Here is a 71,331-nt window from a genome sequence, read left to right as displayed (position 1 = left end):
AAAGAGCTTCATGCAGAGGGATCAATTGTCTTTTTAAAAATGGAAGAAGACCATATTTGCGTCTCTATCTTTTTCAAGGATAAAGAGACTTGAGAAGAGCAATGTAAGAGACAAGTTCAGCTTTGGAGAGAGTCCAGTCAGCCAAGTAACTGCAAATAAAGTCTTTGAGCGGTGAAAGAGAAAGTGCGGAAACTTTCCCAAAGGTCACCTTTAAAGTAGCAGAGAAACTTCTCTCTCAAGTTCTCTGCTCTTACATTTCTCGGGGAGGGGAGTGAGGGCGCCAGGACTTGCCTAAAACCGATAACACTTTATAGAAGAAACCGGGGTAACTTCTTCCCCCCCCCCTGCCCAGCCCGTGAACCGCGTTCGTGGCCGCTGGTCCCGAGGCGGGGCCGTGACCGCCCCACGCAGACGCGGCCGCGCCCGGGGAGCGCCGGGCTCGGGCCCGCACCCCTGCCCCTGCCACCGCGGGGGAAAGAACAAGGGAGCACTAGAAAAATAAAGGAAAATTAACAGTGCTGGGAAACGAAGCCAAGCGCTTTGATTTACAGTATCTTCAGGAAAGAAAAAGAGGGGGGAAAAGGCAATAAAAAAATCTATCCCGGCCCTATATCACAGACGCAGTTCCCGTCGTTTGTTTTTCTATTTGCAACTTATTTTAAAACCATTTTGCAACCTAAAAAAAAGAAAGTTTCGAAAAATACGAGAAGTATTTCTATTTTCCCAGAGCACAGCCAAACCCTCCCTACCCCAGAGCCCGGGCGCAGCGGGGCGGCCCCGTCCCGGGTCGGGCTCCGGGGCCGGGCAGGAGCCCGCTGCCGCAGCCGGACCGAAGCCGGGGCTGGGGAGGGCTCAGGGGGAGCCTGCGGGAGCGAGCCCTCCGCACATGTAATCACAGTCATTAATTCATTCATAAGAATTCATTTGAAAGGAGCGTTAATTACTTCCTTTGCAATATTTTGCGGGTTGCAGGAGAGCCCGGGAAGGGACAGGAGGGACTGGCGATGTCTTGCCCACTCCGAGCAAGGAGAGAGGCTTCGCCAGAGAAAATTGTCTTTTTTTCTTTTTTTCCCCCCCTGAAAATAATCGACCTTTTCCTCCTCTGTTATTCCTCCTGATTTTTTTTTCTTTTCTTATTTTTTTTTTCACCATGCCTATTAGCATGCAGGGAATAAATTAATCAGGTGAAGAAGAAGAAATGGCCCCTGTTTGTTTTGAAAATGTTCCTGCGTGCACATTGCCTGGCGGAGATGGTGGGTTCAGTATTCGGATCAGTTTGGCCTTAAAAACCAGTAACGCGGCGAGATGTGTGCTCAGAAGGCCTCTAAAAATGAAAAAAAAAAAAAAAAAAAGGAAAATAGCAGATGCCTCCCTTGCCCAGCTGGATGTTGAGGATCGTTTAAATACCCCTTTTTCCCCTTCGAGGGTCCGTAATAAAAGCGGTGAAAACGACACTGGTTTCGGTACAAGGTGGAATATTCGCTGCTTTAAGGTTGTTATTTCTGGCGGCGCGGAGAGGCGTGGGGAAGGGCTGCAGCACCCAACGCCGGCCCAGCTCCCCGCGACACTGTATTAACTCCTAGTTAAGCCAGCAAATAATATTGTTCATTCATCTTTTTCAAAGTTGATTTATAGCAATCGACAGGTTAAAGCGTCATCTGACTTCATTACTTTTAAAAGCTGTCTATTTCAGAACTGTCACTTTTCATCACTTAAACCGAATAAAACGGTTAAAGAAATGAATTGAGAGAGACTTGGAGATCGTGTTTATAATTCTTTGTCTCGACGTTAACATTCCTAATGACCTGACCTGCATGGGGAACCTGTGTGCCTAAAGCGGAGCTTAAAAACAATAATAAACAGAAAAACAACACACCAGACTCCAAAAGTTACAGAAAAGGTGAGAAAGTGGCAGGGGACAGAGGCAGACCGGGACAGAGATGCAACGCACGCATCATGTATGATCATACATGTACTGCCCACGCCCAGAAAGGTGGAGGTTAGCACTGGGTTAGCAATAAATAATTCTCTTCTCTCCATTTCTTCCCTACATTCTTATCAAGGCTGTTTAAAATACAGAGAAGAAAAAAAATAAAGAAAAAAAAAAAGAAGAAAAGCTATCTCGGATCCGTTTATCTCCCTGAGTATTTTTCATACACCATTAAGGCATTATTATTTTTTTTAACCTACAGCCGATCATTTCGGTGAAGGTTGCAGGTATTGTAGGGAAAGGCTAGACCCATAAAAGATCTTTTTTCTCCTTTACAGATGTTAAAACAGTAAACAGAAACCGGAATCACAGAAATGCAATCCGAAATGACAGAACTCGTCAAAGCGTTCAGGAACTTCCCTGACCACATAAAAACTGGCTAGTTTGCGTTTGTTTGCCGTGCTGGGAATTCACCTTTGCAGGAGTTTTTATGCCTGCGCGTTCAGGTTTCCGTAGTGTATTTTAAATAAAACTATTGCCAATAACAGGCATTTATTAATAAATCCACACCCGATGTGCAACGGCAGCAGTTGGCTTTCAGGGGGCAAAGCTGTGGGAGAGGAGGAATTATTTTAAACCAACTACACGGGTTGTTCCCCTGCGTTTGCTTTCACTTAATGCCGTGGGCGTCACGGCTCGCCTGCTCAAATCGTGGTGACCCCCATAAAAACGGAGCGGAGGTGCCCGGCTGCGCCCCGGGAGGGAGCCAGCCCCTGCGGCCCAGCAAGGGGCCTGGTCTAAGTCGGGGGGGGGCGGAATATCCGCGGGTGCGGATGGTGGTGCTCGTTTTCCAGAGAGAGGTCCAGAGCGCGGGCTTTGTTTTTATGAAAAGATATATGATTGATTAGGATGATTATTTTTAGCGGGGGGGGGGGGGGTGTCCCCGCTGCGCACCCGCGGGACGCCGCGCAGCCCTCCCCGCGCCGGGCGGCGGGAACCGCGCTCCCCAGCGCCACCTCGCTGCGCAGGGCGTAACTGCAGGGCGCGGGGCTCCGCGCTGCCCGCCCCCCCCCGCCCAGCTTGCGCACCTGCGGGCCCCCCCCGCGACCGGGCTACGCGTGGGGAGGCAAAGCCGGAGGGTACAGCTTCAGGGGGGGACACAAGCCACAAGGCTTCAGGGAAGCTGCAAAAAATATCAGGTTTTCTTGCCCTTCCTCTAAGACCTCTTTTTTTTTTTAGATTTCTTTCATTTTTGTTAACGGTGGTGCCGAACCTTTCAGGCAGATTGAACTCAGAAGTGTCCTGTAACGTAAACAACTACGACAGACTTGTACGTTCAGTTAAAACGAACAAACCCGAAGGATCACTTTCCACCGGCTCTGACCCGGGCGCACAGGCAGCGCCTGCCGTCATTTCTGCACAGGGAAAAAAAAAAAAAAAAAGGCATTTAACTACTTTGTTTTGGATGATCAAAATGGCACTTAGAAGGCAGAGTCATTTCTTTACCTACATGGAGCACCAATAACTATGGCATTTCTAGGGATCCTTTTAAATTTTTTAATCTCTTTGTTTTCCCCAGGAAAAAAAAAAAAAAGAACAAACCCAAAAGTAAATGGTGAAAAACCCCACCAGTCTTAGCTGATACAGTCCGAAATTTCCGCATCGCTTACGGGAATAATAAGCAGTGAATAAGCGAATGCAAAGAAGAAGATGAAAACGTAAAGTCTCGGAATAGTTTCAGCGCTCAGAGGACTCTTTTGGGAAATTATTTTTTTTTTAAAAAAAAGGAAGAAATAAAAGAAGGAAAGAAAGACCCCCCTCCATGCTGACAATAGGGCCGGTGTCACACGCCCATTTCTAAGCGCTTCGCGGATCTCTGCGCGGGCAGGGTCTCAGGCAGCTGGTGCACGGGGACGCGGGTATTGGGGGGGTCACTTCAGGTCCTGCTGAGGGGGGAACAGTGGCCCGAGTAGGGAAGAAAGGGGCGGCGGACAGGAAAGTCCCCGTCTCCCAGCGCTGGCTTTGGGTGACAACGGAGGGCGAATATCCCCTGGTTCCTCTTCGCCCTCCTGTTCACAGAGAATCCCTACACAGCGGCACACATGGCAGTTGTTTAGCATGAAACGTGCTATTAAGTATTGATTAAGAGCATCCACATTATTCCGAGAATATAAAGAGCTATTAAGAGCCATTTGACTTTACCAGAAAGTAACGAATATTAGTTAATGAGTAATGGAGAAAATAGAGATGTGCAGACCGGCCGGGGCCCCGGCCGGCGGTAGCACAATTGGATTCTTTCAAAGAAAACAGAAAAGAAGAGAAAAATCGCTCTATTTTTTAATTCCAGCGAGAATTTCTACAGGGAACAATATAACCCAACAGCTGCGACAGGTGGAAGAGAGATAATTGAGCAAAGGCTGGTTTTGACAATTAATATTACGGGGAGACAATGTCCCCGGTCCGGGTTTGTTAAGAGCCGGGGGTGTGAAGGGGCAGTGCGAGGGGATGCAGCGGCACTCAGAAATTATGAAAAACATTCAGAATTATGAAAATGAAAAAAAAAAAAAAGAGGGGGGGGGAACAGGAGGGAGAAAAGATATCGAAGAAATTCCCCCTGCCCGGAGCGGACAGCGGTTCCCACGGGCTGACAAGTCGCCTCTTTCCCCCTTGCCCGTCCTACCCTTTTGCCTTTTTTTTTGTTTTTTTTTGGTTAAGAAAAGAGTATTTCAGGTAGATAACTTAATGCTTTTATTGCTATTGCACTTCCTACCACAAGATGCAGAGCAAGTCAGCGGAGTTTGTATTACAACTATGTCATAATGTTTCACTGATGCAAAACATGTAGCCAGAGGGGGTTGCTAATGATTCCTGGATTAGAGAGAGGGAGAGCGAGAAGTGAGAAAAAGAAAACCTGGTTTCTTTTTTTTTTTTTTAAGCTACGTAAAACCTGCCCGTTAATATCCAGCCCTTGCAACATCTCAGTATCTCGCACAGACACGAGGATCTGCCATGAGCCTTTTAAACACCGCAAACGTTTTGCATATTCCACCTATTAATTATGGTTGCAGTCTATTAATTTCAGGAGGCTCTTTTGTAGAGAAGACAATTTCCAACTTTGTATGTGTGGGGGGCGGCGGGATCCCCCAGGTGCCAGGGGTTTCCACTTGGGATGGACACGGCTGCAAGGTCACCGTGCCCCAGCTCCCAAAAATTCTCTCCCCTCTCCCCAGGACACGCAAAACCCGTGCCCGGGATGCGCCGGGAAGAGGGCTGGTTCCTCTCGGGGTGTGCAGCTCCCCTGGAGCGATGAGGAGGGAGGTGGGAGAGGGTGATGTTGCCGGGATTAAGGAGCATCCTGCAGAGATGCCACAAGGCACTGCGGGGCTTTCCTCGCCCTCCTCCTGCGCGGGGCTCTAGGCCGGGTCGCAAAGGGTCCCCCTGGGCGGGGTGGGAGGTTTGGGAAGAGAGACGTGTCCGAATCGGGGGGGGGACAGAGCCCTCCTGCACGGTGGGCAAGGAGAGATAGGGGGTCAGGTTCAGCCCCGGCCCCGGGGGTAGCCGTCCCGGAGCGGGCGGGGGCTGCGGGGCAGCCGGGCTCTGGGTGCCCGTTCCCGGCCGGCTCCCGGCCCGTTTGCCCGCGGCCTCTCCGGCAAGGCTGGCTGCGGCTGCAGCTGGAAAAGATTTCCCCCTTTGACAAGACATTTTTCTTTCTTTTTATTTTTTTCCTCCTGAGCGCGAACCTCTGAAATCCGTGCAGGGAACGAAGGGGGACGCGGGGGGGGGGGGTCGGCAGTGCCCAGGTGGACCGGGGAACCGGGCGAAGGGACCGGGCATTGCCACCCCCTCTGCTCCAGCACCCATGGGCTGGAGCCGGGTCCATCGCTCCCGCAGGCTCCGGGCGCGACGCCCGCTGCCATCCTCATCCTCCTCCCCTCCCGGGCCAGCCCCTCCGGCTCTGCCCCGCTCCCCGGGTGGCTCCTTTCCCCGTCCCATCCCTGTCCCCTTGGCATGGCCTGGCACCACTGGTGCGAGGCCGGATCAGGCCCAGGGGGGCTGGGGAGGGACGAGCGGGGCAGAGGTGGGTGTGTGCGGGCAAAGGCACTGCGGAGCCCAGGTGGAACCAAAGAGCCTGAGCCCTAGAGCATCCCCGGGAGAAGCCAGGGGCAAGGTACCGGGGGAGGAAAGGGCTCGGGTCGTGGTTACAGTCCCGGCGACCTGCCGGCCAGGGCTGAGCTTTGCACCTAAATCCCGCCTAAGCGAGACCCGCGGGCAGTCCCCACACCTGGAGCCCGACCCCGCCCCCGCCCCGGGCACCCCGCAGGGATGGGCGGGCGGCGGCAGGAGGTGTCCGGCCCTTTAATCTGCAGATTTCGCTTAGAAGAGATGAAAAATAAAAAGTTTCAAATGTGACCTAGTTCCATCTCCCCCTCCCCCTTCCCTTTAGATATTCACGTCATCTATTAAGGGAGGAGGGGGGGAAGAAGAAGGGAGAAGCTAAATTTACGAGGTCTGGTGGGTTCTGGAGTCTGGGTGCTGGGAAACAGGTGTTGGCAGTTCGCTAGAGTGTCAGTCAACTTTTGGAGATGAAGTCATTAGGGAGGTAGTCTCCTCGGAACAATCTGGTGGTTTCAGTCGGAGTTAATTTATACCGAAAAAAGGGGGGGGGGGGGGGGGGGGGGGGGAAGAAAGGAAGGGGGAAAAAAAAAAAGAAAAAAGCTTGTAGAAATACCGAAGCGGACAAACATAACGAGAACAGATTCACACTCCTACAGATTATGCCACTTGGAAGTCACATCCTGAGAAAAATAGCCGGCTATGGCACGGCAGCGGCGCGGGGCGGGAGGAGGCTGCGGGCCGGGGGCTGCGGGCGGGGGGCTGGCCGGGGCGGCGCGGCCCGGGAGCGGCCGGGGGGAGCTGCCCTAGGGGTGCAGGGAGGAGGCTGCGGAGGGCAGCCCCGGGGGTGAGAGGAGTGTCCTGTGCGGTCCCCAGGTCGCCCCGCACCTCCACCTCATCCGCTCTGGCTCCAAAGGTGACAACGGTCCGGGAGGCGCTGGCCAGGGTCACCTCTGCCTGTGTGTGTCCCCCCTCCCACCTCCTGCCACTGGGGCTGGGTATTGCCAGTGACCCTGAACTGTTTCTCGGCTGTGTTTGAAAGGCAGGCAATCCGCAGGCCGAGACAAAAGGTTTCATGTGCACAAATACAATCTACTTAAGGCCTAAGCACGGCGCTACTCCGAGCTGATGCCGCATGTCCGCGGCCGGGCTCGCCGCCGCTCAGTGCCGGTGAGCCGGGGACGGGGGGGGGCCGGCGGCGGGGGGGGAGCGGGGAGCCGCTCCGGCATCGCCGGGATGGAAGAGCCCGGCAAAGGCGTGGTCTGAGGCTCTGCCTGTTAGGCAGGCATCATGGCATATCATTTGCTTCAAAGAGATGGGGGGGGGGAGAAGGACTGATGCTCAGATCCGATCGCCCACCCCCCTTTGGAACTGGGTGACAAATCACCTCCCTTGTATCAACCACTTGTTTCTTTTAGTATCGCGGGGAAAGATTTCATTAATGCTCCTCCGGCCCCCCCTTTCCCCCCCATCTATTCTTTTGCTCAGAGTGTGTCTTCTAATCATAATTAAAATCGTCTCATATACACCGGCGTCTCTTGTGTGCATGCTGAATTGCAGGTGACTGGGCGGAATGTTATTTCGCTCTAGTCTCTCATTTTTACATTTCCAAAAAAAAACCAACCCCAAAACAACAAACCCTAACCGATCAGCCCCGGCGCTACGCCCCCGGCCGCAGATAAGGCGTATTGTGACTATCGATAGAGAGGAGAAAGGCGATATTCACAATCGATCGTTTAACAGGCAGCCGTCATGCATCATGTTCAATTCCATGGCGAGCCCTCTACTTCACTTAATATAATTAAGATTAAAACTCAAGTGGTGGCGGAGGGAGCGGCTATCGATGGGTTTGCAAGGACAGCAGCGGGGATCTGATGCCCAAGCTCCGACGGCCAGGGGTCACTTTTATATATAGTGATTTCCACGTTATAGCGTATATACAGGTCGGAAGGTGTGGGCTACGCGTATGCACAGCGGTGCGCGTAGGTTCGGCTCTGGCACTGGGCAGAAAGCTCACCCAGATTACTTTTTTTTTAAAAAAAGCAGAGAAAGATGATCGCCGCGCCGTTATTTACAGCCACATAATTAAGCCAATATGATGGTTTTGAACCAGAAACCCAGTCCCACTCCGCGGGGCAGAGAGAGGGGCTGAAGCCAAGTTTATTGTCTATCATTTCAAGGGGAAGGGGGGTTAATTTACGCGCTATTATTATTATTTCTCTGTGTGTGAGGCCACAAGCAAAGCATAAATCGAGGTGATGGGTGTTTATTCCAGGCGATGTGACAGTCTGGGTGCAAGGCAAGGAGGGACTGTGGGAGAGTTCAGGCGAGGGCTGAACCAGCCTCGCAAACAGGGCTGAAACCCGTGTTTTCTTCCAGGCTTACATGGGGGTTATCATTCGTTTCTTTTTCTCCTCTGATTTTTCTTTCCCCTTGAATTTTTTCCCTTTGCTTATTTTTTTTAAAAACAAACAGACACGCTTAGTTCATTTTATTTCCCGGCACCATATTCTGCCTCTGCGCCTTAAAGTCCTTTAAGCGCTAGGTCCGCGTTTACCTCCTCTGGAGCAAATGCAAAATGCACTTCAGCTTAAGAGCTGGAGAGAAATCTCCGAAAGCAGGAGCTCTGCTGAGCAGCCTGGTGCTGCTGATTATATAGTGCAACTTGAAATGATCTCAGCCGGTGGAATATTAATCAAATCAATCAGGGTTGACAAATGAGAAATATTTGAGAGAAGGTGGTAATTTACAACTTTGTTATTAGTTAAGAATCTCCCGCCTTGTAAGAGTAATTAATAACTCCTGGATGGGAGCAATTTGGAGACGGCAAGAAGACAGCGTCTTGAAATAAAACAGGATAAAGAGAGGGGTTGAGAAGTGAACTGCGCCTCCGTGGAAGAGAAATTGCAAATGATTTTTTAAAAGATGTCTACAGGGGCATTATATATATAATATGTGTATAATGTATACACACGTATAAATATGGCATAATCAGCGAGAGGGCGAGCGAGCGAGGGAGACTAGACAGGAAATAAGTACTGAAAAATAAATCAAAACATTGATTCTTGTGGTCACATCTCCCATCCAAAGATTAGACGCGAAGTGCTTCAAAGAAATGGTACCCACTATGCAAAAGTGCAAGTCAGAAACCAAAGGAGTGAGTCCAAACTGATTTGAGATGTGTTTTTTCCCCCCTCTCATTCACCCGCACACACTCTCTCCAATGCCTGATAAATGTGAAGACCCCTTTTCTCCCCAACTCCCGCTCAGATGGGAAAACTCAATTGTCTGTAATGTTTATAGTGTTAACCCTACTTATCTGCAGAACCCTCCCCTCCCCACCCCTCCCTTTTCACTTTCCATAGACACACATTGATTATTAGACTGTACGGACCCCCCTCCTTTTCCACAACCCCACCCTCAACAACTGACCAAAATAATGACTTGTTGGAAAACTATAAATCATTTTCGTGTTTGAATCCCTGAAGACTCTATTTAAGTAAACAGGCTTACTGTGAAACAATGCATAGATCCAAGTCCTTCTCCGGATTGCTTCCAAGTGCTGCCATCTCCAAAACTTTTATTTACAAGAGAAGAAGAGGAAGAAGAAAAAGGGGAAGGAAAAAAAAATCCCAACAAACTTTGGCAAACTTTATCTCTTCTTTATTATAAGGTTCAGCCTTGCCTTGGTAAGCCCCAGCCTGCTCTACAAAAGGTGGCTAGAGATTGAGATTTATTGGTTTCCAAATGAAAAGATTCATTCGATATAAGAGGTTAACTCAAAGTTCCTTAAACCGTGACTAGCATTGGCAAGGAGCTTTGCCTAGTCAGCACAAAGGCAGTTCAAAGAAACCTTTAAAAATACACACAGATATACATACACACAAACACACTCTCACACTTTAGCCTCAACTGCAATTTTCTTTTCATTTTTGTTTCTTTCTGCCATTACAAAGCCCTGAGCCCCTTTGTAGGTAGCTGGAGGTTTGTTTTTTTTTTCTCCAAGCTGAACTTTGCCATTTTGGTGTTGACCAACCCCCTTTTCTTTTGCAACCAGTGAATGAAAAGACTCAAGGGGGAAAAAAAAAAGATTAAGAAGTAAACGGGGTGAGCAAAAAAAAAAAAAATCCTTCTAGCTTATAGAGAGCAGAACAACGTCTAAAAATAATACAACCCCAAAGAAAACCCCAAATCCGTACAAAGAAGGGGGGGTCAGGCAAGGTGACACAGGGGAGAGAAAGGCAGCGAACCCACCCCGTGCTGCTGGGGGTGCTTGAAGCGGGGTGTGAGGATTTGGGGTGCTGCCATGACACATGTATGTGTGTGTCCGTGTGTCCCTGTCCGTGTGTCCGTGTGTGCCCGGCCGGGAGCCGCACACAGCGGCAGCCGGGGCTGCGGGCTGGAGGGCTCCGTCCTGGGTGTGCAGGCTGAGCTATGGAAATGGTAATGAGGGAAAATTAACCCGGCCGTTTGTTACATTGCAGAGAGATCAATGCCTGACCCAGGGCTGAGGGATAGCTTACTTCTGTAGGAAAGATATGAGATAATCGCTCTGAAACACGCTGGTGGCGAAGACAAACAGGGACCCATTTGAATATCGCCTTTAATAATAATAATAACAATAATAATCACAATAATCCTCTCGCCAGAGCGTGCTAGGAGATGAAGAGAGGAAGGTGTTTGCAATGCTGGAGGGGTGCGGGGGCTCCGTCTGGGGATGCCCCGGGGGACGGTGCGGGGCCGGGGCGCCGGGCAGGCGAGGGGGACGCGGGGTGCGGGGCGGCCCCGCTGCTTCCCGGGGGCTGCCAGCTTCGGAACGGGAGGAGGGACGGTACCTCAGGGCTGCGAGCGGATTGCGGGGATATTAGAGTGGGGAGAAGCTGACCTTTCTGGGGTGTAATGTTTTTCAGTGAAACCTCGAAATAAAACATGAGAAGATGAAGGGGTTGGACAAATTCAGTCGGAGGAGAGCGAGCGAGCTGCTGTCTTAAAAGCAGCCAGCGGAGGCTAATGAGACCTTTGGGGTAGGAATAGAGTACTTTTTTTTTTTTTTTTTTTTTTTAAGTAAGACATCAGTAAACCCACCAAATTGGAAATAGTGACAGTGCAAAATGAATCCTCCTATGAAAGGAATAGGAAGTACAAAATACGAGGGGGGAAGGGGGTGTCTATCAGGCGGGGATCATAATAAAAATAATTTTTTAAAAAGGCAGCTGAAGAAGGTAGCAGGGTTCTCCCCATGTTTCAGGAGACAATATGGGAAGTGTGATGTGCTCTGACCTGCCTCCTGTTGTACAAGTTCGCCGTTGGCTTCAGCCAGGGAAAGATCGAGTTTTATCTGAATAAAGTCCAGCAAACTTTGCTGGATGGCAGCCCTTCCTCTCCCTCCTCCTTTGAGCTTCATTCAGAGTCGATGTAAAACTAGTCTGGATGTCAAACGTCTCTTTTAAGGCTTTTCCCGCAAGATACTTCACATATGCTTCTCCCAGAGTTGGTTATTGTTGTTGATGTTGTTATTATTATTATTATTATTACTAACTTTGTGACCCCCTCTTTTTTTTTTTTTCAAGTTTCTTTTTAAGGCTAAGTGTAACTGTCAGCCAAGAGGATGAAATTTTAGGTCACTGTACAGTTAATATCCAGGGGTCGTTAATTAGTAATGTTGCAAGATTTAAGGCAGAAACTTCTCGGCCAAGATTAGATTACGTAGGAAGGAAAACCTGCGAGTGGACCCCATTACATCTACAAGCGGGGACGCCTTTCTTGTCCAGAAAAATAAACTTTGCAAAGAATAGGGATAGACAATGATCTCCAAGGAAGAAATAGAGGGCGGTGGGATGATTTGGGATGCCCGGAGCTGAGCCGACCTGAGCCACAGCCCTGCGGCTGCAGCGAGTGGGGAGCAGCCCCACTCCCACTGAACGGCAGCTCCGAGAAATGGGGTGTGGAAAAGGCTCTGGGGCAAGGAAAAAACAAAATGGGGAAGGGGGGAAGAGAGCTTTTAAGATGACTAAACAGTTTGTGATCAAGGGAAGAGAGCGGCTGGTGAAGACGCTTTCAAAATTTAGGATTATCTGTAAACCTGAGAACTGAGGGCGGCTGAATGTGGCTTCGCCTGCGGGGCGGTAGTTTGTGGGTAGCGAAGGATAAAGTTTTAACCCTAGTACCTGACAAATAGAAATAATCATCGAAATGGTTAAAAAGACACTGGGAAGAAGCAAACGGGGGAAAAAAAAATCATATCGCGAAGCTGCCCGCAAAGCCCGAAAGGGTACGAACGGGGGAAAGCACGGAAAAAAGGGAGAGAAAAATTATTCGGTGATGCCTGGATATTCCGACAGGAATAAAAGCGAAATGAGAAATCGGAGAAGCCGGTCTGTGCAGGCTGTCTGGTCTATATAGCAGGGACTTAAACATAACATCTGGAGCAGAGCTGTCCTTGGCTGGCCGTTTTTACACTTTGACATTGTATTTTATTTTTTTTTATTTTTAGCAACAAGTATCCAAGGATCTAAACTAATTGATTCTGGAGTTTCTTGGAATTTATCCAAAGAGCAATATCGTTTTAATTGTATGTTGCTTAAAACTCCATTTCTCGAACAGTGTGAAACAAGTCATAAAAGTCATAAAGCGTATCACTGTTTTTTCCCCCATCCATAAATACTCAACCGACACTCGCAATTCTCTCCTAATACTCCTAAGGGGTGCAAAAATAATTTAGAAGACATGTATCCGCACTATAAACTTGGAAACTCTTAATCCGTTTTAACTGATTTAGAAAGCACTTCTGATTTCATTTTTTTAGGGGACAAAGAAAAAAATATAAAATTAAGACACTGTCCCAACTGCTACTACTTACCCACGAGAAAGAAAGATTTCGAAATCTAATTTTAAACCTCAACACTAATGTTCCAGTCCGGCTAAAGGGGTAGAACTGGGTTCCTGTGCAAAGTATTTGGGTGGAGATAAAAAGGCCTGTAAAGTTTATATACATTTCTGTTTTCCTCATCCCTCACTTGGAAACTCAGCCAGCAGCATCCCTGGCTAATCAGCCAGAACCAACCCCCAAAAGCGAACTTTTTTTCCAGTAGACAACAATATACTTTCATCATTAGAGGCCATGGCTATAAATATCTGACTATTTCTCTTAAAAAAAAAAAAAAGACGGAAGAGTCACTGCTTCCCCCCCCCCCCCCCCCCTTTCCCTGCACACCCACACTTTTCGTGTCTAAAATTAGCAGGAAAACTATGCACTGGAGAGAAAGTGCGATGTAGCTAAGGCAGGGAGGCTTCATTAGTTCCTGCAAAGGCTGGGGTTGGAGCTGGGTCCGGAGAACCAGCCATCAAAGGAAGCCAACGGCACCTTTGCAGATCATTTTTGGCGCTTCAGAGAGCGATTCAGGCTGGAAATCTGTAAAAATCCACGCAAACCTTTTTCCTCTCGCTACTAGGCACCCTTTGACACGGTTGCATTGAAGTTGGGGCTGGAAGGTCCTTGGAGGTCTCTGAGTGTGACAGTACTTAGAATAGCGGGTAGATGGCACAATTTTCTAACATTTAGAGAGAAGAACCCACGCTGGGAGCAATAAGTCCATTTAAAAGCCCTTTATTTAAAAGGAACAAAGATAACTGACAAACAAAGTACAGAGACATCTCAATGAAATTTCTAGAGAAGAATAAAAAACTCTCTGCAAAGGAAAAGACAAGTTCTCGGATTTGTTTATTGTTATTTTAAGTACAATACCGAAATGAAATTAAATTAAAATATAGATATATCTAACAAGCTCCTAGAACTGCGGATGTTTAAATCGGGCATCCAGGATAGTAAAATACGAGCAGCTATTTGAAAGGAAGGAAATTCACAAAATAGGGTTAACGTTTCAGAATGAACACAGCTCTCGCATGCCCGTTGTTTAAAGGACTCCATCAAATCAGCACACGCATTTTTTTTTTCCCAAGGCGAATCGGAGAAAGATGTGGTCAAGGGGGGAAATAAGACCAGGGAAGGGGGAGGGAAGAAGAAAACTGAGGTTAGAAGCTACTTTCTAGGAAAGGGAAATAATCTTAAGGGCTCTATGTGGCTGCATTTCAGTAATTTTTTTTTTTACAGTGCTTGAATTCAACAATGAATGGTGGTTCTTTCTGAGTTCATTCCTTTTATTCGCATACAGGCTCATGGGTAGGGTTCAAAGCAAGGGCTAAGAAAAAGGAGACATTTCAGCAAAGGTAGGCAGCATCTCTCCGGGGCGGTGTGACTCCTAAGAGCCACTCGCAAGCATTTAGGAAGAGACACACAGATAATTCGGGGTAAACACCCCCCCCTCCTTTAATCATCCGGCTCGAAACTCGACGACTTATGATACCGAATACACGTATCGCCGGCGTTTTGGGGCTGAAGGAAAAGAAATAAGTGAAAGGGGAGGGGAGGAGAGAGAGAGTGATGCTGAGAAATTAGACATTGATCCGGGTTTGATCGAGTCTGGGAGCTTCCACTAGTAATAGGCAGGCAAACCTCCCAAAACAGAGACAGACACATGCTCCCAGCTCCTCTGATTATGTTAAAAAGGGGGAAAAATAGAAAAAGCGGGGGGGAAAAAAAGGGCAATAAGCCGTATGTTCCCTCGAATCTGTGGTGCTGTAAAGAAATCAGTTTCCGTATAAATGATTGTATTTGGGTGGGTGCTTTTCCCACTTATTTGTTGAGTAAATCTCTCTCACTGCGCTGAAGGCGAATCCCTGTTGATAAATCCATCATTACCGTTTGGATACAGGGAGACAGCAGCGCCACTAAATTTATCTTACATTTGTAGCGCTTTAATAGACATTTATTAAATGCTTTTAGAGAGAGACATGGGGCGCCTGATTACATCCTAGTTATAGGCAGAACATAAAGACACACGTTAACAGCAATTTACAAGAAGAGGGTTGGGGAAAAAAAAATAAAAGAAAACAAACGAAAAGGCAAAGTTTGGGAGTAAAGCTGCTGGGGAAGAGTCAGTGTGCGCCTTTCCGTATGGCCGCTAAATACCAGCTTTTTCTCTGGCATTTCTCAGAATATTAATCCTGGCCTATATATGTGTGTGCTCATGTATACATTTAGAGAGTATGTGACATACACCCGCACACAAGGCAGATGCGAGCGTACGGATCAAACAAGGCGACGCGTATTTCTGTTCCGTTCACCAACACAGCAGAATACAGGAGAGCATTTACAATAGATTCATCACCCTCTTTCACACTCGCCCTCCACCCCCTTACCCCCCCCTCCCCTCCCCACCAGCTTTTAACTCTAATTTCAATCTTCTTCAACTGGAGAATCTCCAGGGACCTGGTCAAACTTGTGTAAAATAGTTAAACCAAGCGTGTTTCAAAGAGGATTGCTGAGTTCCTCTTCCTGCCTTAATAAACCGAAAGGCCCAGTTCAAAGAAAACACACTGGAATCAAAATTCAAAATACCTCACGACTCAGAGGGACAGAGCAGGCTCGGAGCAATGTGTGCGGTTCCATGCTTTGGTGGGCACGTAGTGACAAACATTTCGCCCTGCTTTTTCTGTGTGGAAATCTTTCCTTTGGGCTTTTTCTCCCTCTCTTTTATTTATTTTTTTTTAGCCTTTCTATTTTTCTTTAAAAATCCCTTCTTCCACTGTCTCCCAGGTACATGTCTAAAGCCACCTCTTGCTTGTATGAAGTTAACCCGCCTCTGCAGAGATCTGATCACATTCGGGTTCACGCCGCTCCTCGCCCCTCGCTCCGCACCGCAGCGCGCCCGCACCGCGGAACCTCCGCCTTAGGAGCAGTGATTTATTCATTATTTTATTTTTATTTTCGGGTGTCTTGCGAGGATGGCTTCTGCGTTATCTTCCCACCATCCGAGTCATGCCAAGGACAGCATCGCCCGGATTTCACATCTAGCTCGGAGCTTATCCTCCTCTAATACCCCGTGGGTCGCCTTTCGCGGGGGACAGGGACACACACACACACACACACATCCAAGCAAACACAGAGCGGATCCCCGCACCTCCAGAAAAAAAATAAAATTACCACGCGAATCCTTCCCCCCACCTCTGCCCTTTTTCAAGAACACTTCTTCTATCTAAAAGTTTCCAAAAGAAAATAAATACAAGTGACACTGTGCTGGGGGAAAGCTCATTAGTTCGTTGTCCAACTCTAATAAAAGAACAGAAGTGCAAATTATAGAGTTCAGCTTCAACACACGCTCTGTCAACTAAAATCAACCGAGTGCAGCCTTGATTCAAATAGCTGAGAAGTTGGTCCGCAATTCAAAACCACCTTCTCCCTCCTCCCTTCCCCTTCCCACCCCACCTCCACCCTCCGCCCTGCCGCAGGGACATTTGGTTGGAAAAATATTGTTCCAAGGAAGGTAATGATAAAGCTTAACATGAGGAAGAGAAGTGCGCAAACTCATTTCCCCATCGGTAATCCCAATAAAAGGAGCGTGGTGCTACGCTAGGAAGGGCTGGGCTGGGGGCTCTGTGTGTGTGTGTGTGTGGATGAGGGGGGGAGGAGGGACAGGACTCCTGAAATAACATCTTCTTTCCAGCAAGGTAGAAGAAGAAACGGCCCCTTTGTTTTGATAATTAGCTAAGCCCAAACTAGGAAAGCAGATGTGTTTGCTTAGCTAATCATAAGACAAGTTTCTTTCAAAGAACTTCATTGAGCGATTGCAATTGTGAAGGAAGGAGAAGGATTTCATTCTCCTCTCCCTTGTCTCCCACCCCCCTCTATTTTATTATTATTATTATTAAAACCTTCTTCTAATATGATATAAACGCTTCCGATTACCTAGGTGGGAAGAAGGCAAACCCTCTTCAGCAGAGGAGCGGGCTCGCCCCCCGAGCCGCACAGCCACCCCGAGCTCTCCCCGCTCCACGTTACACGCCAGATCTGTTGACATTTTACTTGGGGGGGGGGGGGGGGGAGTGGGGTGAGGGGGGGGGGAGAGGGGGGGTAGAGAGGGGAGGAAAAAAAAAAAAAAAGAGAAGGGGGAAAAATAAAGTTTTAATGACATGTATGACATATTAAATTAGGCAGTTTTACAATTGGGTTTGAATGCGATGCTAACTGATTACAACTGTGTTATCAAAAGGGTGATAAGATTTATAACTTCGTGAGCACAAGCCTCTCCTCTTAATGACAATAGATGTTCAATAGCAGAAATCTGGTTTCTATTTTCCAAGAAGAGACGCTGTGTGTCTCCGCTGCCCCTTTATTACCGCAGGATTCAAGATCCTCTCTAAAACAGCTTGGCACTTGGAAATCCACAGGCCAGGAATACCTTTATGGTCCCTATTAACTACTGCGTTATTTACACTTTCGCTGGTGCTTCTCACTCAATACCCGTATCACACACGATGGATAGCACAGCCTCACTCCTTGCCTTTCGCTGGGTGTTTTGGGTTTATATTTTGCATTTCTGTGCTTTACAAAAGCGGAAAAAAAAAAAAAGGAGGGGGGGAGAGGAAAAAAATCTCCACCCCACAGCTCTGTCTCTTACACCCCTCTCCTCCCCAAGCTCCCTAAACCAACACATTAAGCAAACTTTAAAAACTGGGTTCCTATTACAAAGCAGCGCCCAGGACTAACTGCTTTAAAATTGCTGCATAATTAGATTTAGTTGAATTTCACCATTAATTAGGCAGCCGCACTGCGGGGAGCCTTTGAAATCTGAGAAAATGGGAAAAATCATCTGAAGCACGTTTTTTAAACCCAACTTCAATAAATCCTGACAAGGCCTGCATTTCTCCGTGTATCTCTTCCCATTCTACAAAGCAAAGGGAAGCGAGAGCGATCCCCAGGACCCACTAAAGTTTTAATTAAAAAAAAAAAAAAAAGAAGAAATAAAAATAAAATCCATCTCCATTTCCCCATCCCGCTCGTTATCAGCGGCGGCGGTTTCGGAGCGCCTCGAAACGTCCCCTTTTTCTCCTTCCCTTTTCCTCCCTTCTCTCTTTTTCCCCCCTTGGCTTTTTTGTTTTTAAGGCACCTTCCCCAGGATCACGCTCTCTCCGCAGGCGCAAACCCTAAATATAACACCCCGGGGTAGGTCTGACTCCGCTTCAATGGCCACGGAGCCGCGCTCGCACGGGGGAGATGCTTCCACAGGTCATTTACATGCAGATGGGGATCCCAGCGCCGGGGGAACGCACACCCGCCGGCCCCGGCCCACGGCCCCGCAACTCGTCCCACCGACCGGCTGCCCACGGCGGGGACCCTGCGCGGAGGGTTGGGGTGGGGGGGAACGCCGGGGACACCCCCCACCGCCACCACCCCGGGCTCCGCGGAGCGAACGAGCAGGGCCGGGGCCGCCATGTTGGCTGAGCTCATCGGACCCCGCGGCGGAGTTTCCCACGCGGCCGCGCAGCGCTCCGCGCCCCCCCTCCCCTCCCACCCACACCTCCCCACACACACCACCACCCCCCCCCCCCGCCCCTTCCCCGGCCGCCGGCGGCGCGGCCCCACGGACGAGCGCAGCGGGCTGCGGGCGCTGCCCCGGCCCGGCCCCGCCAGCCCCACCGGCGGGCTGGCACCGCCCGCCAAGCGCCTCCTCTCGCCCCAACCCTCCGCTTTTGTCTGAACTTGGGAGAGCCGCCTCCTCTCCGCGCCCCCTCCGCGCCCCGCGCACGCACAGCGCACCCCCCCCCGCCTCCATCCCCCGCCGCCGCTCTCCCGGCGGGGTCGGGGAGGGAAGAGGAGGAGGAGGAGGAAAGGGGGGGGGTGAAGAAGACCTTTCCCGAGATGTGGTTTGCACCGCGGGCGGCTCTGCAGCTTTCGCTGTCGTTCCGGGTCGCCTTTGGGTCTTTCCCCGCCAGTCCCCGCGCCGGTGGCAGGGAAGGAATAAAGCGAACTAAGATCAGATTAAAGAAAAAAAAAATAAAAGGGAGGGTTGGGAAGGGGGGGAAACTGCAAGGAAAAAAAAATTAGAGACTTAAAGGGAAAGAGTCGCCATGTTTAGCAGCTTTTTTTTTTTTTTCCTTAAAGGAAAAAAAAAAAGATCTCCTCAATTCCACACAGAACAAGCTTCTCGATCCCAACCCTCCTCTTTTGTCCAATTCAATCTTTGGATAGATCTTTTGTTCTAACTCAGCATGAAAAGAAAAACTTTCTTTAAATGCTATAAACTTAAAACTAACTGAAGTCCCTAAACAAATCCTCCTCTGAGCACTCCAAACATATATACATGGGGCTTGCGTGTGTGTGTGTGTGCGTGTGTGTGTGTGTGTTTTTATTTAACCCTGGTGCATTTTCTGTTTACTATTATTCTCTGTGAACCAAAGCTCGCTGCAAGAAACTTATAAATACAGAGATAGCTTACAGGCTTTAAAACATAAAAAGCAGAGAATGTTTTGGATTTGAAAATCATAAATTATAATTTAATGCCAATAACAATTTACAACAAATGGTTGTTTACAATAAACTAACACAAAACAAACAAGTCAAGATCCTGTGTTCTTAGTAAGCATAAAAACTTCACACACACACACTCACATGGATAGCACTTGCAATAGAAAAAGCTAAATCTAGAGGTCAGCAATCCCCTGCAATAATAGTATATTTATATATTTATATATATTTATATATTTATAGAAAAGGAGCCATGATTCAGATGTAAAACTCTGCTCAAATTCACAGTCATACGCCCCTCAGCCCCCAGTACAGATGTGTCTAACTGGAACACACTAAAGATCAGGGTTTAATCGACTTTACAGAATGATCTCTCTCCCTCCCTCTCTCTCTTTTCGTGAAACCACAACATGGTGTAGTTACGTGTGGTAAAAAGGGAGAGGGGGAAGCCTCAGACAAGGACAAAATTGCAAGCTTTCACATACAAAGCATCTGCTATAGACCAAGGGGGTGGGGGGAGAGAGAGAGAAGGGAAAAAAAAAATGACACGCACACACACAAAACAACATATCAACCCCTTGCAAAACCACATCATCTCGCCTTCCTTCAGATTTTGGGGCTTTTTTTTGCCTGCTGGGGGTAGCACTAAATTCACCAACGGTGTGTCCGACCCTCTGCCACTCGCCCGGGCAGGTCCCCACCGCATCAGGGGGAGCTGTGCCTGTGCCAGGGCTGCAGGAGAGGGCCCTGGAGCTACACAGGGAAGATGCGTGTCCGCCTAGGCATGTATGTATGCGAGTATCCATACAGACATATATCCCATATGTAAAATATAGAGATGACCTGTGGTCATGCTTTCACAGTCTAAGGTAAAAAAAATCCACTTGAGAGTATATATACATTAAAAACCGACTCCTCAGTGCTAGAAGCTAAAGCCACTCCATTTGAAGACCTCTCAATGACAACGATAGATGGCAACTACGGAGTATTATAAAAAATCACACATACTTAAAGAAAACTCATTGCAAACAACTGACCTGTATTTACAATACTGCTATTACCTTGCCTGAACGATCTTGTGCGCCTATGTCAGACATTTACAAAAGATTTTTCGCCCCATTCTGATCATAAAATAGATAACTGATCTCCAGATTCCTAATACTTTTTCACAACAATACCTTTCCTACGCAGGCACTTAAGTGTGACAAAAATAAGGGCCTTTTTATTTTTTTTTTCCCCAGAAAATCCATTTTTAATTAACAGGAGGATTAGATGAATGGGGGTTGATGGTTTACCAGTTCAGCATAGTACTTCCTAAAACCAGAGATAAACCACGAACTTAAGTCCTCCGCCCCCATCCCGGAATTAAACAGGTAAATACACTACAATACATCTGCTACAAACTTACTGTGACAAGTAAACAAATCAATCGCCTAGGGACTTAAATGACTGCAAACTATAGAGAAGTAATGTGGTTTCTGAAAGACATTTATGACAGCCAAACAAGTTTCAGATATCAAATAATATTTTAATTTCTGAATACTTTCAATTTTCCTTGGAATATAACACACAAAGACTCGACCAAACAGTTCAGTTATTATAACTTTTACAGTATACAGAAATGTTGCACTTAAAAAAAAAAAAGAACCTTCAGTTTTTTTAAACACAAAACTGTAAACTCTAAGATACTGAATCAATCACGTTATCTATAAGTGCCAACAGTGTTATTTTGTCATGCTGATTTCAATGGTATTTTTTAAAAAGGGAAAATATCAACAATTATTATAATACAAAGGGCTTGCAAATATACAAACAGATAGAGGAGTTTAATAACAATTCATGATGAGCTATGTGGAACCCAATTCAAATTACAAAAGTTCACTTTGCTTGTTTGCTCGTTTTTAAAATCAAAACCGTAGTGTGTCTTGGACACAAATTCCTTCTACCTAGAATAAATTCCCACAGTTCATTTTCTGTCCGAAATATCAAAAAACCTAGATTTGGGGGTAGTTATATGACACGTGTGGTTCATTCGGGTCTATATAATTATAGCTCTCTCAGCTTCAAGCTAGATTTTGGGTCACCACCTTAAGTGCGCTTCCATCATTGTGTTGTTGAGGGTTTTTTTTTCTCTCTTTTCCTTTCTTCCTATGATACTTTCGTGGACTCAGTTTTAATTCTTTCAGAACATATATTTTAAGGATACACAGTTTTTTTTTTCTTTTTTTCTTTTTTTTTTTTTTAAAGAAGCCAAGGTTATATCAAAAATTATTATAGAACCACAGAATAAACTGGTTTGAAACCAGAAAAATACAAAAAAGAACAGCTATAGGTACATAGACACATAGGACAATTAATAATTTGGAAAAAAAAGACTTACTTTCTTCCGTTCTGCTAATTTTCTCCAAATTTCCTTTAAATGCACTTTAAGCGAGATTTTTTTAAAAAGTTTACCTCAAAAAAAGAAAAAAAATGAAGAAAAAAGAAAAAAAGAAAAAGCCCGCCATCGTTTCTTTTCTTCTTCTTTCTCTTTTTTCTTTCTTTCTTTTTTCTTTCTCTCTTTTTTATTTTTTACAAAAAATGATAAGTAGCAAGTGTTTTTTTTTCTGAACGACACGGGAGTTTTTAATGCATTCTGTAAAAGTTCATTTGACAGTCTCTTTCTTAATTCACAGTCCATTAATTTTTTCCTGTCTTCTCTTAGCAAACTTGTAACATCCTTTTACATCCTTTCTTAGCAGAAGGAAATTTAAGAAACAACCAGAACCCAAATGTCATTTGCTTTCCTTTCACTCTCTTTCATCTCCCTTCTCAATTTTTAATTTGTTTTTAAATTTTTTTTTTTTCTCTCTCCAATATTTTATTGAATGGACATATAAGGCCAGTTAAAACTGCTGCCAGACAGTAACATATCCCTGATTAGGGTTTCTATGGGGGTTTTACCTACCAAACGGACGAAAAACAATTGCTCTATGACAGAAGAGGAGACAGTGCGAAGGGAGGGGAGACGTAGTAATAGCTTCCCGAATCGTGTTGGCTGGTTGGGATACTGGCTCCTAACATACTCTTCCAAAGCACACTGTGACTTCTCCTGTAAACTTTCAACATGGGCTACATCAGAGAGACCACAGGCATCTAGAAGAAAGTGTATTAAAAAAAAAAAAAGAAAAAGAAAAAGAAAAGAAAAAAGAAAACAATCATCAGATTAAAAAGTTGGCTTTTAGTTTTTAATTTGATCTTTTTTATTGCTACAATTAAGCATAGATCGTGCGCCATCACCTCGCCCCCCAGAGTTTAAGTAGGTTTTACCAAAAGGGACAATCTGTCTTTCTCTGTGTGTGTGTGTGTGTTTGTCTTTCTCTCTCCTCTGGAGGGTCTCCTTTAGGATTGAGAATCTCCAAGATTCGAGATTTCTAATGGCACGACAGACCTGAGGGGTTGACAAGGAGGTGCTGGCCAAGCGTAATTTCGTATATCGATATTTTTGGGGGGAAAGGTTGGGGGGGCGGGGAAGGCTTGAGTCGAAAGGGGGGAAAGGGAGCCACTATTTCTCCCCCCTCCTTGGAAAATAACTGGGGAGAGCCTAAGCATGTGATGAGAAGGAATACTAATAATAGTGATAGAAATAATAATAATAATAATAATAATAATAATAATAATAATAATAATAATAATAATAATAATAACTGGCCCAGCCAAAGATAATGGCGCCCCGGATCCAGCAACAGATTCTCCCCCAAAGAAGACAACGCGGTTTTCTTCAGTCTTTGAAACTGATTTAAGTGGCCCTTTAAAACTGATCTTGTCAGTTTAGCCTATTCAGAGGCAGCCATGCAAACTGTGATCTCTCTGTTCATTTGAGCTGTTTCTTTTCCCCCCTCTTTTCTTTTCTCTTTCTTTCTTCCCCCCCCTCCACTCCCCCCTCTTTTTTTCTCCCCCCCCCCTCTTCTTCTTCTTTTTAAACCTAAAGGCCCTTACAAGAAGAAAACTCCCTGATAGGGTCTGGACACTTTTTTTTTCTTTTTTTTTTTTTTTTTTCCTGATACGCTAAAATACAATAAGTTCCCTTTAAATCAGAGACGTCTGTGCTGAAAGAGCACAGGTTGTGACCTGACCTCCCTGTGGCTTTCCTAGGCACAGGGCTAACACATGCATATTCTGCGAGTCATTAGAACCCAGATTTTCTCCCCCCCCCTCTTAAAAGAGGCTGCAGCAAACATTATATGCATCTATGTGCGTCTGCTTTACATCAGGGAGTGTTATTGGGGTGCTGCAGAAGCTGCATGCATCACCCTGTTTTTTTGGGGTTTTTTTTTGCATGAGGCTATCTTCCCCAGAATCAGATAACAAGAAACGTTTATCTAGTTGGGAGGCAATTTACACGCCAGGCCTCACATTTTGAAAATAGTAATAAATTAAACAGTTACGACAGGATCGGACGATTGTTTTCTCAGAAGGCTAAAAAAAAAAAAGAAAAAAAAAAAGAAAAAAAAAAAGTGATTTGGGAGAAAAGGCAGGATTGGAAATAAACTGGTCGGTGTGGGTGTGAGCTGGCCAGGGGCTGGGGAGGGATGTGAGCGTGTGTGGGATCCTCGCTGAGCGTTTGAGCGAGGGAGAGGAAAATGCATCCTAGAAAACGATAGAAAAAGAAAATAAGCTCCCCAAGTCCACCCCTTCCCACGCGGGATCCCGGGATCCCCGTGGCTAGATGCGCCCTGCTCATTGATCACCTTAGCACGAGTAATTGGGGGGGGAGGGGGGAAAAAAAAAAAAGAAGTTTTTTATGTGTAAAGCAATAATATATAAAAGGAAGTTTAGGTCACGACCCAGAACCTGGACAAAGTCCAGAAAATGACTTCGTTCCCCAGACCCCCTTTAACACAACAAGGAACGGATTGTGAGCCCTTCTTTTCCCACATAAACTACATTTTTTTCCTGTTTCCTGATATCAGGCTTTAAAAAACTCCGATGAGTAATTATTTTACAGGTCCTGCTTCCATTCATATGTTTATCGCGTGGCCACTTTCCCAAGCTTTCAAATGAGTTACAGAATAAATATATGTATTTTTAAACTTAATCCCAAAGCTTCTAGGGCTCCAGCACATTGGGTTGCCGATGCAGCCTTAAAGTTAGCAATCTGAGATAACGTATTGCACAAATTAGCAAGCAGAATTTTTTTTCCCCTCAAAAAAAAAAAATTTAGCCTCCAGAGTTAATATCAGGTTTATTACTCACCCAGGTTAAACTCTAGTGCAAGCTAATTAGATTTCACAACGCACTCAATTATTGCTTTATAACTCATGCACTATTTCTAGGCAGCAAAAGTTGACACATATTTTTCCCCCCCTCTCTTTGATTATCTAAGAAACACCTCGAGGTCTTTTCCTCGGGAGAGGCATGGTTGTGCCACCCCGGAATTACACTGCGGAGCGGCAGCTTCAGTCTCCTCTTACTTTTTCATACTAGCCCTGTCTACTTATGGTAATGATCTTTTCGCACCCGCTACTCGCTTTGGACTCTGCAGTTCCTGCTGGGTAAAAATGCAAACTTTTCCCCTTAGCTTAAATGACACAGAACTGCTCACTGCCACATTCTGTTTAAGTCAGCGACAGCTCTTTGGAAAGTTGATTTATTTTATTTTATGGGATGGCAGGGAACATATTTTAAACTCAGCTTTGCGCATTTAACTTTTTTTTTTTTTTTTTTTTAATTCAATTTTTAATCCTGCAGGGCTTTTTTCCCTTCCTGGCTGCCCATAAAATGATCCTCTTTTTAAAGTGGTTTCACTGATAGGACGACTTGTATTTAACAACATCAAACAGATTTTGCTGCTGTTTGGATGCGTGTCATTAAATGCAACAACCCAGAGCTATACTGTTAAATAAAATATTATTTTCAATGGGAAAAGCGCAGTCTCTCGTGGCAAATGGGTGCCTCTCCCCGAGCCCGCTCTTCCCCCGTCCCCAGCATTATTGAGCTAGGGTTGGGGTGTGTTTTGGTTGTCTTTTTTTTTTTTGTGAGTGTGTGTATTTTATTTTTTATTTTATTTTTTTTTTAATTGTGCACTCCCTCGAAGATGGGATGCTCAGATGCGAGGCCCTGAAGGGGATACCACAGGGCACCGGTTCCTACAAGGAAAGAGACCGCGCTGGTTCTCGGGGGAGCAGAGAGCGGTGATGGGGTGCAGGCAATAACACTTTGCAAGAGCAAACAGTTCTTGAGGGGGGGAGGAAAAAGGAAGAGCAAAGAAATGCTGCCTACCTGAGGTGAAGAGGACTATGGCCTTTAAACAGCTATATTCTGCAGAGTCGACATGCAATGCTTTCAGTTTTTCTACTTGCTCTTGGAAGATTCGTATGTGGTCCATAAAGGCGACCACTCGGTCAGCAGACATTGGCGAAGCGTGGAGGCCAGCGGCTGCCAGGAGCGGAGCTACGTGGAGGGGCATGGAGCACTGGGCAGCGTTGAGGACAAATAACTCACTCCAGGTCAGCCTCAGGAGAGCCACCTGGTCTGTGATCTGGAGGTCTGGGAAGAAGGGGATATTCCTGGCCCACTCCACCGCGCTGAAGAGCATCCTAGCTGCCAGTTCACAAATGTTCTCGATGCCCATGATGTTGTTGGGTTGCATGCACTGACTGCCAAAGCGGGAGGTGGGGTAGGGCTCTGCTCTCAGAAGAAGGGAGATATATCCGGATAGGTAGGAATGGCAGTTGAGAGGGTCCCCGTTTGTCAAGGCGAACTGCCCATGGGTTGGCTGTGTGGGTGGCATTCTGCCCCTCTGGACCGCTGCAGTAAATAAAAAAGAAACTACAGCTATTAATATCTGAATTGCGACCCTCGGTTCAAATACAGCCTGCTTTGTGTGCCTGTGCGTGCCTGGGTGACACCGCACCGAGGCAGCTTAAGGCATTTTTTTCCAGTCAGAGTTCAGCCCGTTACCCCGTTTTAAGGCTCCGCAGTTCCCGGGTCAAGTAAAAGCAACAACAAAAGCTGAGCAATGCTGTCCGCTCGGCCAGGACTGCCTGAAGGAGCCCGAGATCCTCACTTCCCAAAACACACCACAATTCAGTTATTCCCCCCCCTCCCCTCCACCGCCACCCCTCCTTCAAGAGATGCAGGATACGTCTTTGTGTGCCGGGGCATTTTTCTTCATTACACCTAAAACACCTTATTGATTTGAGGCTGGGGGAGCGGGATGGGGAGGGAGAGGGAGGGAGAGGGAAGAAACACTTCAGTTCAAAATCCCCGGCGCTGGTCCCACACGCGTTTCTCACCCACTGAATATATTGTTGCTGCTGTTATTATAAACCCCCTCCCCTTATTAAAAAATATCAAAGGAGGCGAGATCACCCCACAACATCCCGGGCAGGTCCCCCGGCGAGGCTGGGGGCATTATCCAAAGGCACCTTCCTCAGCTGCCCATGGAAAGTGGGCCTTGCATTTTGTTAATAAATTTACACGGTGACAGCGAGAGAAAAAGGCGAAGAGAAAAAGGGCTCAGAGGCAGAGAGACGGCAAAGAAGGGAGACCGCCTAAAAATGCGCTTGATTTATATTTGTTATCGCACGTATTACAAGGTTAGTTACTCTTGCAGAAACACAAAGAGGAGCCCAGCAAGTCCCAAGCCCCCTCACCCTTAACCTACATAGCAGCGTCCAGACACAGAGCACGCACTGGAAAACTGCAGGCTCACATTTCTCGTCTAATTTTATATCACAAAGACTCGACTTGCAAAGAGACCCGAGCACCCCACACTTATTTCTGGGCTGCTCCTTCCCCCCCTTCCCCGCAACCCGTCCCTTCTGCTTCCCCCCTCTCTGCCTCTCCCGGAGGGACAAGAAAATAGGAGGAAGAAGAGAAAAGTGAGATAATAACAATCGGGAAAGGCAGGCACACGGCAATATATATATATACACACACATACACACGCATGGATACGTGTGTGTATATATATTTTTAAAAGGAGGAAAAATCCGTCTGGGGATCCACAGTGGAGTGCTGTAGAGCCTGGGTAGGGTGAGTCCCATTGTAATAGTAATTTGAACCGCCTGTGTAAAATTGCAAGCTAAGGCAGGGTGCTGGGGGATATATGGATGTGTGTGTGCATCTCGTGAGGCTCCGTGTGTGTGTGTACACACACGCACAGAGACACGCAGACATACACACAGAGCTGCTCGGGGGGACGGGGGGTAAGGCTTGAGCATGCAGGAGGAAACGTGAAGGAAAAGTAACCACACGTCAGAATAATCATCTGGCTCCTAAGCAGCGTGAAACTAAAAATCCACTTCCAATAAACCTCCATCAGCAAAATCAAAACAAACACAAATCAATTACGAGTGCAGGAGAAAGCATGCAAGAGCCCCTGCCTCCCCTGCCCACCCTCTCCAACACCTCTTTCTTTCATTACGAGAAAGTTTCTGTCTGTTTATTCGGGGGGTGGGAGGAAGGGAGGGAAAAGGAAAGGTTCTGGTTGGGTTTGGGGAAGGAGGTTAAAAATAATAATAATAATAATAATAATAAAAACAAACCAAAACAAAACCCAAAACGCAGCGAGTGAAAAAAAAATGCAAAACAAATGAAATCCCAATACCTTCCCGTCTCATGCCAACTTTGAGGCATTTTTTGAGGCGGCAGTACTGACACTGATTGCGGTGGTGCTGGTCAATGGGACAGTTCCTGTTGGCACGACAAGTGTAGCTGAGATTCCTCCTTACACTCCGCTTGAAGAAACTCTTGCAACCCTCGCAGGTAAACTGGCCATAATGTTTGCCACTAGACTTGTCCCCACAAACCACACATTCAATGTGTTGCTGCTGCTGCTGTTTGTCTCCTTGGTTCTGCTGGCTTGGCGGGTTGGTCTGGGCTGGCGTACTGGGAGGGCCCCCGGGCCCCGGGGTCTGTGGGGTGTGCGGGGCCCCGGCCGGAGGTCCCTGCACCGGCGGGGCTTGCGAAGGCTGCGTTCCCTGAGCTCCGGGCACATCGTCCTGGGGGTCTCGCCACGCACCGACTACCATTGCCATATCTATTGGACACCGTTGCCAAACTTCCTGTTCCCCCTTTATTTTCAAAGTTTGTTTGCTTTGCTTTTCAGATCAGCTTTGCAGCAGTCTTTTTTCCCCCCCCCTCTCCCCCTCTCTCTCTTCCCCCCTCTCTCTTTTGTTGTTTTGCCTTTTTTTTTTTTTTTTTTTTTTTTTTTTAGGAGGGTCGGGCTGGGGGGGGATCTCCCGGTACCGGCGAAGGTGCAGAAAACACGGGGCGACGGAGGTGTGTGTGCGGGGGGGTGAGTTCCGAGTCGATTGTCTGGGCTCCAGGAGAGCAAAGTAAAGGGGTAGTGGGGGTGGGGGAGAGAGGGGGGGAGAGAGAGAGAGAGAGGAGGAAAAAAAAAAAATCTCTTCAAAGATCTCCCTCTCTCTCTCTTAGAGCTGATCTGCAGCAGAGTAGTTGAAGGAGGAGAGGCGGGTGTCTGGGGGCCAGGTCCAGGGAAGCTCGCAGTCAGCCATTCAGGAAAGCCATCAAAATAAGAATGAATAAAAGGTTAAAGATTACACACACAGCGGAAAAAAACACGCACAGCTGAGGAGACTTTTCTCGGCGCGGAGAGCGGACGGTCTCGCCGTAGTTTTTGGAAGTCCAGCTTGCAGCAGCAACATCAACTGCGATCGCTTTGTTTTTGTGGGCTTTTTTTTTTTCCCTCCTCCTCTCCTCTTTCCTCCTCTCTCTCTCTCTGCTCTGTCTCTCCTCCCTCCTTCGCTCGCTTTAATTCTTCCTCTCCGCCGCTCCGCCCGGGCGCTGCTCTCTTTCTCTCTCTCTCTCCCTCTTTTTGGCTCGGGGGTGGGGGGGCTGGCTGTTTGGTTTTTTTTTTTCCTCCTCCTCCTCGCTTTTTTTATTATTATTATTATTGTTATTATTATTAATTATTACGATGATGATTGTTTATTTGTTCCTCCTCTGCGTCCCCGCCGCGCTGCGCTCCGCTCTGCCCCGCTCAGCCGCTTCGCCGCTCCCGCCGCGCCGTGTCCCCGCCGCCGCTCCCGCCGCCGCTCCCGCCGCCGCCGCCGCTCGGGTGCTGCTGCCGCCGCCGCTCCCGCCGCCGCTCCCGCCGCCGCCGCCGCGCTGCCTTATGCTGCTTCTGCCGCCTCGCAAGTGGGCTCTCGCCTCCGCGCCGCCGGTGCTCACGGCGCGGGCGGGGGGAAGGGGGGCCGCGGGGCGGGGGGGAGGGAAGGAGTCAACTCGCCAGCGCAGCGCCCAGCCAGCCAGGATGATAAAAGAGGGGAGCGGGAGGAGGAGGAGGAGGAGGAGAAGAGGAGGAGGAGGAGGAGGAGGAGGGAGAGAGGGAAGGATCATAACCCAGCGCGCAGCATCGCTCCTCAGCCGGGGGGGGGGGAGAGGGGAAAATCACCACAGGGAGAGCGGGGGGGGGAGAGCGCACCCCCCCCCCAAAAAAAAAGCGGGGGCTCCCCCCCCCCGGCGCGGTGAGGGGAGGGGCGGGGCGGGGCGGGGCGCGGCGGTGCGGGCGGGCGGGCGGCGTGTGGGCCGAGTGGCGAGCGCGCTCCCCGCCGGCCGCTCGCCCCGCTGGCGGGAGAGTGAACTTTGACACGACTGCTGCAACTTAGCGCACGTTGCTATGGCGACCGCGCGCCTTATAAGGCAACCCGACCGGCGTTTGACTGGTCAAAAGCTCGCGCCCCGCCCCTCGGCCCTCATTGGACCGCGACGCCCTGCGCGGCCTGCCATGGCCGCCGCCGCCGCCCGCGCGGTCCTAGAGGCAGGCGCCGCCCCGCCGCTGCTGCCACCGGGGCCGGGGCGTCCCCCCGCGCACGCCGCTCCTCGCCGGCTCCGCGCCCCTCTCGCTCTTACTCCTCTCCCCGCTTCCCCGTGCCGTGCCCCCGCCGTCGGGGCGAGGGGTTAAGGCGAGCCCGGAGCGGGGAGCGCAGCGCCGCCGCCTCACCTGGGGCCGCCCGCCCTGGGGCACGGCCTCGGGGGTCGTGAGGGGACGGGGGGGGCGCGGCGGGTGAAAAATCAGAAAATTGACGTTAAAATGAGGTAAAACTCCGCTGAATAAAACACAACCGAGCCCGGCCGGGGGAGGGCAGCGGCCGCCGTGGCCCCGTCAGGGGTAGGGCTGCGCAGGTACGCGGCTCCCGCCCTCCGGAGGTCCCGCCGGGCGCTGGCCGCGTTGCCCTCGGCCCCCTCGGCCTCGCTCCGGGCGGACCGGCGGGAGACGGGGCCGGCGGCACCTGCGCTCGCCCCGGCCGCACCGTGCCCCGGCCGCCCGCGGAGCCGCGGGGTGCTGAGCCTTCCCCCCACCCCGGCGCTCCGGGACCTGCCACTCGCACAGCCCCGTCCCCGGCGGGGTAACGGGGCACGGCCGCTCCTCCCGACCTCTCCTCCCCAGGCGGGCGGCTCTTCGCCCCGCCGCCCCGGGCAGCCGGCGGGCTGGCCGAGAGGACCGCGGTTCACACAAGTCACCATCCACCCCTTCCCCTTAGCACGACGGAGGAAAAAAAACCCGCAACGCCGCTCCGCAGAGTGTGACACTCGTGTCTTTTCCCTCGCAACCTCCACGGCATGGCGATAACGCATCTCATCTCAAGCCCTTTACCTGTATTTTGGGGTTTTGTGGGGTGGTTTGGGGGGTTCTTTTTTTTTTTTTTTTTCTTTGGATCACTCCTACCCTGACACGGTAACACAACCTCTGTGCTATAGCGGGAGCACCACCGAGTAGGCAGCCGATCTAAGTACGCGGGGAGAGTTTATTTCCCGGTGGATAAAGCTACCGGGCAGCGGAACGGGGGCTTTGAGTTCATCTCCCAGTGAAAATGGCCAAAAGACACTCGAAGAGGCGAAAAGACGGAAAGATAAAAAAGCAAACATGTTAAAATAGACAGATACATGCCCGGCCGGACAATTCCTCCTCTGCAAACACATGCGTGTATGTACGCTCACATTTGAGCTGCTCACAAAGCACGGACCTGGGGACACAGACCTGTGCACAACTCTGCAAAGGATTAATTGCCCCTCACCTCCTCACACACACTTTTTCATGTTGCCACATGCACACCCCCCCGCTTCTGCCGCAGAAATAATATATGTGGCTAAAGCCGCAGGTGCTGAGATGATTGGAAAGTTGTAAAAAGCACCTAGACTTGACAATGTCCTGCTTAGAAACCTGGGGTGTTAAGACCCCACGAAGGAAGATGTACTGCGGCTCAATTTCAAAGGCAAGGCTGCAGCATTCGCATTGATCCTGAAGGAACAAAAATGACCTTTTTAGCGAAACAGGGACCAGGAGGGACTGGAAAGGCAGAAGGGGGAAAAGGAATCTTTCCCCGTTAAAATGTGGGCAACCGCTTTATGATTTCCAAAATAACCCAGAGGCGAGGAGGTCACCTTTCGGGGAGGGTGGGAGAAGGTGGGGGTTCAAAATGCAGAATAGTCACAGATTGTTGCTGATGCTGAATTTCCTGAGGAAAAAAAAAAAACAACACACCAACCACCCAACCCAACACCAACCTTTCCTGTCTCTAATCTGACAAAGTAAACAGGATTAATTCGCCATATGAAAAAACATTAATGCCATCTTAACAAATGCAGAAATCAGAAGAAAAAGCGGTTTTAACAGGACGTACAATATTAATAGTTTGAACGTGTGATCGTAAAAATGAAAAGCCATTGATATACGCTTAAAAGCCGCCGTATACGCTGATTGCTCAAGCATTAATGAAGAATGCCCCAGATTAACTATTTGCTCTTCGAGGGATGCAGCAATATAACTATCTATTAGCACCATTAGATGCTTTGCTATTTATTTGAAAACACCCCTGCGAGTGGGTTGAGGCAGAGCAGATGAACGTAAAAATGAACTGCAGCTAATTTCGCTCAATAATACTCGAAACCTGAGCGCCTCGCAAAGAAGGGGGAGATTCTCAACTGTCCTTCTCTGAGCCGAATGACAATAGAAACGATCTGTTTTAAAAGTAAGACTGTATTGTTTTTTCCAAATAAACAACTGCATCCCTCCTGCCATTTTACTGCAGATGTAAATTTATTTTAATGAGAGCGAGCGGAAGGATTTATTTTGCTAAAATAGAGTTGGGGATAGAGCCGGTGTAAATCTTTAGGTTTTAAAAAAGAGGAAGAAGGAGGGGGAAGTTGCTTTCCTGGCAGAAAGCTGCCTAACAGTCCTCTAATTCTTTCTAGATTAAATCGCAATATGAATACAGCATCGAACAAATACCGAGTTTCGCTCTGAACTCAGTGGAAAGCAGTTACGTCTAACAGAATTCAATGAATTCCTCTTCTCCCTCAATGTAGTATGTGTGTGTTTTTCTCTTCCACCACACTGAAGTTCCATGAATAGGGAAAGTGGCTCCTATTGTGTGCCTCTGAACTTCCAAGTCAATGCAATTTTTAACCACTGGCTTGTGGTACTTTGAAAATCACCAGGGGCTGTCAGAGTTGGGTCCTCTGAAAAATTTACAGTGCTAAATCAGAGCATATGCTGGGAGAGAGGGGGGGGGAAAATTGCTGAAGATGGGAGCAAGTACAGTATCCGGCTGCCCCCTAGTGTAAGGCTCTCCGCTGCCGAAAACCCAACTTTAAAAGAAAAGGAGCTCTTAAAGGGAAACGACTTTTGGCTCCCGTTTGCATACGAGAATGAAACTTCTGTACATTTTAATCTGATTAATTCCTAAGGATTTAAAATTAATTGGCTTGGGCACTCCTAAACCGGACTATAATGTTTCTCCGTCAGGGTTTCTGCGAGCGCTGTGCCGAATAGGAATTTTTAAGGGATAATGGTAAGGGATGGGGGGGGGGGAATCCTGTTTCGTGAATTTTTTTTTTTTAAAACGAGGAACCGTGCCTCGCATGCTGTTGTCAGAGCAAAACACTTTTGCTGCTTAAAGTCAGATCTACGTCTTTTGCAATAACACTTAAAAAAAAAAAAAAGAAAGGATAAATAATTGCCTTAAAGCCTCAGCCGAACTGCCAACCACACCTTCGGATGGTGAGTATATTCCAGCTTCTTTCCATTGTACTTGCTTAGCCAGAGAAGGGACCGGGGGGGAGAGAGGATCTCGGCGCTATACCTTCCCCACCGACCTCTGTTTCCCCCCCCCCCCCTAAATAAACGCTGCCAGCTGCACACGGCGACACAATTCCGGGCAGTTTAATACCTATCACTTAAGTTAAGAGACTTGTCCTCCCCTCCCCATCCTCCCGAGCAGGTCAGTCCGCCGCTCCCCCCCGAGCAGCCTGAAAGCCAGGCAGGGGAGGCTGCGACCGGGCTCTTGCCTCCTGGACGCTGCTTTGGAAATGACTTTGAAGCGCTTTGCCTTTGCCTCGGACCTGGAAACCGATTCCGGTCGTTGGGTTTGTTCGCTTGTTTGTTTGTTTGCTGCTTGCTTTATTTAGCTAAAGGACGTGCTAACTGATGGTGCTGCAATTACACATACTTGGGTCTCCCCCCCTCCCCTCTTCCCCTCCTTAGAGCAACCCACGTAACCTTAGAAACGATCGTTTAAGACGCACGTTAGCTAACATTTGCTTTTTTTGATTTTTTGTTTTCCTTAAAAGAGAAACACAAGAATCACAACACATTGCCCGAAAAAAGTGTCAGAGAAGAAGAAAAAAAACTATAAGTAAACATACCAAAACCATATTTGCCTTGTTCAAGGTCCCAAATCGCTTGCATCTTCCTTTTTCTACCTCTCCTTTAGTTTGGCAGGTGAAACAAACAAACAAAAAAAAATAATCAGACCGTTGTTTGCCCCCCAGAAAGATGTGCGTTGGGTAATTAAAGAGAAGTCTCCTTCTTGGTGTTTATCTAAGCGATTGTGCAAACTGATAGGAGAAAAAAAAAAAAAGAAAAAAAGAAGTAAAGTTACAGCCTTCAGGGGGGGAAAAAAAAGGAGGCAAGGTGAAGGGAATAGATTTCCCACAACCTAAAGGGAAGTGCTTTCGATGTATTATTAGCGATCAGCCTTGGGAGAGAGGAAAAAAAAAATCCTGAACACACTCTAACTTTACACAGACAAGATTTCAGGGGGGGCTTTGTACATAGCTGCTTAGGAATGTGCGCCTCGCCTTTAAGAAAAAATCCCCAAGCCCAAGGTAGGAGATGTCTTTGAGTGATCCTTGTCTCTCATTTCATTCCTTAGAAGGAAGAGCGTCTCGCTACACCTTGTTTGGAGCTGGAAAGGCGAGACTTCAAAAAAAAAAAAAAGGAAAGAATATTCACAACCCACCCTTCCAATTGGGGAGAAAAAAAAAATAAGAGAGGGAAATCTCTTAACTTAATGACTGTGGGGGTAGGATGGATGCGACCGATTTCAGCCCCCCCCCCTTCGTCCCCCCCTTTTCCCACCTCCCCTCTCCTCGGCAGGGGGGAAAAAAAAAAGGAAAAGGAAAAAAAAAAGCCAACCGCAAACAACTACAGGCTGGACTATCAACACATGCACCGAAGGGGAAAAAATATATAGTGTCCTGTGTAGGGTCGGCAGGGAACGCAAGCACACGCTAAAGCAAGTTGGGAAAGAATCCGAGCTAATCAGCAATCTCTTTCTCTCTCTCTCCTTCTCTCCCTCTCCCCCTCGCTCTCTCTTTCACTGCCCCTGAGATCCCAGCTCCAAAGAGGTACTCCACATTTTTTCATTACCAAAAATCCGTTGCAATAATCATTTGTTGCTAATTGAAACCCTTGGAGACATTTTTCCCCACCCCCTTCACAAACATGGCAACTTTTAGACATGGGAAGCACGTTTAGTTTTATTTTATTAAAAAAAAAAATACGGTTAGAAAGAGGCTGAATCTTTCACCCACGAGAAATACCAGCTCGTCAGCCTCCTTCCCGGGGGGGTGGGGGGGAACGGGACCCCAGTACAGTGAGGGCTTGGGAAAATTTGGAATACATTATACCGCCTTTGGCAAGGAGAATACTCTCCAACTAATGGATTCCTGCTCCTTTTTGTGTATGTGTGTGTGTGTGTGTATCAGTGTGGGGGGTTTCTGGAAAGAGGGGTGGTGGTCGTGGTGGTGGGGAGCCGAGCTTTTATTTTAAGAAACTGTTAGGGTAAGAAGTGTGTCATACTTGACAAATGGAACAAACGCTCTTCCATTTCTTGCTTGTCCTTGCCTTAAAACAGGAATGAAGTTAACCACGGTGCTGCATGTTAATTGCATGTTTACTGGGTTAATGAAAATTACAAAAGGGTTTTGCCACCTCGATCGGTGATGAAAAAGTATGAAGGCGATTGTCACTGCAGCCTTCGGGGAGGGCCCGGGTGGGAGCGAGGGCGGGGCTGGGCACGAACAATATTGATCAGAAGAAGGATAAATCTTTTAACTGCTCGTTAATACCATAAATATGGTCTACACAAGTTTCCACTCTTGTTAAGTCTAATCAGTACATGGAAGATGGAGACATAGCCCACTTGAATGAATTTTTATCATTGCCAGAGGGGTACTTGCATCTGTGAGCTCTCTCCCCTCTGCACTTTGAGCCGCCCCCAGCTCCAAAATTCCCCCTTGCAGAGGAGGATGGTGAAGGTGTGCAGAAAGCACAGGAGACAAATTCAAGCTTTTCGTCCTTTCTCCCCTTTTCCAAATGCTCCTTTTCTGAGTGGGTAGTGGTAGGGAAAGCCTAAAGGGGGGAGCCCCCCCGGCCTCGTTTTATTCTTGAGATCCATGGATGAAAGGATGACCTAGTAATTCAGTTTGATGATAACCATTTTAATGCTTGAAAACAATCTGCCAAATTAAACCTAAATGGAAAGAGCAGTGGGAAAGGTAGTGGGAGCAGGGCATTTGGAGATCCCCCCCACCTCTCCAAAAGGGATTGTTTGGCCAAAGGAGGAGGGAAAGGCAATTAAATAGACTAAAGATGATTTAAATCCCAACCAAAAATAATTCCAGGGAGAAATTTCCCCCCTCCAGTGCTGCCCAGCCCTGGATTTGAAAACTTTGGCCCAACTTGTGGCGATAGCTACAACTTTGCTCCGCAGGGGTCAGAGGTGAGGGCTATTTTAACCCTAAAAGCCTGCGAGTGACCAAGGTTGAGGCTGGGCTCGCAGCACTAATAGCCATAATTACCTCCTCCCCTTCCAGGGACATTCCTCGCAGCAGCAGTGTTAAGACGCCGAATTGAAGAAAATCCTGGAGTTGAACATATCTTGAGGGGTAAATAACAGCAATATGAAGGAATTTCAGAGCTCTCCCTTTTGCTTGGGGGGATTGAAGCCCTTTCCCCCCCCCCCCGTTTTTTTTTCCTCCTTTTTTCCCCCTTTGCCAGCATTCCCAAGGCGCTGGGTCTTTGTCTTAGAAGGAATGGAGTGTCTGAATGGTGTGAAAGGGACAGAGAGGGTCGCTTCAAATCGATTTTACTTGTCCTCTCTGTCTTTTCGGATCAACGCCCTTCAATGGACACATAGGTGCTCTTTCAACCAAAAACTTGTGCAACATTTTCTGCCTGTATTGGTGCTAAATACAATAAATGCTGGGCAGATTTTTTTTCTTTCTTTCCAAAGCAGAAAGCACCCTAATTAAATTGTTTTATATGGACAGTCAAGACAGACCAATTAAGTATGCATTAGTATAAAGATATATTCGAGAGATAAGCGCTCTATAGGAGCCCTGTCTAGGCAAGGTGTGTAAAGTGTCCTCTCGAAGAGAGGCTGTAAGCAGGGTTTCATATGGATTTTTCCCCTCCATTGCCTCCTGTACTCGAGTAACGGGCTGAATAAGTTAGAGAAAAGCCATTAGTGAAAGTGGTTTCTAAACAAAGTTAACAGGTGGATGTAGCTGGTTTTAGATTTGAATAACAGTCGCACATCTGTAATACCCAGCCATGTATTTGTGCAGCACGTATGCATGCAATGTACATTTACAGAGCTACACGCCTTCTACCTATAGCTTGTGTGCAAAATGCACACAGACGGAAATAAAATAAATAGCTGGGCACTTCTGTAGGCTGCAGCACAAGATGTGAGTAAGCACACACACACATTACAGATACAACTGTGTAGCTATTGTGTATAGGCACCCAGCCCTGCATCAAAGACAGACACACGCACACAAGGCGTAGCTGGCTCGCCTGGGTGTGCTGCGCAGACACCGAACCGGGGAGCAGCGGGCACACCGCGTCCAGCCCTGGGGTAATGGCCAGTGGAAATATTTCCTATTCGAGGCATAGGCTTTCCCAGGAGTGAGATAACAGATCAGGGCAAAACATACACACACGAACTTCTCTTTCTGCCCGTTTTGTCACCCTGGGAAAGCTCCCGTGTATGGTTAACCACAGGAACCGGGCTTTAAGCTCTTCTCCATTTCAATTATTATTTTTTTTCTTCACTGCAGATTTTCCACGTCGTTAAAAAAACCCCAAACCAACCAACAAGCCCTAAACAGACAAACAAACAAAAAAGCAATCAGCCCCCAGCCCTGCCTCAGCCTGATCCTGGGGCAGGCAGAGCTGCGGGGTGCCATGAGGAAGAGGAGGGAGGTGGGCTGGGAGTTGCTGGGGCACCCTCCGTCCCTGGGCACTTTGTTACCCACCCGCCGAGGCAGAGCTGCGGGAGCGAGCCCCAGTGCCCGGAGATGCTGCAGAGTGGGACCGGGGAATCGCCCCTTTATCGTGACATTGCACCGCAGAGACAGGACGGGTTTTTTGCTGGAGGGGCCAGGGAAGAGGCACTAGAGGGGTACAGGGATGCGAAGCACCCGTGCGACGGCTGCCCGCTTTGATATTCATTTTCTAGCCCCGCTTTGGAAGTGTTAGCCCATCAAAGAGAGATGGGAGACGGGGAAGAATAAGCCATCCCTTGCTTAGGTGCTTTAATGTCACGGTAAACAGGTTAGAAACAGACGTTTTTAAAGCCTCGATTTCTCTTTACTGGTTACCTTCGAGGATAAATCATACCAGACCGTATAGGGGGCAAAGAATTCATCTAAAGGAGATCTCAGCAAGTCACTACCCGGACAATAGTCCACCTCCTGTTGGGTTGTGTATTGATCAGGAGAGGAGCTGAAGATGTCGCCACACTAAATATTTACTGATCACACACAAATAGCCGGGACTTGAACGATTTTCTCCTGTGAGGAGAGCAGAGAGAGAAGGGTAAATCATTTTATTAGTGTGTATAAAGCAAAGAGCACACTCTGGCTTGGAGTGTTTTAAGATGTGTCTTCAGCTGGATGAAAAGAGTTAGGGAAATCGATATGGAGTGATTAGACGAGCCAGTCGTGTCAAAGAGAGAGGCTGTGAATTTCATGGATTTGGTTATACCGGGAGGGGAAAAATATATCGAGAGATTAAAGGGAGGAACCCATTGTAGCAGAGCCAATGAAAAAATAATATCTAATCAGACCCGGCAAAGGTAGGGACGGGATGAGACCCACATTTCTGAAGAATCACATCAGCTGGAGAGGGATCAGGGACACACATGAAAGAGGCAAACGGGGGGAGAGCAGGCGAGTAGGAGCCTAGAAATGCTACAGAGCAAATCCAGGAGAGGCAGAGGAAAGTCGCCTCTGTGGAGCAATGCTGAGACACCACGAAAATGGGGACAAAAGACCCAGAAGCGAGGGGAAGGCGAGGGCTGGAGCAAACGGGCGCCTGACTTCGAGGGGAAGTTGAGGGGTCTCCAGCCCGTGTGCCCACCAGGCAGGGAGGGCTCTAGCAGCAGAAGCGAGGGGTTTAAATCCTTCTCCTACAAGTTTGTTCTCCCCTCTTCTTCCCCTCCACACCCCCCCAAGCAAATGTGGTGAGTAAAATGGGTTTTAGCGTTTAACCACCTCATTTTATCCACGTAATGACAAGGCTCGTAATATGTAATCTACAGATTACTGCCATTCGAGGGTGACCACAAATGACATTAAAAAAAAAAATTCAGCATTTCTGCAAATGACAAAATGGCTAAAACCAGCCCGAGCTTTAAGTATTGAAGTTGGGGACTTGCTGCTGCAGGATTTTATAGGTCGTAAGGAGCAATTCAGACCTGGCTCAGGTAAAGCCCTGGGGTGTCTCGGCGGATTAAAGAAAACTTTGCTGGAGACAAGCAAATGTCTAAGTGCCAAGGGGCAGAAAGCTGGGAGCAGGGCAGGGCTCTGCCAAGCGACGTTAAAATACGTCCTTTAGGGATGCTCGGGATTATTATTATTATTATTTTTTTGCCTCGAATCACCGATGTTTGGGCCGTGGTCAGAGGCTACCTTCTCGCTGTGTATTTTTCTTTAGCAGAAAATAGGATGCGACTGCAGAGAACTAAGTCAAAGGAGCGAGGGAAAGTTTGAGCCGTAGTTTAAAATGATGCCGATTGCTGGGAGGGAGGAAAGACATCTAAAGCTAGGAACCGAGGGGTAAAACTGATGTGAAAACAGCTTTTCACTGCTCCTCCAAGTGCTAATTTTGCTACTGTAAACAAACACTGAAGTTAGAAACAGCTGCAAATAGCCTGCCGGGCACTCAGGGCTCAGGGACGAGGCGGGGGAAAAGGACTTTTGTTCATCTCTCGGGCTGAATTTCACCCAGACTTTGCTTTCTCCCGAAATCAGTGGCTGATGCTGTTTTTAGTTGTGGAGAAGGAGGGAGGGAAAAAAAATATAGGCATATTAAGAGCATTTCATGTGAGCTTATAGAGTGTAGGCAGCTCGGCTGGATCCCTAATGCAACAGGAAACCTCGGGATAGACTCAGCCTAATTAACAGTTTTCCATAGCTGAAGCGATTTTTAAGAATCCCAGTGGATTAGCCCAATATGTTCAGGTGTGAGGCTACGAGGGCCTATAACTCCTTTCACTATAATCTTATAACCTCCTTACCTAATTCCTTAGATTGCAGATAGGAAGAGTCTGACCCTGAAGGTCGTAAAGAGCTCGGTTTCATTAACCCTTCCCTCCCCAGCGCTGCTCCAAGGTTAACTGCGCTAGGCTGGGGCTTGGGGGGAGGGAGGGCAGAAGAAAGGGATTTGCAAGAGGGGTCGATCCGACGAGGGGGAGGCAAGGTTTAAAAATGATTTCTGCTCCCTTCATTCCCCTCCCTTAAGCCAAAGGAAAAATGGAAAGGGAACTTTTCTCTTTCCCATGCAGCGGGAGGTGCATAAATGTAGGGGCGTTTGTAAGAGGATGAATTCCCTTTACACCATTTCAGAGGTTTGTTTTTTAATTTTTTTTTTCCAAACGTGAAGGAAATGAAACATTCTAGAAACATCACATATTGCAGAAATCAAAGCAATCTCCATCTTTAAGACCTGCAGCAATCTCTTGAGCTTCTTGTCCATAGTAGCGCTGTAATCTTGAAAGGAAAAAAAAAAATCTAGAAAAGCTTCTCAGACTGCATTTGCCTGGTAACACACCTGGTTTATATTTTAATAGGTAGTTACATGTATTGATTCAGGGCACATCATTGATGTTGAAAGTTAATAACTCTCAAATTATATCTGCCTACATACATAATTGCATACACAGCCTAACACTGTAAGAATTTGCATTTTGCAGCACATTCTTTGTTCTTAAATCTTTTAACACATTGAATTGTTCCTTTGAAGAAAATGCTATTGAACCACATGTTTAAGGAAAAGATGCTTCTAAACTATATGTTTAAGCAATGAAGTTGTTGAGTGAAATACAGGTTTCTTTGTATTTCACACAAACCTTGCCATACGCCAATCTTAACCTATACATCCGAACTGCTTTTTTTTTTTTTTCCTCCCAGTCAGAAGGCAGAAATATGTGAACTGCTGAGAGAGGTGGGTACTTTTTGGTAAGTATGTTTAGATAGGATCTTCAGATATATTTATTGTACTTTCAAATTCTTTGGATACTAATTGAGCTAGCAAACAATATCCCAGCTGAATGTCTCAGCTCCTTCCCTATTTAACAAGCTTTTAATATAGAATTATATTGTAGCCATCCTTCTACTGAACAATATAGCTGAGGAGTCAGCAGAAAAAAAAATGTTAAAACCAAATTATAATTGCTGCCTTATATCTGACTCTTCTTCTTTCCGCAGTCCTAATGAACTCTTTAAAGTTTTTTTTTTTTATTTCTGAGTGACAGATCAAAAATAATTAGCAGAATCAGAAGCAGCTGGAAATCTTGAAATAATGCATCTAAATATTTCATATTGCTACTTATACTACTAGCCCATCAGTTGTAAAAAGGAACCATTCCCTATTTATTATGCGGTAGTTTATAAATACAGAAAGATAGATTCTTTTTTTCCAGGGCCTGCCTCAGAGATGGCATAAATAGAGATTGAACTATCAGGGGGAAAAAAAAAATAAAAAATAAAATAAAATAAACCCAAAACCCTGGACAGGAATAGAGACAGACAGATAGATATGTAACTGCATCTGAACAATGTTATGTACCACATTAGGGGATGGTAAAAAAAAACCAAATAGATCGCATATTTATAACCTCATAATTAAAATACATTCTTATCTCTCTCCTCTGAAAGGTTGAAGCTTTCTTGGAAGTATTTTTAGTGCATACTTTAAACTCCGTGCCCTGAATTGAATTAAGATGAGCTGTTTTACCCAAGAGTAGAACACTTGTTTACAATTTAATGTTGAAGTTTCAACTGCCTATCAATCGCCATATCATTTTCTTTATATTTTCCCTCCTTAGGCTTGGAGATTTTATTTAAAACGGTGCTAGTTTACATCAAATTCAAATTTCTGTTTATAAGAAATTAGTCAATATTATCCACAACAATCCCTTGTGTTTGACTGAGGTAAACAGGACAAGAATTTTTCACATTCAAAGGGTTAAAGCTAAACTGAAAACTTTAAAGCAAAGGGATAGCAGCAAACAGTGAAAAATGGCACGTCTGCTCTCTCTTGACAAGCTTGCATTATATCACATGCAAGGAAGCACAAATTTTTGAATCTAAGACCAGTTTTAGTTTTTAATAGGAAATAATTACATGGAACTTTATTTCCAGAGAGAACGTCCCTTCCAGCTACAGTGTTTTGCTTTGATCTAAGTATTAACTGGTAATAAAATAACCATATTTTGGATCCTAAGCATATTGATGCTTAAAGGAATGTTATGCTTTCAATCAAATTCTAACTTTAGATTATCCAAAGGTATTCATCCTTCTTTTGTCAGAAACCAATTTGCTCTTTTACTCCTGCAGCTACTCACATGTGTTTTAGTACACTATGTTATTTTATAGTAGAATTTGCACTATCGAGGTGAAAAACTTTTAGATGGGGCGAGATCATGTTCCAGCCTGGCACTTTGGGCTGTTTCTCATGCAGCTCCCCAGTCCAGCCCTTCTTTACACTTGTTGTACTCCACCACCATTGCTCATCTCAGGGCACCTACCGCGAACATCTTTGCAGCAGTATTTTTTTTTAAATCTTCAGGTTTATTATAATTATTTTTTTTTTTTACCTGGGGAATCAATCATTTGGACCCATCCTAAACAATTAACCTCCCCTTTATATTACAGCCCCAAGTGCAGTACCTCATAAAGACATGAAAAGGACATCCCAGACAGCAGGACCCGAGCCCCGGCTTGTCACAGAGTATAAAAGGAGAGAGAAGGGGAGTATTTATCTCTTTGCCCCACCAATTCTTAAGAGTTCTAAGTTTCAGTGTGACAATAAACCAGTTTTGATAACATAGCTCATGGGTTTCTCCGCCACATAAAGTTTTCTTAATAATAAAAAAGAAGAAACTTTATCCCTGTTAAATTAAAATAGGGCAGATGTTGGATATGGTTCATATTAGCCAGCCTTTCACCCTTTTGCCCCTGGCACTAAAGTTCTGACTTTTTCTTTCTACTATGTCTGTTTCTAACTGAAAGGTATTATTCCTGCCTTAGCTCTCTTCTATTTATTTTTTCAGCGTCTAAAATTAAACCTATTCATTTAGTAATATACATTCTATTTCAGATTGCTAAACCTGGCCAGAGAGGGGGAACGTTTTCCAAAAAGTGATGCACCACTGACCTTAAAAGAAAACACGAGGCAGGGAAAGCTGTTCTTAAAAGGTTTATTTCTAGAGAGTTTTGTAGCTCTGTTGACATTATAGGGATAATGGCTGTATTGCAATGGGCTTTCTAGGCCCAAGAGGTTTACGTTTTCTTCTGACCATAAGTATAATAAAATTTTAAAGGTGCACAAAGTCTCATCACTTTAGATATTTAAAACTACATTGAAAAAACCCTTGGGAAACATACATTATAGTGGACAGCCCTGCTGAGAAAGCAGGGGATAGACAAAAAAAATAGTCCAAACCCAAACAAACCCCCCCAGATTTTTCATGCTAGCTGTATCAAAATCCTGGCTATTAAACTCCCAAGGATAGCACAGCTCTTTTCTCCAGGGCTGTGAAGATAGAATTTATTGTCCACTTGGAATGATCAAGTTTAGGCTAATAAAAGGCCCTCTGTAAGCAGAAATGCCCAAGTTGATGTTTGGCAGAGTTTTCAATGGTAGAGTTTATATAGGATGGGGGCTCTGCACTATTTGAAATTACTCATATCTCAGCAGCCGCAGATGATTTGACATACAGAAGTAAACCTTAGCAGGCAACGGCTGAAGGTTAATCAGCATCGCTTTCTGAACTGGACAGTTGAAAGCAGGAAAAAGTGAAAGCTGCTCTCTCTAGCCCTTCCCTTTGCTAAGGCGCTGCTAACTTTTATGATTTTTTTTTTCTCTTCCTCTTTTACTATCTGTCTTTGTGCCTGAGGGCCAGTGAAAGAACACTGCAGATTCTAGATTGCTTTCAGAGTTTCCCTTTGCTGATGATGGATTACCATGTCAATTTAAACGGCATAGGATTAATTTGTTTCAATGATTTCTCTTTAGGCTGAATGCCAGTCTTTTTTTTTTGTCTCTATCCTTGCTCTTCAGAATAATAACAATAACAACAACAACAACAACAATAATAATAATAATAATAATATTACCCTTAAAAACTCCAAACACTTTTGATATCCCATATTAAAAAGACAATAATAGAAATAGACAAGTTAGGTGTAATGTTGCAACTCAGTTATAAGTATGAGTGTTTTTATCTCATTCTAAGGGACTGAAGCATACAGTCAGTCACATTAAAATGAAATTGGATCCAACGTTTATTCAATAAATACTTGTCTTGTAGGTAATCCAGAGCAGAGTGCTTTTGACACATAAGGACTTAATTTGTCTTGGATAACAAGTTATTAATATGGCACATTTAAACTTGCCACCTACAATAAGGTCATTTAGATCTATAATACAACTCACAAGAGAACTTCATAAAGCCAGAAACAAAGTTTGAAACTGCCTCTGAGTTGCGGAGCAGTCGCACGGATCGTGGTTTGCTCTTTTCAGAAGAAAGTTCAGAGTAGGAGAAGCCAGCCAAACCCCAACGGTGTGCATCTGCTCTTCTTTGAAAGGCAAACGTAAATGGAGTAAAGAGGGAAAAAAAGAACCCAAACACATTTTTTGAATGAGTAAGCTTTAAAGCTGTGCTGCGTCTCCTAGCAAACGCGTCGCAGCTTTGAACGTGAAAAAGCAACATTTGGTTCCGAGTGGAAATTCGCCCGCATTTGCACCCTGCCTCTTCCATGTGCTTTGCAATTTACTTACTTTTAATAATAAGCAAGGAAGTTGGAACATAATCCACCCATAAATGTTATTGCTGTAATTTGACTATGCTGTGTTTGTTCATGCATTAGCCGTATATGTAAGGAGAAGTGGGGATGTATGGCGGCGATCCCCGTACAGCCTGGACAAACAGAGTTGTTTTGCTGCGTACTGGATTTCAACCCCCAAATGCTCTGCCATTGTTTTACAATTCGGAAAGCTGGAGGTGGGGTGTTTAGTTTCAGACCTGTCCTCACCAAACAATGCCTGCGAGAGGTGCATCAGGAGGGGAATATCGTGGGCATACTACAGAGGATGTGTTTTGCGGCTGGTGGTTCGGTCTCCACGCTGTATACGTGAGCTTTATTCTGCTGCTTTTGTGTATTAAGCTCTTGGATGCCTCTTGCCCTGGCAGATTCTGTCTCTTTAAGTAACTAAATCTCATTTTTAAGCTCTTCCTGGGAAAAGGATGTTACACATGAGCAGAAAAATGCAGGCAAGAAAGGCTAATTGAATGAAAACAGAGAATTAGGTTAAAAATAGAGTACAATCTAGTATCACATTTTCACTAGTGTAACCTGAAATGAAGGTGTCTCCAAGTCCCTGGTGATGCCAGAGTGTTTAGATGTTGGGCACAGATGGAGACACCTATTGAAATGTGTCTGAAGAAGATTAATAGGACTTGTCAGTGTTGGGAAAGCACTGCTTTGCTGTAAATTTCTACTAGCACAAGATGAATTACCGATGAATGCTCAGTTATCAACCCCATCACTATCATTGGACACTAAATCAAATTGAGCAGTTATCTACAATCAGAAAATTTCTTTTAAAAATAGGCATACACCTTTAGGCTTAAACTCTTTAATAAGACAATATCCTCTATGGTATGTGTGTGTTCACGAAGTGATATGATTTAAAGTTTCTGTACAAAAAGCTTCTGTTCGGAAATGAACTCCAAGTTTAGTGTGAAATCGGGGTTGTCAAAAAATAGAAGATATTCAGAAAATACTGGTTATACAATATAACGTTCTGCTGGAGGCCCGGTCCAAAATGGATTTTCATGCATGTCATTAGATTTTGGATCCATCCCTATTTGTGAGAGGTTTTTTTCATCACTCCTCTCCCCTTATTTTTGGCGATGATAAAAAAAACCTTCTCTCTACCTTAAAGTCTGAGTGTTCAAATCATATATTAATGCAAAATAGCTGTCAAGACTCAGGATATAAGTATAATAATAATAATACCACCCCCACAACATATTTGTGAAATTACAGCTTAATTTAATGAAATATGTGATGAAAGAATCAATTAATAATATTTTAACTGAAAATATTTTCTTGTCTCCTCTATGAAAGGGGAAACTGTCACAAGCAAAACTATCACAAGCATTTACTATCCCACTGATAAAGTATCTGAGCTGTGTTTACCATGCGATGCTTACGATGACAATGGTTTTAAATAAGCATTATATATTTTTAGTTTCTAGGATTTCTTTCCCGCTCACCCAGGCATTGTACTACTTTATCCAAGGAGTTTTATCGTGGCATGTTTTCCGAAGTCAATTTTTCCCTTTTATTGTAGACAAGGGCAGTCATTTATGTTTAGGGAGGGAGACAGGTACAGTGCCTTTATCTGATCTGTGTCCCCAGCCACAGCCACCTTCTTAATCGATGGCAAATTCCCACTCTGGAGGATCAGGCCCTATCTGGGCTGCTTCTCAGCCAAGGAGTGTATCCCTCCCTTCATCTCCACGTATCTTACCTGTGATATATGCTACTTTTTGAGGAGGGAATAATATGCTATTTGCCGCAAAGCACAACTTCAAAGCCTTTGTGTGTTTCTCATCTCCAACCAAAGCTTATTATTTACCACCTTAAAAATTTACCTTGCTAAGGGATAGCAGCAGTTATTCTCTTCATTTCTGCATCCTAATTTTCACGCAGCAAATGCCCTGCGTTAGGGCCAGATTCTCACTCGGATGGAAGTTATTCACTTTAAGCAGAATGGAGCCGATTTCAGCCAGCCACTGCTGATGCCCTTCTAACACAGTCACTTTACAGTGTCCCCTTGTTTATTTTTTTCTTTGGAGGGCAAGATTCTTTAAACATGTTTGTTTTACACAGAGCAGTGGTTGATTCCTAACTTTTTTTTTTCCCCACAAACATGTAAAGAGAATATTAATAGGGAATATTAATAGACCTGAGTGCAGCATGATGCTAGTTAGATTGTAGTAGCTGAGAAATATGAACTAGCGAACATAATCCATAAACTCCATTTGGTTACTATAATACTCCAATCTGTATTTATTACAACCCCACTCTGATGCTTATACAACTGCAATTGCTAGATTTATACACTCTAATGGTTTCACAATAGGAAAAACCTGTGTTCTTTATCTTTCTTTTCCTGTCCAAAATAACCCCTTCCACATATACTTCAGGCTTCTCCGGACCTTGTCTGGGTTTAATCACAGGCTGTGGGACAAAATGTGCATTATTAAGAAATATAAATATTTTCAGAAGCAATCAAAGGGTTGAAAGATTGATTCGGCATGTAGATTGGATTTAATTCGAAGCAGCTTTGTTCTAATGAGGACTACTGGGATACAAAGACGGCAGCCGCTTATGGCCACCAGTTGGGAACTCCGACTCGCTGCAGCAACCTGTCAGGAATTTCAAGGCACTGCCAGGTATTAAAGAGCAAAGTGGTGGGGAAGCCGGCAGTATATTGTTTTCAGCCTCCTTCTGAGGCTGGGTTAGGATTTCATAGTCTCTGTTTTACTGAAATGACAATTAAGGTTAATTTCTTGCCGTCCACGGGACCAAATCCTGCGGTCCCTCACTCGAGGGAAACACCTATGGGCTCTATGGGGGGCTTTGCTTAAGGGAAAGGTGGCAAAGCTTGGCTGAGCCCCAAGTCCAGCGAATTTGAGAGCTCTGTAGTGATTTGTACTGCTTCCAGACCTGGTGTTGTTGCTTTCGCAGTGACTTTTTCTGTTAGGTTTTGCTACCTGTGCTCCTAGATGTAACAGAATCTTTCTGCATAGGGAGGTGTTTTTCCCTGCAAGAGCACCCAGAGAAATACAGCTCCGTGTTGGCTTGGAAGCTCTTGTGTCCTCCTTGGGTGACCCAGCAGAACTGCCGGACCTGTCCTGTTTCCCAGGGAAAAGCCTGCAATGTCCAACAAAACATCCTTGAGATGATGCTGAACAAAATGAGACTTAAAAAACCCAACAGTAAGATTTCGGTGTGCACCGTGGGGAGGGGTGTCATGTCACAGGTACTTGGGGAGCACAAGACCTTGGCAGCTTTCCTAAACGTTGAGTGTACAGTCAGAATCACAGTATATACAGGATCAAACACCGACTAGTTTCTCTCTCCCCTTAGCCCCCCCCTTGCCTACTTTTGTCCATAAAAGCAATAGAAAGAGAGAAAGCTTGAATTTTCTGAACTGTTTCACCCATCCACAGCTGGAATTCCAAAGTGAAATGAAAATGCCTTTAAAATCAACCCTACATGGGAGCCTGAGAGAACAAGTTTTCCTTTGTTGTAGGGTATAGTATTATTTGCTGTAGGTTTTTGATATACATTCTAAATTAGGCCTGCAAAGGAATGCTTCATCTTTAATTCATCACTCTCAGCTGAAAGAGATTAGCAATGTCTAGCACGCACCCTTCGTATGGTGCTGACCTCATCAAGTATGGCCTGAAATTAATTAGCCTCATTCATTCCAAATGGAAAAGGATAATGGAGCTGCATTTTAGAGATGACCATCACAAATTGTATGCAGCATATTTAAAATCCCTCCCCCGGCTTGCTCCCCTCCCCAGTTAAAAAACTATGTAGATTAAAATTCTTTCCAGAACTTGCAATATGTCAGAGTTATCAAGGCATTAGGAGCAGAAACCGCTCAGTTTTTATTTGTGGAACTGGGAGCCACATTTTGTGTGTGTGGCTGTAAAAGCAGCAAGCCTGTCTTAATGGCAGAACACCTGGAATTAATTTGATATCTCCAGGTGCTCCGGCAAACTGGGGCATCAAGCACTTGATGTTTAAACATTCTTCCACTGCCTTGCTTAAATCAATATGAAAGTGGTGTCCCTTTGTCATTCATACATGCAAAGTGCTAGCACAAACTCCAGCTTGGTTTCAGAGTCCTACATCACTCATAATCTAATTAGAAATCAGAGCAGAGCTGAAGCAGCATTCTTTGTGGATTCTTGGGCGGCAAATAGGGATACTTGTCTTTTGTTTCCCTCCTCGATTGCATCGTTCACAAGCTTTCACACCACATCTCTAAAGGTGGTTAGGTGCCTCAAGATGTTGACAGGCATGAAGGACAAGATTATTTAGGTATTTAGGTGCCTACCCCGGGTGGTTTCAAATGGAATTAAGTAACTAGATGTTACTGGGGGTGCAGGTGGGGGGAGAGGAAAAAAAAAGGAAAAAAAGCTTCCAGCGCATATGAAAAGCTCTAATTTGGTGTCCTAAACTCTAGCAACGTGGGCGATGTTTTTCTAGGGTAAAATTGCCTGAAGGGCAAATTTACTGAAGTCTGCCTATTTTTACTGAGGTCAGCGGGTACTCGGTTTTGGGCAGCGCAGCCCAGCCTGGCAGCTCAGCCAACTCCTCCCTGGCCGGGCACGGCGGTGGTGTGTGCTCCGGTTGCTTCCCAAGAGACAGGGAAAGTAATAAAGAACATGGGATTTCCCACAGGAATTTGGAAGATGCCTACATCTAAGACAATGGTGAGGATTGGGCCAAAATCCAGATCCAGCCTGGATTCCTTCGTCTGAGAGGTCCTACCTTGACCTACAACTGCTGATGGATCACAGCGATGTGGACCTCTCTCACTTCTTACTCCTCAGCATCAGATCACGAAGAGGGGCTGAGACAATACTGTGAGTAACAGACACGTTTTTTCTCACACAAAATAATTCATTGTGAAACTTCAGATTTTGAAATAACAAGGTTGAAATGGCCTGTATTTGCAATGCCAGGGCTTGAGGAGTGTTCCTGCAGTTTGTATGCCCAAGGCTGGATACAGAGGGAAAATATTTTGTGATATGTGCTGTAATCACCTAATACCCAGGAAAATTGAGAATTATTTCCTTTTAACACAAACAAATATTTGTCTTCCAAAGAATCCATTCATTAAGACTGTCATTGGATCCAGGATTGAACCTATTGTTATTAATCCGAAATGAATTCAAGTTTGTCTACCATGAACAAAGCTGCTCACCATCTGATAATCCAAATTTGCTCAGGAAAAAAGAATGAGCAAATGTTAGAAGCAGCAGGTGAAATCATACCACAGTTATTAAGCCTTCTTTCAGGGGAAGCACAGGATAGATTAAATTGTTATGTTAGGCCATGTTGTGAGGCCACGTCAATTTTGTTTGAGATCTTATCTTAGCTCAAAACTGTTTCCTCCTAAATTAAACTAAATGCTGAAGACATGAGAAGCATATTGACCCAAAGATTCAAAACTTTGGACTCAGCAGCCTTCTGATCTTTTGTCCACAGAGTATCGAGTTGTAAAGCTGTGGAATATTAAATAATCATGATTATCTTCAACTTGCCTAAGTTCATTTGTCATGCTGAAACACTGGCACGGATTTTCCTTACTGTTTTCTCAGAACAAGACATTGATTCTGCTTGAAAGCTGGTTTCATTTGCCACTGATCTTACAGACTGTGGTCCTATACTAATATTAAGTCTCATACACTAACCATGGTCTGTAATTCTGTCTCTGGTGCTCTTAATCTCTCTTTGGCAAACACCATTGTCCAATGAAGCAACAAACAAAAATCTTACAATCAAAACGACTGAACTATGCTGGTACTTCGATCAGCTGTTATCATGCAGAAGCAGTTCTTGAGATTCAGAAATGCAGTGTAATTCACCTGGGGTAAGAAATCAAATTTAAAAATGAGCTGAACAGACATTTTTCAGAATAAGTAAGTTTCTAAATAAACGAGCTTTTTAATTCCACTTTTCTATATTAGTACTGTAAATCAATATAGTCAGCACTTGGAGAAACCAGATGAGTTTGAATTGTCATAATTAAATATCATCCTATTTCTTGCAGCACAGCCAAACAAGGAGTTTTACTCCTGACACAAGAGTTTTCTCAAGTAAGGACAACTTACTAACTTATTACAGCAATGTTTTAAGCCCCAAGTGGTTCCATCATTTTTTAGAAAACAAATCTCTACCAAAATGCATAGTACAATTCATTCCTCATGTCAGAGCACTGAAGAGATGGAGTTATGGAAGAAATAATATTGTTTATATGCTTTTTAAATACAAACATAATGATGATACATTAAATAATGTGATTTACTCAGCCAGACTTCCAATTATCTACATGCAAACTGTGTGTTCATTCACCACTTCATTCACCTCAGCTGTAATGTTGGTTAGTGGTAGACATTAACACTAAGCCATAAGTTTGAATGGGAAGAAAAACAAGGAGAGTGTGAAGCTGTATGTTAGCTTAGACAAGTAGGATGTCATTGCCAGCCTGAATTTGTTGATGACACCAGGCATTAAGCAAGTAAATCTTTAGCCACTGAAGCGACAGTTCACTTACTTTCAGTAATGACATCCAGGAGGCAACGCAGTGGATTTACAGCAGCAGGTACCTATGTACTAATAATGGCCAGTTAGCTCCAATCACAAGATAATTATTCAAAATGGAGGTTCACCTTTCCCCTGGAAAAATATTTTTTTCTTATTTTAGTGTCATTTCAAACGTTCAGGAGTCTGGGTTTGATTTTTTTTTTTTGGTGGTGGGAAAGGATTTCTGTCTGCGAAGTATTGAGCTCATGAACTCATTTGGGTAATTTCCATTCTCACCTAGCGAAGACTATGGAGATGTTCAACAGTACAAAAAGGCACCCAGCTCCTGATCTGGGGGTTTGAGGGTGAGGTCAAGCCTTTCTGTGGGCTGTGGTTTGTTCCCATTTGTACCAGATGTCAGTGACCTATAGTGGTTTCTCCTAAATCACTGAACATTGCAGATCCACACACACACACGGTGAGCTCATGTGCTGAAAATAGAAGTGTGTTGAGCAGCCACCATAGTTCTTTGTCCAGCTAAATTATTTGGTTCTCCTTCTGCTAGATTTTCTTTCCATACATCCTAATTCTACCATCCTTTTCCCCTAATAACAACATAAATGAGTACTCTATAGGTGTAATTACGATAATAGTTCTTTTACTGCAAATACTAGAAGCCTGTAGCCTGTAATTCACTTTTTCTGATACTCTTCTATTCTAACACTAGACAAGTTATTTTAAAATGTCTAGGGCCTGAAGGCTAAGTTTATATAGTGATATATAATAGCAATGATAACTAAGCCGCCTCCTTATCTCAGTCTTTAGAGCTATGTTGCATGTCTTTGCCAATAGGTGCCTTGTTCACCTATAAATATTGTACCCACCACTCCCATAACGGTTCCAATATCAGAGTTAAACAGGAGGAAGAAAGATAGGTCTCCATCTGTTTAATTTAAGATAAGAACCTATGAAAACCCAAGACATACTAGCACACAATGTCTTCTCTTGCATTATTCCATGGCAAATTCAGGGGCAATAAGGGCATTTGCTTCTCTACCGTGAATCTGCCATATCTTTTGTAGCACCAGCTACCCTTCTTTTCTAGGGATGAACCATCACAAGACCATGACTGGAAAGCGTGGGGACCAAGCACACAGAGAGACTGCTGATGCAGCTGGTTCCCTGGCTGTCACTGGGCAGTGGTTCAGCTCTCAGTCATGGCACAAGCTACCAGAGGCTGGAGAAACACCCCATGAACTGTTCCTGTTCTGGCTCCTCCTCGTCAGTCCTTTGTGCTGTATGAAGCTCTGAGAGTCAAGCCAATGTGAGTCTTTGACCAGGCATTTACTCCTCTCGTGATCTGTACCTGAAGAACAGTGCAAAGTTTCATCCTTTACTTCTGCAGGTAGGAGTTCAATCTAATTTGCAGATTCAGTGTTAGTGATGAGCAAGACAATAATGTTAAAATAACCCATGTGAACCTTTGCCCTCTTCTAGAACTGACATTGTTTCATCATTTTCTGTTTTCTGGATGAAGCAGCCAGCACGAGGAGGGCATGCTGGCACACAATCCACTTGATAGCTGTAAAGAACAAACTGACAAACATTTTTAATATGCTGCAGCTTATCCACATCCCAGTGAATAAAGGGTGAACATTTTCCATTGGTTATTCATAGATGTACATGGATATGCTGATAAACTGCCGTTTAGTCCAGAGGCTGGACAGAAATAAATCACCAGATAAAATACATTATTCCTAGTGAAAACCTTTATGGAACATGTTCTTGCCCCAAACTCCTCCTGGAATAGGCACAGTAATGCTCCCTGAGACCTGGCAGCCCTTCTGAGTGAGCACATGTTCTGCTCAGCTCTTGCAGTACCGGTGCACGGTGAGTAAACATACAGCAATGTCAGAGCAAACAGGGGGCTGTTTAATAGCATGAAATTCTGTGGCTACTTCAAACTTCGTCAGTACTTTAGAAGTGGATTCCCCTTCTCCACTGGAGCATGCACGGTTTGCAGGAGAGGCAGGACAATCTGACACAATCTCTTTGGGGTAGACGGTGTCTGTAGCCATCTCCCATAAAGCTGATGCTGCTGTGGAAGGGTCCTGATGTGTCAGAAGTTGCATTTTCTGGTGATTCTACATTACCTTCTTCATTTTTTCTGAGATGTCTGCTGACGCAATGTAACTTGTACAGTAATTGGAAAAGAGAGAGGGACCGGAAGGTAAAAATCCCACAGTTAATCAAGGCTGGCAAGGGGCAGAACATTAGCTGCCGTAATTGTATTTCTGAGGGATCAACAAAGCCAGGCTCGTCAGCTCTAGCAAACAGATCTGGTCCTGCCTCTGTGCTTCTCGCACTGGCAGAACATTGAGCTGAAATCACTGGAGTAGGGAGCGGGCCAGGAATGAGCGGCTGAGTTGCAAAGCAAATTAATTCCTGCCAAAAAAGTTCAGCTATGCTCAGAAGTATGTAAAGTGTCTGATTTGAGAAGTGTCAAGTAGCATTTGTGACCAATTATCCAAGATGAAGGGGGCAGAGCTATGTTTACATGTACTAATCTTCAGCCAAAGTTTGAAAACTCTAATTCATGGACACGCATCAGATTTCCTTTCCAGGCTTGGCATTTGCCTGTACGCACGCACGCACATTGCTTGGGGATGACAGGAAAACATGATTACGACTTGCAAATAATACAAATAAAAAAAAAAAAAAGGTGAGGGGAGCTGCCATGCAGCAGCAGCGTGGTAATTAAGCCTATACCGTGATATGTGAAAAAAATCATGGACCACTGTATGAGTAAAATAGCTTTATCAGCTGGGCTGAAATATGATGTGTGGTGTGTCTGTATTGTTATTTTCCACAACCTGTGAAGCCCTGGGAAATGATCTACACAAAAGAATAAGTAAAAGCTGCATCTGTCATCTTCTGTTTAATTAACACAGGTAAACCAAATTAATGCAACTAATCAAGATAGTAGGGATTAAACAGTAACTCAGAGTTGACAATGACAATGTTATCATTGATATGGCATGGAAGGGCTAGAAAATGGTAGTGGTGACTAGAAACATGGTGGGTAAGAACAAGCTGGTTGGGGTTTTGGGTAGGTTTTGGAGGTTTATGCAGATCTATTGAAATTTAGGGGCAGCTGATTTTTCATGTGGCCAAGTGTTTATCTGCCCCTGCCCTTCCCTTTCCCCTCACGGACCTTCCAGGGTAACCCCCAGAGTGGCAACAACTTTTAAAGCGATTCCTCTTTCTTCTAACAAGTTCCTGATGCTAAAGGTCTGACCTTAAAATGAGCAGTGCATAGGGCAAGAATGGGTACCACAGTGAGCTTCTGGCCTTCAACCCTTCCAAATACAGCTATTTTGGTAACCAGAACAGTATATTCATGATGGGTGAGGGAACAGAGCCTTCCAGTGAAGGTTTTCTCAGCACATTAACTCTATCAGTGCTGGATGTTGTGTCTCTATGCAAGTTGCCTGTGTCTATTTAAGACCCTAAATGCAGGTTTGCAGAAGTCTGCAGCTTTCTGTAACTTCATGGCCTTGCTTCAGTGTCTGCTGCACCTAAAAATGGAACCATTCTTCCCGGGGATTTCCACGTAGATCTGGGTAGAACTGCAATCACACGCCACTGTGAGTAGTTCAGACTTGGATTTCTCGTCCGCAGGAGAGGCACAGCCTGGTTTGCTACAGTGCAACTGTCCTCATTAACGTTCTTCAAGCGCTGATGTATCGGGACCACCGTTGTTGGGTAAGAAGATGGTCGAGTTTTCCAGGCTCATTCTCTTGGCTTAAGAATGTTAAATTGGGTGATAATGAGTAGTAACCATGTCCCTTTTTACGGTGAAGTTGACACTTGCCTTCTAGTAAACAGACACAGAGATGACCCTCCTCATTTTGCACAGGTCACCAAACAGCCCCTGGGATGGTAAGGGTTATTGGCCATTTACCAAACTGTGTTTGACTTGAGTTCATGGGTGAGAGATGAAAGGCACTATATTGCATTACCAGTCCCTGGGGCCAGCCGGTCTCCCTAAAGAAGCATTTCATTTAGCAAGGCAACTGCTGGCCCATGGGAACCAGAGAGTTAAGAAAAAGAGGATGCAGTTTCAATTGCAAATGCTTCCCTAGGGCAGATGTCTTAAAACCACATGGAAACTCACTGCTTCAGTGTTGAAATAGTTGCTCCAGGACACTTAATGGCCAGCAGATTTTCCCCATAATTAATCTCCCCTTTTTCCCACCAAAACACCCATTAGGTTACTTGTGGTGTTTCTGCCTCTGCCCTGTTCTGTTTTGCTCCATCTCCCTGGGGGAGATGCTCCATACCTGGGGCAAGCCCAATGCAGCAGGTATGAACTGTTACCTTTTCTAAGAGCTTCAGAGTCTAGGCAGCATGTGCCTTCTCTGTATCCCAGATGAAACAAGCAGCCCTGGTATCACACTTAGAGCTCTTGGTAGCTTGGGAGGAGAGAAGTGTTCGCCTGAACTTCCCAAACACTTTCAATATTCTAGAGCTGAGATGCTGACTGATTTTCTTGACTAGAGTGGAGTGGTCCTTACTCCAAGGATAGTCCAAGTGCTGCCTTTTTATAGATGATGAATGCAGTGCTTAATGCTGCAACAGTTACAGGAAGGAGAACATCTGCTGCTCAGACAGACCAAGAATTCAGCCTCGACCCATCCTGAATTTCTTGTGATCTCAAAATCCAGTGTTGTTCCAAATTCATTAGCACTGGTCAAAATCCTCTTCCACTTTTCTCCCTTGCTGTTTGTGATGTGAATCATGAGATGTTCAGAAGTTGCATTTGTTGTTTGATAGTTTTACATCATGGTTGTAATAATTCATCTGCTGAGTCAGCAGTTCTTTCTGTGTTTGTTTGTTTATTTTTTTAATACTTCATCTCCAGCCAGTTCTTGTTACCCAGTTCCTGCTGACAACCAGGGAACAGACAGAAGTCAACTGAGAAAATGAACGACTAGAAGGTAAGTGGAAAGAATAGTAGATGCAGGCCATTCATGTGACAGGATCCAATTCATTTTTATGCCAGGGAGATTTTTTTAAATGGGACTTCTCCCAGGGGAGAGCTCACAATTCTCAAGGCCTGCTTCACTATAAAGACAATACATAATTATTCAGAGCTTCTTATTATTTTTTATCACTCATTTTTCAGTCACACAGAGTGAGGGCACAGACGAGATCAGGACCTAGTTTATTGCCAGGCACTGTACAGATTGTACAGACCACTGTACTGCAAAATACCTATAAAAAGTGCTATCTGCTTTATGGAGTTAGATAAATGCACCCAGGCTGCAGGTTGAAGTGAGTGGTCTAAGATGGCAGAACCCATCAGCAGCAAAAGTGGGGTCTCTGCCTGAGACTCTCTATGCTGGGATCCTGCTGCTCATTGCTTTAAACATCTTTTCTTTTTATATTTATTTTGAATCAGTGAAATGATGAATTGAATAAATGCCATGTCCTTTGAAGCACTATTTATTGTATTTATAGAAAACAGATTATCTGTTCTCTCAGGCTAGTGGAGATTATTAAGAGTGATAAACTCATCAGGAAAAAATGCAGGTTGGGTGTGACGGAGAAACTTGTGCGTTATTCCGCAATGCCATCTTAATCTCCGGTTGTGGTATGACAGACTATGCGGTCTCAGTGATACTGCGCCATCCTGTTCTCTGCTTTCAGGCTGGGGTCACAAGCTGGACTTGGAAGAAGCAACTTTCATGCAGATATGTGACTGGAATATGAATACTACTCCAGGGTAAGTGGATTTTTGTTCAATTTGGGTTTTATACGATGTATAAAGTCTGTACAAAGTTTGTTGTTGATCCCAGGATAGTTGCATTTGACCACTACTTGTTCAATCCAATAAAGCATATCTGTGTACCATAGCAATACTTGCTTTATTTATATATTGAAATTATTTTACCAGGTCAGCCCTTTGGGGTTTAGCATTTCATTCACAAAGGATTCTACAACACACATTAGTTGTACTGTCTCTCTACTTTTTGATGAATTGGGTGATTTTCTTAAGCCTACTTATATTTTAATTTATTGTAATATTTCTCTGCTTTCTTATTTGAATAATTGAGACAAAAATAATAATTTTTACAGAAATAAGAAGAACTAAAAATAACTCTCAAAGACTGAATGGATACTCATAATTTTCTCTTTAGTACTTGCGAGTCTTGGGTTGTTTTATGAAACTTTTCCCCTTTGACTAGTGCTTTACTCTTTGGTAGTTTTGCTCAGACACAGAAGGTAGTGATAGCAGATAACCTGTGTTATAGGTTTCTTTACAGATGAAATCAATTAAATGTCCTGAAATCTAGTTACTACTCAATACCACCAACTTATACAACTCTTGGTGTTACTACTGTTACTTCGAAACTATTTATTTAGTCATCTGGACTTCAACTACTCAGACACATTCCTTCCTGCTGCAACAGCAGTGATACAGAAAGGTGTGTTTTAAACCACGCAGTCGTTTCCATCCTGGATTTCATGAGGGGTTATTCTTGTCTCAGAGATGAATCATTCAAATATCCTTCCACAGATTCCAGGTGAGTTACTCACATTTAGATCCTTCCAAGTAATACACAGAAAGGTGCTGAGAATATGACAAGTCTCTGCCTAGTCAAGTAAAACCTCAGCAAAAGTAGATCCGAGCAAAACACTTGTACTAGTGCTCGAAATCTTTCTAAGGAGACCAGGAACCAAAGGGCTTCTGCCTTCAAAAATGTGTGGCCAACAGGGATGCACAGTACTTGCTTTACTGACTGACCCATCAGCTGCTTTCTGTCCCCAGAAAGAGTTAGGAAATGACTGGAAGAATCTGAAGACATAAAAAGGATAATTAAGTTTCATTGTGGGAATAAGAGGGTAATCTGTCCAGACAAATCTAGGACCTAGTATTGAAAACTGTAGCATCTGAATATAAAAAATGAGTAATTTTGAATAAAGATGTCTATCAGGACTGTAAATTCAGAGAGTAAAAAAGTAGCTTTGCTTAATAGACCATCTCTCTCTCCATCTTCCTCTAACTCATTTTCTTGTTCTCTTTCTTCCTTTTGTGTTACTGCAAAAAAAGACATGTAAAATCTGATACTGAGAATGCTTTAGCTTCATTCCAGTCTTCTCTTCTCAAAATGTTTTTTTCCACTGTGAAGATTCCCCCTACAAGATAACCTTCGCCAAGACCACGCTAGGCTGGTGGGGCCACTTATTTGCAGAGAGAACAGCTATATTTTGAGGAGTCTCTGAGGTAGTCAGCTCCCCACTCTTCTGAGGCTCTTGAAGATGTTTTTGAGCTGGCATGAGAAATCACCTGGGACTCAGAGCAGATCACAAGGTGCTTAGGACAGTATTTTCTCTGCACCTTTTTTTGCTGAGCAGAATTGCTACACTATAAACATGTGAGTTTTGCCTCATTCTTAGATACCTTGAGTTATGAAAGCCCACTCGAGATGTAATGAATGTATAGATCATTTTGATCAGACCATAATCTATTAGTAAATAATGTGCCCTGAAAATGTATAGGTGAAATAAAGAACTCCTTGCTACTATTGCTATATTGGCATCAAGGATTACTGACGGGGCCAAAGTGATCCTGAAGCTTTGTGCTGCTGATGTTTGAATACAATACCAAACTAACTACAGGGTTTGGTTACCAAATTCCTTCCTAGATTAGGATATTCAGGATTTATACTGCTAGAAACAGAACCTGAAGCTATACAAAGCTTACCTGTCCTTAGACTTTATCACAAGCCCCAAACTTATGTTCATTGACATGATCACTAACTTTTCTAAAACCTTTCCATTAGGCTCACATGATTTTTGTAGTGATATTAATAAGAAAATCACACAGCAATTTTCATAATGAGTATGACTCTGATATAGCAAACCCCTATAAACACCTATGACTCTTCTTCACTGTCCATAGAGGAAGCCCAAGGATACCAGGCTGTCTAAGGCCAATTGTCAGCACAGTCTCTAGGCCATGGGAAGGTTAATTTTAAAGAAGGTGGCACTTAAGGGACATCTGTGTGACACATGCTACAGTGTCCAGAGATTGGAGTCTATGTATTTTGCTCTAAATCTAGAGAGGAAGTCACTAGGAAAAAAAGGGAAAGAAGCACAGGGGAATAAAAGTACTTTTGAAAGAGAAGAAATCTACATTTCAATGAAAATCCTTTCAAGGCATTTCAAATAAGAGTCTGAGAGAAATAATTACAAAGTTTGGAGAGAAAGAACGTTAGCTTTGATATCTTTTTCTTCTATGAAGCAATTAAAATAAGCAATTTTTCAAATACTAAGCAGAAAATTACTAATGGCTGAACCCAAAAGCTTTCATTTCCTTCTTGGGGCCTTTATTCTTCTAAAAAAAGACAAAAAAAATGTGAAGGTGGTTTTCCAGATAGATTAATGCATAAAGCAGTCGCTAGTTGGATGTCATAAAAACTACAGCAGCATAGAATAGCTGAGATTAAGAGCTAGATTTAAATCATGCAACAGTCCAGTTAATATCAATGTCTAATTAAGAAATGCATAAGAAGTCTGTAATGTTGATTTGATGGAGAAAAACTCTAATAGGGTTTCTTTTGGAATTTTCCATTTCAATTGCTGTGTAGACTTTTAATGGATGTCCTATCCAGTCTTTGGTATTAGCAGGAATCATCCTCAAATTAAAACCAAGGCCTAAAATGGAACACAGGTAGACAAATTAGCTTGTCTAGGAAGTAGTCTGTGTAGAATGACAATGTGAGCTCAAGCCGAAATTTTAGTACAAATAAAAGAGAACAAATGTCTCAAATCTGGTGTGGAAACCCTATCCGCTTATCGTTTTAAACAACTTAAACCCCTGTAATTTTAAACAATGCAATGCTAACCCATTTCCCCACCTCCCTAAGCCTGCCAAAATCCCTGACAATTCATACTTGGAAATTCAGACCTCTAAGCATTATTAATTAGTCTTTTTAAATAGGAAGGTTTTCTATAGTTATGTATATTAGAGGTGGGCTCTTCTTTGCTTGCAATGGGATTTAGAGCACACAGTTCCCTATCACTATCAATGAACGCCATTAATCTCCCACTCCTCTCTGAGTAACTAAAGCTCTTAAACTCTTTGAGCAAAATTAAACCTGTGGCATTTGCTGTGTCACACATATCACCTAGGACGTTTGGTCCCTAGGTATGAAAGGGGAACTGGTTTTATGCTGCGTGTCACTAATGCCCTAAAGTTGTTAAACTAGGAGCAGTCTAACTGTTAGTAGGTACAAATCCACACTGCAAAGAGGGAGAAAGCATAGCACTGGATTAAAGCAGCAGTGTATTTGTTATCACCACTTTGTTGTTGACCCAACAAATCCGGAGGGAATTATGTCAAGAACCCAGGAAGACAGCAAACTTGAAACTACCCTCTGACCCAGGCAGCAAGCACGCTGGGGAGTCACTTTTAAGTTCATTAGAACACATTAAAGCACAATACATTGGCCATGGTAAAAAGAGGTATATGATTCCATCTGTCTGCATATTTCTTTGCAGTACTAGATCCATCCAGAGACCTTTCAGAATTATATCATTAAGTCTTGCCACTTCACTTGGCAAACAGAGAGTGGAAATACTGGAGGTAAAATCAGAATAAGAGTGAAAGTTTGGCACTTCTGAGTCACTGTCATTGCCTGAAATGTCACGATCCAAATTCATGCCTGGCATTACTCCACTGATCAATGAGGAACAAATACGTCATATTAAATAGTGATATAATAGGGCCCTGGAGGATGTCCCAAGGATTTTTCTCCTGGAAAGAGATGGGAATTAGGACGCTCTCAGTGAGGCATCTGCCCTCTGAATGATGCAGAAGGTCTAACATGGGGGACATTCAGATGATCACAGGAATCAGATTTTTTTACCCCGCCTCCTGACTGTAGGACTGGGCAGGTACCATAGGTAAAGATGCTTCTAGATGATTGTTCAAACGGAGCACTGCTCTAGCAGGGTGCTTTGTCTGCAACCTTTGTTGATCTATGCAATATTTAGGAAAAAAAAGAGCATGAAGCAGTTTGTCTTTTGCAAAAACATGCAACAGACAAAAATAAACAAACTTTAATTTCTCCAACATACCTGAGAGCCACTAATTCTGTTGCAGTTTTGCTAAATGAGAGGAAAATTTCTCCTTTCCTCCATAAAAGCATCCTTTTAGACTTTACTGCAGTTATGACCTCACCGCAGTTCCTGGATTCATTCTGAAAAGATTACAATGAACTAATACACCAGTGATCTCATCACAGCGTAAAGGACATCTTAACAGTGGGAAAAAACGTCAGGAGAACTTCAGCGCTTCATTTGCATCAAAAGCAGAAAAAGCACTATAATATCATTGTAGAGAAACACCAAAGGTACAATGCCAGAGAGGCATTTTTCCATCTTCTTGTAAACTATTTGGATTTTTCCTACCTGATCCTGCCTGTCTCACCTGTCATCCTTTAACTGTCTCCACATTTATTCTCTTTCCTTTTTTCCTGCCGTTACCTATACCTTCCCTTGTCTTTTCTGTGCCCTTCCAACAGGTTTTAATGTACCCGATCACTTTGAATCATACACACCACTATTCTCAACTACATCCAAAATGCATTTTGCAGAGTATATACATACAATCGTGTTACACAAAAGTATTCACACATACTTCATCCATAGCTTACGTTATTCTGGGTAAGAACATCTTTCCTACATGTCTATACAGTTCTCAGGCCAAAGGGTCATGATTATGACAGCTCTCATCTACTTTGGAGCTGTTGTATCTTCTAACAGAAATCAGGAAGATGAGTAGGAAGAGGTGCTTTGTTTTCTTTGGCAGGAGAACCTATAAATTAGTATTCACATAACTGAGAATCCCACCACATTTTTAATGTTGTATCACATTCTAAGGTTGGAAACTAGAATATCTTCAGAACATGATGAGTATAGTGTTAATAATGCAATCTTATCTCTTGCACCCACAGGTACACCTAAGCTCTGGCTTGAGGTCACACCGTTAAGCAATGAGGTGACAAACCGGTTTCCTTTCTCAAGCCAAATGTCACGTAACTGCCCAGGGGCCCATTTTGGTGGTGGTAGCGTCCCCTGACTTTTCAAGGAGAGATGTGCTGGTGTGACCTGTTCCCACCCTGTATGCTTGGCAGGAGGAGACAAAACTGCTCATTTCCCTCTGTGACATTTCTCAGCCAGGAAGAAAGCCACAAGGTGTTGGACTGCAGGCTGGGAGGCAAGAAACCTGCAAAAAACATTAAGTGGAGATGAATTCCCAGGACTAATGCAAACTGGTATAAAGGGTGGTGGTGCCTTTCTACTCACCCACAAGTTTTGTTACTCCTAGATGAGGCAGAAAACATACCCAACCCCATATGCTCTGCAGTTGATAGATCTGCTTTAGTGAAGAGAGCCCCGATTAGTGATGAGTATTATAGGATAATACGTACTGCAGCTTTAGTAGAAGTCCAAATGGCCCAAGGAGCAGTGAAAAGTATCTGTTACCAACAAGAAAATAGTGGGTGAAAAGCTGTTGTAATTTCTGGCCCCAGGAGCCTGTCTGGATGCACAGACTTCACAAGGCAGAGGGGAGTTGGAGAACTCGGGATGTTCAGCGAGATACCGTCTTCCCTGCAGATTTACCCAGTGAGCTCAGTCCAGGCTAAACGAATGGGGCAAGGTCCTCGGCTCTGCTCCACGTTCATTCCTCTATTGATTGTGAAGAGGTATTTATAGTAGATCAAGATCTTGAACAGAGTCTGGCCTACCAGCTGAAGCTGTACAAACTAAATCATATATTCCCCAACGGCAGATAAAACCAATGGCCAGTTTTAGCCTAATCATCACTTCTGCCAGAGGAAAGAGAAATTCTTTGAGGTAAGTTCCCTTGGATATAATTCTTCCTTTCCAGGTTAAAGAAGGGCTGCAGCTAATACATATCCTGAGTTGTAATGTGGATTTGCACCTTTCCTGTTAAATATAGCTGGTTCGTGTCTAAAGCATCACTTCTACTCCTAATGCTCACTTATACTGTTACAACTTCTACATTAGTTGCAGGTGTGAAATGCCAACTGATCCACACTTCTCTTGCTGTCAGCAGGAGAGTAATGTATGTCAAAGGCCTGATTCTCAGAGGTGAGGTCACCAGGATCTCCATTCGCACATCTGCTTTGCTAAACACAAAACTCTGGAGATTTGCAAAGCTCCAATATGCACAGAATGGGACAAGTTCACTAGGGGCCATACATAAGAAACTGTTTGTGCTTCTCATTTAGTAGGCAGGTTGCAGAATTTTCCCTCTATACAAAGTATTCGCTGTTTTACAACATGCATCATTTTGCTAGTCTTTGTATGTGGATACTTATATGTTCTATATTAATAAGGAGAAAGGCTACACTTCTCCATGTTACATGACACAAGAGAAGTCAGGATACCAACAAGTTAAAAAAGAGCCTAATACATTAAGCAGCTTCAGAAAGTTACTAGCATTCAATGTATCCCTGCTTGGACTGTGCAGGTGTTGATATCAGGAGACTGCCTGATCAGAGTTCCTGGAAGGATGACGCTCCTGGAGCCTGCCTTACCCAGAGGTGTCCAGATTTGGTTTTGAGGGCTTCAAGAGAAGCATTCAAATATTTCTATTTCCTGCTGTTAGTGGATTTTTTTTGTACCCTAGAAAAAGTCTTCTGATTGTAATGTGTTTGCACTTGATTCCTAGGTAGTGGTCCTTGCTCAGGAACCTCTAATACACAGTATTTTCTGCCTTCTACATTTTACATGAGATCAAAACTAATCATACACATATATGTACACGCCTAATTCTTTCTTGATTTCTGCTAATTTAGAATATCCTTCAATATCTTCAATAAAGATTCCCATGAATAATCTGTACAGACTATTTTTTAAACTTAATTTATGGTAAATATTTGGCCTTTTAATGTCATCTGGTTATGACATCATGATTCTGTTTTTTCTGGACTTATAGGACATTTTAAACACATGCATCCAAGCATCATTCAGCACTATGCACTATACTCACTTGACTATTTCTGAAGTTTTTTGGGATAGTGGAACCAAAATTGATCTTAATATCCAAAATAAGAAAACAGAATTGGTTGTCAGTGATATGTTTCATTAAATGGAATTTAGACTGATCATCCCCATAGTGACTTAATTTGAATTAGACCCAAGTGATTTCAAAAACCCATACCAGGGAAAGCCATGAGCAGAACACGCAGGTCAGTAGGTTTCATGAACCTCTGAGATCCCAGCCCTGAGACTATGCTGCTCAAAACAGACGTCTCCTTAAGGAAGCTGCTAAAAATAATTTCCATAAGGATCAGAAGAGATGCACTTTTAATACTGAGGAAGGGAAGCATTTGCTTTTCAGAGAAAAGTTTGGTTCCGGAAAAGACTGATTATTTTGGTGTGTTAAAGGAAATGCACTGTAGCAGACAGCATGGCTTATATGGCTCTTCATGGAAGTGGCTGTTGAATTAAGAGGTGTATTTTCCCCCTGAAACTTACTCCAGAAATTCAGAGCAAAAGTTTGACATGTTTCATCAGACTGACTTCAGACCTTCCTGAGCAATAGGAATTACATTTGTTTCCCTGGGCTGTAGAATATAGACATAATAAACCCATTAAAAGAAATAGGGAAAGAGATACTGATTTTCTTGGGATGAAATACAGCAAAATTGGGCTTGAAAAACATTTGAGTGTGATATGCTCTGGATTTTTAAGGAAAGTTTATGGAAACATTTTTAAAGAAACGTTTTCCAAGTGCATGTCTGTTAGTTTTATTTTCATTTTTGCAGTGTATAATTATGAGAAACTTACAGACAACTCATAAGATATTTAGTTTCTGTTGAGAATTGTCTTTTCCAAGATAATTCTGTATGCTATTACTTTAGCCCACTGGGTATCATGTAGGCAAGGTGTAAGATTATGCACATGAATATTTCTGTCTACCACTTATGTGTGCTGAGACAATATCAACTTATACTTTCTTCTGTCATTGGTCCTTATTCCATAGAGGATATTCTTAATTACCAGCAAGACAATTTGGTAATATCATGTAAAGTGTTACAGCATCATTTCTGTGATGATTTACACCTGCTAAGGGTCTGATCATTGAATTTTAAACCATATTTTAAGTTCAGAAGATAGAGAATTTTTTTTCTACAAGACACTTTCTATGTTTAATAGAAATACTCTGTTTAATTTACTGGCACAGTTCTTCTAAATGATACAGAGCTTTTGAACACAAAGACATCATTTTTGCACATTTGCACTGCCCTGAAAAATTAAGAGCGTGCTTCTGCACTGGCTTATATCAACTCAAATCGAAATGCCTATATGCTATTTTTGACAACTGTGCATGAGGGACGTACCTTTACAGGGATTCTAAAGAATACAATACTAAAAATATCTCAGTTGCAGAACAAATTCACTGTATTCCTTCCTGCACTTTGTGATTATGGTTATATATTTTTTTAACCCTTGCAGGTTTATTCCTAAGTTTGTTGGAAATGATGGAAATGCTTCAATTGACTCCAACAAACTCTGCTTTCTGCCGGATTAAGGAAGACGTTTGTACATCAGATTTACTGGTGATGTCCCACTAAAGAAAAGGGGAATTTTATAAACACATCAGGGAGGGTAAGTGCCCAATAGAAAAGATGTCAGATAGAGATCCAGAAATGACAGTCTACTTATAACAGAAATAAAACAAGGAATGCTTACTAATGAGTTATGAATTTCTTTATAATTGCTTCCACATTTGGGGCAACTTTTTTCCTAAATCTTCTACAGAAACCCTGTTATTCATGGGACTTTTAATAGTGGTTATGATCAGAACAACACATCTCATATATGGTAAAACTCACATACATTGGGAAGGGTGTTTTGCTCCTCAAATTACTTTTCTGAGGCTTTATTTCAATCTCTAGCTATTTTCTTATCCTCCTCCTCATTTTCTATTTCTAATATAAACCCAGGAGTTCTTATCAATTTAGAAGAGAAATAAAACTAAAGAAAATTCAGGCAGAAGCGTAAAGTGTGGTCTATTTTAAAGTTCCGACTCAGATAATAATCTGTTTTGTGCTATACTTCTCTGATGAACTCAGTTTTCCATAGTGCATTCAGTGTTGTAATAATGCAAATCAAATACAATTTTAATAACTTCTTCCATGAAAATGATCTATTAATGTTTTAAGACTCCAACACTTATGAGCATGATTCTAATTGCATGATTTTGCTGCAGGCAAGTTTTATAGATCTGCCTGATGTTCAGATATTTGCACTGTTAGGATTATTTTAAATAAATTAATTTTTGGAAGAGTTTCAATCTCAGTAACAACAGTTGGGTTTGATAGTGGTTGTCTTGTGGGTAACTATGTATCAGTTTCCATGTGAGGGAAAACTAGATAAGTTTAGAACTCTTCGAAAAAAGGTGGCTGAGGTTTATACAATGAAAAGAGTTACAAGGAATCTTCTGAAGAGGGGAACACTTATTCACTATGTTAGCACAAGGAGCAGAAGAGGTTTAAAGTGGACAAAAATCTTATGTTTGTCATGCAGCACAATTAAATTGTGGGACTTTCTGCCACAGAATACCAAAAATAGAATCAGATTAAAAAAGGACTAGAAATTCGTGCAAGATCGTTCCTTTGATACACGTTGTTTTATGCAACTTCTGTTGTCAGTCTCTGTAATGCACTGAGTGATAAGAACAAGGAAAATACTTCAGGAGAAGAATTACTTTGTGTTTGACTTCTGACATTTTTCTGTCTATCTTCTAGGCGTTTCTGACACAGACAGGTGAGGGGCTAGCTGGACCTTTGGTCTAACCCAGCACAGCTGTTTGAAAGCTTGCTCCTCTCTCCAGAAACCTGTGAAAAACCTCAGGTTTTCCTGTCATTCTGCAGAGTGTAATGAGGAAAATGAACAGGATGGGCCTTGAGAAGAAGGTAAGCAGGGCAGCAAAATTTGCAAAGAAAGCATTTGCTGAGTGGCTCGTGAGGGCCCTTACCTTGACAAGGTCCCCAGGCTTTATCTCTAGTGGTAGGCTCTTGGCCACCGGCATGCTGGCTCTCCTCCTCATACGTGCTGTTCTTCCCCTTGAGCATCACTTGAGATCTACAGCAGAAGGTTCCCTCCTTCAAGATGAACCCAAACATCAATGCAATCTTGCACTCTTGATTCAACATTTCTTCTGTAGAGAATTTACTCCAACTTTTGTTCATGGCAAATGCCTACATAAGCCTTGAACAAATGAGTGGTAGTTTTCCTTGTGGATTAAAGAATTACTATTTACTGAATGTTGTTGATGGTACGCTGAGAAGTGATTCTTTGTCTGCAGAAATAGCATTTTCTCTAATGAATATGGCTTTAACCATTCCAACAGTGTTAGCTCTTCTGCCTATTTGTTAAATTCTGTGTCTGACTTGACAGAAAAGAAAGTTTCCTCTCGTATATCAAGTGTGCGTTTTCCTTGCAGGATAGAGTCCTAACAGAAGGGCTTGCTGAAGAGTCTACACACTGGCAAAGAAATAGCACACAAGTTGTGCTAAGTCTATGACAAATTTTTACTTCAATGGAAACACTTTAGGATCAGTCTTATTTGAGTGTAATGGAAAGGACAACAGGCCACACATATGCAGGCCTTGAGAAATATAAGCTTTTACATAAATGGATACTCATAAGTATGGATAATTTCAGCAGTATTTGAAATTTTCAGTGCTGGATCAACTCAGAACATGAAGTTCTCAATTATTCCTCCTCAGAAACCATCCCAAGAAAGGACACCCCAAGATACTGAATTGATGATAAAAGTGGATTATGTCTGAGGTTTCCCATGAAAACTTTGTGTTGGAAAATGCCAAACGGGCTAAAAGGTTCCGAGGGATCAATATGGTTTTCATAAGGCTTCTCAACTGAAAAAAAGATGTTAAAGATGTTTCAAAATTATTGCAAGTGTCCTGATAGGTATTTTTCTATATGAACATTTATTTGCTTTGGAATATGTTTTGGTTTTAATTTTTAATTTATAAGCAAAAAATGAAATATTTTGAAGTTACTGAAGCAAATGACTCAGTCTGATTTTTTTTTTTTAGCAACTTATTGGTTAGTCAGAGAATTAGTTGAAAAAAAATGAAATCTTGAAAACTCCCAAAGGACAGAAAAAAGCACTTCCCTGTCAGCTATAAAATGAGAGAAAAATATAAAGACATTTTCATTTAGCACAAAGATTTAGTAAAACACCCACATTTTCATAAAAGTTGCAAAGACTTGAACTCGGACACACTTTGGGTTTCTTTCCAAGTGTGATGCTTACGTATGGTAACTGATAATGTTTTTGCTAGATCTGGTCATGCACACTCTTAGATGAATAACTGGAGGTATTCCAGCCTCTACAGGGGGTATAGTCCCTGTTTCACATGCTGTCACAAGAAGGAGGACAAGAAGCACGAGCAGGAAGTTCACAGTTTTAGTCCAGACTAAGGTGTTTAAACAGAAAATTATGATTAAATCTTAAGCAATTTAAAAGTGGGCTATGAAAAGAGAAAAAGCCCTGGATGCCAGGAAGGGTTAAGCTATGTAGTGGGGAGAGGGAAGGCCTGTATAACTACACTGGGCCATGCTAATGGTGTAGGGCAAGAACATCCTTAGGTGCCTGCTCAATTTGTCAGGAATTTCTCTTCTGAACTATTACCTCCAGCTTTCTCCAGAACACCCTCAGTCCTTTTATCTGCGATCTATCTCGAAGTTTACAGTCTGCCTATCGCCTTGGCTGAACCACACTAATAGTCAGCTAATTACATGTGAACACTTTAATTTGCTTTATGTCTTTCTCAAAAAAACGTGCGTGTGCAGACATGCACGCGAGTAAATTTTGCTCATGATATAAAACTGCAGCACCGTGTAGAATTCGTGCACTAGCCAAAGGATTATAAAATATGTTGCATGCTTGCTGCCCCCTCCATTGCTTGCCACCACCAATGGTTGTCGTTCCTGATTTGCAACATCACCTGTTGCTCCAACATCAGGCTTCTCTAGACCAGAAACTGGAGCAAAGAAGAGAAATACGTGTTTGTCATTGAACTGAACTGAGAAGAAGGAAGAGGAGAATGATAAGATCATAGCCTGCAGCACTTTGTTTATGAGAACATCCTTCCAGTGATATATGTCTGCACCAGGTGAAAGTATTGTGTCACCCCTAACATATTTTAAATGCCAGGGCTGTCATGCAAGAAGACAATGATGAACAAGTTTAAACAGAATATGGTATTGTAGCCATGTACAGTGTTACCCTTTAAAGGTTTGCACTGGTAGTGCTTCTTAGCAAAATGTTTCTGAACTGTTACATTCCCCTACAGAACCTCGCTCACGCAGAATTTAAACTAAATGAAAATATTTCTTTTGCAGATAAACTGATGAGGTTATACATAAACCAGTGTATTTTCTTACACAGGTTTTTCAGGCTATTTCACGTGTCCTCCCTGCCATACTATCTGAGCGTCTCATAACTTATTGGATAGGAACCCTGCTTCACTTAGCAAATAAGCAAATAAAGGTATGTCTACACTGTGCACTGAAGAGCAGGGACTGGCCCCAGGTCACTGCATGTCAGAGGTTTACTCGGACTCGCTCTAGTATGCTCCTGTGGACTGAATTCCCGTTAGCTGCTGGAGCTTCCAGACTACATCTTCTGGTTTAATTTCACACAAAAGAATCCAGTTTGCGTGCTCCAAGAATGCCTCGTGTTGTGGGGCAGGGTAAGCAGGGTCATTTGGAGGATTCACTTCAAAAGTGCACTCCTGGGCCAAAGTGAAATACTAAAGAAGAAGAACCTTTTGTCACAAAGCAGGTATGTCCAGAACTATCACCATATGGCAGTTTTCTTCCCAGATATTTATCTTGAGCTCAACTGCACGAACACCATCACAGTGTTACAACTCTATTGCACAACATGACTCATTTGCTCAGACTGACAGCTCAAATGGAGCCTTGGGAAAGCCAACATCCAACACATGATAGTGAATATGGGCATGACCATATCCACCTTGGATTCAGGTGAAAGAGCTTCAGCCACATATGTCACATGGGAATGAAGGCAACCGTGACACCACAGAGTTTTATGTCTTTGAGGCAAGCTAAGGTCAGAGCCACTCCATGAACCATTCAGGACAGTGTTAATAACACTTTACAAGAGAGAGGAAAGGGAGCTTCTGATTGCCTGAAAAAAAGTTCAAGGAGATAGGATTCTTAAGCACTTACCGAGGTCCTGTATGGGCTCGTGTAATGTGTTCAGCATCTCCCCATCAGTTTTCCTTTCTGTAAAATGGAGATAACTTATTTTTCTCACAAGGTTATTAGAAGGATTTGCCAATTAAGGTTCTTTATAAATGAAAGTGTCTTGCAAACAGTATTAAATCACCTGACTAAAAATGGTCTCCAACTTCTTTAGCTAGAACATTAGGTTTTATAGGGACTCGTCACGGCACCCAGCTTAACATAAGGCTGCAGGATCATACACTGCATCTTTAAGACATAGTTTACTTCTGAATCAGTAAATGTACTAGACAAAGCAGCCATTATTTATGCATTCCTGCATACACGGCAAGGTGAAAATAATAGAATAAACATCATATACTTCATTATGATATCGGTTTACACTTCCAGGGTACACAAAAAGAGGCCATTTCATCAAGCTAATTGCCTG

At 44.3% G+C, this 71,331-nt stretch overlaps 1 protein-coding gene and 2 long non-coding RNA genes across 5 annotated transcripts; 2 read left to right on the top strand and 1 right to left on the bottom strand.

Annotated features, from left to right (window-relative positions):
* Window positions 1-19,406: 19,406 nt before the first annotated feature.
* Window positions 19,407-34,281, bottom strand: NR2F2 (nuclear receptor subfamily 2 group F member 2). Of its 2 annotated transcripts, none has more exons than XM_068410080.1 (3): window positions 34,062-34,281; window positions 25,668-26,195; window positions 19,407-22,541 (listed from the first exon to the last, which is right to left on the bottom strand). In XM_068410080.1, exons 1-3 carry the CDS (start codon window positions 34,102-34,104, stop codon window positions 22,267-22,269), a joined length of 846 nt encoding a protein of 281 aa, XP_068266181.1. In that variant the 5' UTR covers window positions 34,105-34,281; the 3' UTR covers window positions 19,407-22,266. The 2 variants fall into 2 exon arrangements, with proteins under 2 accessions (XP_068266181.1, XP_068266180.1); XM_068410079.1 differs by lacking the exon at window positions 34,062-34,281 and adding an exon at window positions 28,000-29,452.
* Window positions 33,309-43,679, top strand: LOC137668509 (uncharacterized). The gene is made up of 3 exons (XR_011048947.1): window positions 33,309-33,417; window positions 41,118-41,165; window positions 42,864-43,679. It is a non-coding gene; the product is annotated as an uncharacterized lncRNA (long non-coding RNA).
* A 723-nt stretch (window positions 43,680-44,402) lies between these two features.
* LOC137668653 (uncharacterized) lies at window positions 44,403-68,581 on the top strand. 2 transcript variants are annotated; one of them, XR_011048973.1, is made up of 11 exons: window positions 44,403-47,677; window positions 48,035-48,223; window positions 49,704-49,888; window positions 52,657-52,956; window positions 55,233-55,316; window positions 56,476-56,551; window positions 57,264-57,339; window positions 62,579-63,482; window positions 66,114-66,266; window positions 67,409-67,576; window positions 68,393-68,581. It is a non-coding gene; the product is annotated as an uncharacterized lncRNA (long non-coding RNA). The 2 variants fall into 2 exon arrangements; XR_011048972.1 differs by having other exon boundaries at window positions 68,107-68,581.
* Window positions 68,582-71,331: the final 2,750 nt, after the last annotated feature.

This window comes from Nyctibius grandis, chromosome 11 (genome assembly GCF_013368605.1).
Source record: "Nyctibius grandis isolate bNycGra1 chromosome 11, bNycGra1.pri, whole genome shotgun sequence".
Classification (NCBI taxonomy): domain Eukaryota; kingdom Metazoa; phylum Chordata; class Aves; order Nyctibiiformes; family Nyctibiidae; genus Nyctibius; species Nyctibius grandis.
The sequence above is the reverse complement of the archived record's forward strand: the minus strand, read 5'-3'. Positions and strand labels throughout refer to the sequence as shown.

Excerpts from the sequence above, each read along its gene's own strand:
- NR2F2 (XM_068410079.1), bottom strand. The coding sequence starts at position 28,429 with ATGGCAATGGTAGTCGGTGCGTGGCGAGACCCCCAGGACGATGTGCCC. Across the intron at positions 26,196-27,999 it reads AGTTGGCATGAGACGGGAAG|CGGTCCAGAGGGGCAGAATG; the intron begins GTATTGGGATTT and ends TATTTACTGCAG. Across the intron at positions 22,542-25,667 it reads CATAGTCCTCTTCACCTCAG|ATGCCTGTGGTCTCTCTGAT; the intron begins GTAGGCAGCATT and ends ACTTTCTTCTAG.